Source organism: Bufo gargarizans, chromosome 2 (genome assembly GCF_014858855.1).
Source record: "Bufo gargarizans isolate SCDJY-AF-19 chromosome 2, ASM1485885v1, whole genome shotgun sequence".
Classification (NCBI taxonomy): domain Eukaryota; kingdom Metazoa; phylum Chordata; class Amphibia; order Anura; family Bufonidae; genus Bufo; species Bufo gargarizans.
The window spans coordinates 199,735,380-199,807,468 of record NC_058081.1 but is presented as its reverse complement, the minus strand read 5'-3'; the positions used below and the strand labels follow the sequence as shown (position 1 = coordinate 199,807,468).

At 41.6% G+C, this 72,089-nt stretch overlaps 3 protein-coding genes across 4 annotated transcripts; all 3 read right to left on the bottom strand.

Moving 5' to 3' along the window:
• Window positions 1–13,977: 13,977 nt before the first annotated feature.
• On the bottom strand, window positions 13,978–14,994 carry LOC122929725 (cholesterol 25-hydroxylase-like protein 1, member 2). Its single transcript, XM_044283393.1, has one exon. It carries the CDS (start codon window positions 14,911–14,913, stop codon window positions 13,978–13,980), a length of 936 nt encoding a protein of 311 aa, XP_044139328.1. The 5' UTR covers window positions 14,914–14,994.
• A 783-nt stretch (window positions 14,995–15,777) lies between these two features.
• LOC122925766 (cholesterol 25-hydroxylase-like protein 1, member 1) lies at window positions 15,778–16,575 on the bottom strand. The gene has a single exon (XM_044277115.1). It carries the CDS (start codon window positions 16,573–16,575, stop codon window positions 15,778–15,780), a length of 798 nt encoding a protein of 265 aa, XP_044133050.1.
• A 16,197-nt stretch (window positions 16,576–32,772) lies between these two features.
• On the bottom strand, window positions 32,773–70,039 carry LOC122927744. Of its 2 annotated transcripts, none has more exons than XM_044279881.1 (13): window positions 69,912–70,039; window positions 66,684–67,372; window positions 57,348–57,407; window positions 53,418–53,470; window positions 53,004–53,148; window positions 52,545–52,909; window positions 52,022–52,250; window positions 51,815–51,932; window positions 51,561–51,678; window positions 45,847–45,958; window positions 42,084–42,196; window positions 39,871–39,963; window positions 32,773–35,638 (listed from the first exon to the last, which is right to left on the bottom strand). In XM_044279881.1, exons 2-12 carry the CDS (start codon window positions 67,338–67,340, stop codon window positions 39,897–39,899), a joined length of 2,037 nt encoding a protein of 678 aa, XP_044135816.1. In that variant the 5' UTR covers window positions 67,341–67,372; window positions 69,912–70,039; the 3' UTR covers window positions 32,773–35,638; window positions 39,871–39,896. The 2 variants fall into 2 exon arrangements, with proteins under 2 accessions (XP_044135816.1, XP_044135817.1); XM_044279882.1 differs by having other exon boundaries at window positions 32,773–35,633.
• Window positions 70,040–72,089: the final 2,050 nt, after the last annotated feature.

Sequence of the window (72,089 nt, the reverse complement as noted above, 5' to 3'; positions counted from 1 at the left end):
ATTTGCATTCTTTAGGAATATATCAAGAACAGAACGTCCTAGAGAGCTTTGACCTTTTCAAAAACCTTCCCAGACACCCAATGTACCTATGTGCCAAATTTGGTTCAGATTGGTCCAGTCATTTGGCCGTGCATAAAGAACAGACAGACAACAGACAGACAGAAGTTTATTTTTTTATATATAAGGGACTAGCAGGATGACACGGCTTCGCATGGGTATATTTTCGCTATTTCATTTAATGTTTTTGTGTGATGTTAAAATATATCCATGGTGTTCCCCATAACAGTGACTTCTACAGTACCCCTCCCCCTTAACTTTCATCTTAACAGAAGCCCACCCCGTTAACAGTGACATTTGCAGTGCCCACCCTGTTAAATTTGATCTTCACAGCCCCCGGCCCCATAACATTGTTCTCCACAGCTGCCTGTCCCCTTAACACAGACCCTCCACAGCCCCCTGCCCCATAACATTGTTCTACACAGCTGCCTGTCCCTTAAGACTGAACCTCCACAGCACCCTGCCCCTTAACATTGACCTCTACAGCAGCCCATCCCCTTAAAAGTGACCACCACAGAGGCCTGACCTTTAACAATAACATCCACAGCACCTCGCCCTCTTAACAGTGACCTCAAAGTGCACCGCCTCCTTAAGTGACCTCCTCCATGGCCCGTCCCTGTAACAGTGACCCCACAGAACCCTGCCCCCTTAGCTGTGACCTCCACAGGGCCTAGATCCCTTAACATTGACCTCCACAGGAGCACATTACCTTAACAGAGACCGCTACAGCATCTTGCCCCCATAACATTGACCTTTACAATACGCTGTCCCCTTAACACTGACCTCCACAGTGGCCCGTAACCTTTACAGTGACCCTCCACAGTGATCTACCCCTTAACAGTGACCTCCACAGGGCCCCTCTCCTTTAACATTGACCTCCACAGAAGCCCATCCCCTTAACAGTGACCAAACCCCACAGCAGTATACCCCCTTAACAGTGAACTTAACAGCACCCCGTCTCCTTAATATAAAACCTCCAGAGCACCCTGTCCCCTTAATATAAGACTTCTACAGCAGCCTGCCACCTTAAAATGTGACATCCATAGCACCTTGCCCCTTAACAGTGACCTCCACAACACAACGCCCCCTTAACAGTGACCTCTAACAGTGAAAAAAATGGCTGAGTTGTTATGGAAACCTGGTGTAACTGTGTATGTCGAGACTGAAGGAGCTGCTAGATTCTATTGGATAATAAGGGTCCTATTACCTACTAACGTTTTTGAGAATATCTCAGGAACGGTATGTCCTAGAGAGCTGAGACCCGGTCTAAAAACTTCCTGGACACCTGATGTACCTGATGTAGTTGTTTGGCCGAGCATAAAGAACAGACAGACAACAGACAAACATTTGTTTTTATAAAGATAAGAGATTCATTACCTGTCCTGAGACACCTCTTCCACATTTACATGCTTCGCCGCATAGGCCTCAAAGCTACTGACATGCCCAAAATAGTCGTAGACTATGGCCACCCTCTTAGGTTTCTGATGCAGTTTTGGGAGCAATAAGCAGGAGTGAATACAAAAACAAGCAGATATCGTATCTGTCCTTTATACTTTTTTTTCTTCCCTTTTTTTTTTTTGTAGCCAATCCTGATTTTGGTGTCCAAAACTGCATCAAAAAATTTAACATGTGGCTATATACCCTTATACATCATATACACTGTTATATACTGCTGTTTACTACAATATACGGTTATATACTTCCGTATGCTACTATACACTGTCATATAATGCAGTATACTGCTATACACTGTTGTATACTGCCATTTACTCCTATACACAGTCATATAATGCCATATACTACTATACACTGTTTTATACTGCTACTGTATATACTGCTATACACTGTCATATACTGCTGTATACTACTATATACTGTATTATTGCGCTGTATACTGCCATAAATGCGAGTGTGTCAGCGTTCTTCTGTTTGTTAGCAAGTGTGTGATTTATGCCTGCTTTACAATTGCATTTTAAGGTCCGGCAGGCTGTTTTGGAATTCCGGAATTGCCATATGCTACTACATCATCATCCGGCCACGTTTACTATAATGGGGACCAGCGGAGATCCAGCCGCAACCCAGCAAATATGTAGAGAATTGGCAGGATAAATAGTGCTGTGTGCTATTTGCCGTATTGTGGCCGGATATCAGCGATGCGGAATTCAGAGAAATCAGCCTGCTGGATCTCAAAGCACAAATGTGAAATAGGCCTAAAAAGGTTGTCCACTTTTTTAATATTGATGACCTATCTTCAGGATATTGCTCATTCACACATAGCAAGGGTTTTCCAGAAATGTCTTGGCTAGATTGCACCACTTCCTTGACCTGCCTGGTCGTCAGATTTATTGGCAATTAAACATTTATGGAACCAACTGATACTTCAGCTTCGGCAACCTACAAGTGTGCAGGACCTACAGGCCTAGTTGCAAAATCGAACAGGATACCGTACAGAACCAGTATTCCTCCATGCCAAATCATGTATTATCCAGGCGAGAGGTGGCACAACAGGGTACTAGAGACTCCTTTTAAGGCTACTTTCACACTTGCGTTCGGGGTTCCGCTTGTGAGTTCCGTTTGAAGGCTCTCACAAGCGGCCCGAACGGATCCGTCCAGCCCTAATGCATTCTGAGTGGATGCGGATCCACTCAAAATGCATCAGTCTGGCGGCGTTCAGCCTCCGCTCCGCTCAGCAGGCGGACACCTGAACGCTGCTTGCTGTGTTCGGGTGTCCACCTGGCCGTGCGGAGGCAAACGGATCTGTCCAGACTTACAATGTAAGTCATGGGGAACGGATTTGTTTGAATTTGACACTATATGGCTCAATTTTCAAACGGATCCGTCCCCCATTGAATTTCAATGTAAAGTCTGGACGGATCCATCTGAGCAACTTTCACACTTAGAATTTTTTCTACAATATAATGCAGACGGATCCGTTCTGAACGGATCCCATCGTCTGCATTATATGAGCGGATCCGTCTGGGCTCTTTACATGCTGTCTGCAGATTGCACTTCATTTTGTGTTATTTTGAGGCATGCAGTTGTTAACCCTTTCTACCCCGGAGGTTTTTTTTACTTTGCATTTTTGTTTTTCACTCTCCGCCTTCCCAGAGCCATAACTTTTTTATTTTTCCATTCCCATAGTGGTATGAAGGCTTGCAGGATAAGCTGTACTTTCCAACGCCAAAATGTAATATTGCATAGAATGTAGTGGGAAATGGGAAATACATTTCAAAGTTGTCATTAAGAGAGGATAGAGCTTCATGACATAGGTAAGAATGCAAGCGCGAAGGAAGTTCTTGAATAGCGCATCTTGTGCAGTGGGATTAGCAGGGAGGGAGTATAATTTAGAGAAGTAGTCATGAAAGAAGGATGAGATGGAGTTTGGGTCATTAACTAGAGTGCTGTCTCAATTTCTAAGGGCATGAAGTGGGGACTGTTCTAGTAGGTCCCTGAGCTGTTTGGCCAGGAGGGAAGGAGCTTTATTGCCTAGTTCATAGTACCTCTAGTGTGTGTATATCTCAAGAGTGTACCTTTAAATTATTATGAAGGACTGTACTGGGAGGGTTGTCGAGGGTCCTCAGGCAGACCAGACAAGCCGAGGCTGTTGGACCTGTCAGTATGATTGGAAACCGTGTCAATCAGGATTATGTCTCTCTGTATCCAATCCTAGAGCCGAGGGGGGGGGGGGGGTGATTTCAGATGTTTCCTATCATCATTGTCTGGTATTGCATTTGTCCTCCCTCTGTAGTGTGCAGCTTACTTCAGACTTCTATGGTTTTTTAGTTCTCGCTTGTTTTTTTGGATTATCCTTTTGGCTGCTGATTTTGCTTACATCTACTGTCCTGGTATTGACTGCTTGTCAATTTTTACAGGTGCACCATAGAATCTGTTATCACATACTGCATTACAGTGTGGTACTCCGGCTGCTCTTCTGAGGACAAGAAGACCCTCAAGCGCATCATCAGAATGGCTGGCAGAATTACTGGTACTCAGTTACCATCACTGGATGACATCTTCACTGCTCGCTGCAGCAACAGGGCAAAGATTATCTGCTGGGATCCAACTCACCCCGGCCACAGCCTTGTCACTCCCCTACCCTCTGGTAGGCGTCTTAGAGCCCTACATGCCCGCACCACTAGGCTGAAGAACAGCTTTTACTCCAAAGCAATCAGTCTCCTAAATGCTCGGAGATTATTGCCCCTTCCTAGGAAAGAAACTACCACAGACTGAAAGTGACTGCTGCATTTATGACCCCCTGATGACCTCTTGTCTGCAGTGGTGTCTGAATCAGTGTGTATATACTCACAAGCACTTACTATATATATGCTGTGAACTGTGAATAGTAATGCCTTCTAGTGCAATGTTTTGTTTTTTTCTAGTGTAATGCTTTAGTTTAAATGTCAGTTCTTGTTCCTCTGTCCATGGCATCTAGGATTGCTCCAAACAACATTTCATTGTATTGTACATTGTATTACATTGTATTGTACAGTGACAATAAAGGCATCTTATCTTAGCTTAACTAATGTTTGCTTCTCCTGGTTTTTTGACCCTGCTTGCTGACTCCACTTTACCGCCTACTAGTGTACCCACATCAGTATTCTATTATCAAGCTCTGCAGACTTATCCTGGGTCTCTAGCAGCCAAGCCCATCCTGTCTCGCAGCGGGATCTGGTGAATACCTAGGAGTAGCCTTAGTTTCGTACTTTGTTCTCCTCCCACCAGAACCACTGCAGGAGATCTGCCTTTTTTTTGTTGTTTTTTTTTTACAAGACGGTTAAGGAAACCCACCTGGCCTATGTTTAGATGTATAAACATTGCAGAAAATCAAGGGAGAGCCCTGCAGAGTGCAGGACAATATGACATATCTTCCACTGGGGTCAGAGATGGAGGAAATGACCTGAATGGGGCATTTGTTGCAAAAAGATCGGCACTTGCTTTATGCAATTCAATGCTTTATTGTCACATCAATGTGAATTGATGCAACAATAAAGCGTTTAATTGCATGAAGCAAGTGCTGGTCTTATTGCAATAGATGTATCTTGGATGCCATCCCTAGATGGAAGCACAGTGAGGAATTGCCGACTGCATTATAAACAGCTCTGAATGGTCAACTCCTTTTGAGCCAAAACGCACAAGCTCTCTCCAAATGAGTTTCCTGGAGGAAGGTGATATCTGCTCATGAGGACCACATCTCATTAAGTGCCATGCACCTCTTAGCATTCAAATTGAGGCCCTTGACATTTAAAGTGACATGCTTAATCATGTTATAGTGTTTAAAGGTGGAGCTAATGAAACAAATATATGGTATCTGGGTCCCTCATTAATTCTCAGTACAAGAGTTCCATGGCCCCTGTTTGCAGAGAACAGATGGCAGAAAATGTGCTATCAACTTCTATTAAAGTGAATAGATAGAAAAATAGCTGGATACTCAATATTGCCTAATTCCTGACTTCTTTGCTAGACCCATATCACACAAAAGGCCTCAAAACATAATCATTTATGTGGCATTAATGGGGATAATGACAAGGGATTTTAGGCTAAAAACAGCTGAGCATATACATTAGCCTGGGCTACCATTAGGCCACGTTCACACTTCAGTTATTTGGTCAGTTATTTCCACCAGTCATTGTGAGCCAAAACCAGATGCGGGTCAAAAACACAGAACAGGAGCAGATCTTTCCATTATACCTTATCTCTGAGTAGGTTTCACTACTGGTTTTGGCTCACAATAACTGATGGAAATAACTGACCAAATAACTGAAGTATGACCTCAGCCATACATTTATAAAATCTTTAGAAACAAAAAAAAAAAACAACTAAAATGTCAGTTTAATTGAGACCAGCAGTCTCAAACTGGATTCCTAAGTTGAGTGTGAAATCAGGAATCTTAGATTCACAAGGGTACATTTAATAAGACCGGCATTTTAGACACCAGTCTTAATAAACCCCTGAGCTGGCGGTGGATTCGGCAAAGTTATGACAAGGCGCCGGCCTCTTCATAACTTTTGCAGATCCTACACCAGTTCTAAATGTAAGCCAGCTTCTGAGATATCTTTCATTTAGACCATTTTTCGACACCTAAAACAGGTGTAGAAAATGGTAAATATGATGGACCTGCTGGCCTGTCCCCTTCCCCACCCACACAACGCCCATTTTTTTATAGACCTGGCGTAGGCGGGGGGAAGTCACAGATTGAGGCGTAACTAGCCATTGCACTGCAATCTGCACATGAAATACGCCCAATATAGGCCTATATCAGCTTAATAAATGACCCCCATAGTTATTTACCAAATTCTCTAGCCTTGAGATATATTTATTAGTACCTATTACCTAAATAAAATATTGATGCATTATCACGGACACACAAATTGAGCACAGTTGGTCACTGATCAGCACTTAGCAGCCAAAGGACACACACAGGGTGGTGTACTGGAAGATGGACAGGGAAATAGAGAGATGAGGGAAAGATCAGGGATCCTGCAGGTAGTAATCAGACACCAGATCATGATGACTAAACACTACAACAGTACAATCATCTGTCCTTAGACGTGCTTTGCATGCTGTGCCTAACTGGAATGAGGTGTGCAGAGAGGGATTGTTAGGTTAAAATTCTATACAGAACACCCAAATACGGAGATTGCTGTGGTTGGGCAACTGTTATTTCCCCCTCGATGTTTGTCATTCATAGGTTATTGCACATTTATGCAAATGGCCAATCACATTGATCACTGACGATGGAGGGAATGGGGTGGTACCTGTGATTCAGTGTTGGACATGGGGTTCCTGGGGCCCACCAGAGGAAATTATTCCTGAGGCCCAACTTGAATGATATCATCAATAATGTTCAACAGAAGAAATAGAACCTAGAGACAAGTGATTGTCTCCAAAGGCAGTTTAATGTTTTTTTTTTCCATGAGAAATGAGTAAACATGGTTTGATGTTATGGATAGCAGCTATCTTTTCTCACTGTATTAGACCCGTGCTCCTCCCCTGGGTCATACTTGTACCTCATACTTCTCTGACAATTTTTGGGTAGTCCTTCCAGACTCATATGTATGTCATGTGTGTTAAGGGGTTAATATTAGGGTTAAAATTAGTGCTTTCCTCTGTATTATAAGCACACAAGCTAAAGTAAAAATAGAGCATGATTGTGTTTTCGAGCATACAAACTCTCATTCACAAGTCTTTTTCCATGTGAGGTACACTTTAATTTGTGTGGGTTACTGTTCCGTACAAAACCAATATAGATCTGTTGATGATTATTTCCTCCATTTGTTCTTGCAGATGCAAGTAAAGCGGTCACAGTGTGTTACAGAAGCTTATTCATCGGGATTTTCTTGGCAAGTGCACCCTCCTCATTTCTTTCTTTCAGTTCAGTATTGCGTGGGATTCTATCTTACACTCAAAATTTGGACCTTACAGGTTGTAGTTTTGTTTAATTTCCTCACTCATATATGAGTCATTAATATTATCTGAATGGTATATATTTTATGAATGCTTGCATTAAATGAGAGAATATGTATTAGTGATTCCGATTTAGATAACAGTATGTTCTTGGTTGAGTGGCTGAGGTTTATATTGCAGTTACAAAAATATTAGTATAACACGTTGCACAATTTTCTGCCTATTGTAATCTTGTATCTCAAATTTGTAGACAACAGTTATATACTTAAAATAATAATATCATAGCTAAAAACTGAATTATATATTTGGTAAGTATAACATTCACGCATGTAATTAACTGAATTAACCATCACAAGTGGAAAGGTTGTACATCTTACAGTGGCAAAATCTGCTATTGTGATGACGTCTTCAATACAGCATTACGTTCTACTGGCCCATCAACAATGTAAATGATGCATAGAATTCAAACAATCGCCTAGTTTCACTCTGTTTCCGGCATTTACCTAACGAGTCGAAACTCAGGTTGGGCATTTGTATGGACTCCATGTGGCTTTTATACTGGGAAATTTTAATACATATGTGGGTATAATAAAAGGCTAGTTGTACACTCAACATTTAAGATTTTACTGCACCATATTATACCTTCTTTTTAAACCAGTGAGGTCAATTAAGCAGTACTGGACTGGGACTGACTAAGACTAGTTTCACACTTGTAGCCTACTCTCCAGTACGATGTGTTGGTAGAAAACAGATTGCTGGAGCTCTGTGGATATTAATGCAATGGCCACAGGCCAAATATGCAATGATTTGGCCGGAGAAAAACCATTGCGTCAATATTGTTGTCCTATGATGGCACAGACACGTTTTGTTGCTCCTTTTTAATCTAGCCTTTCTCATTTGCAGTTGCTGTAGAGATTAATAATTATTAAGCTAATGGTAATTAATGTGCTTCAAGCTTTAAATAAACATTGGATGCATGACCAACACCCAAGTACAGTATACCAGTATATACCAGTCAAATTTAGTTAAAGGGGTATTCCCTTAGGTACATGTTATCCCCTATCAGATTGGTGGGAGACCTACGGTTAGGAATGCGCGGTAAAAACACTAGCTTTAGATGTTAGCTGAGAGTCTACTGGAAATATAAAACACAAGACACAAATGTTTTTTGCTACTAACATTTTTGTTTATTAGATGCATTTTTTGTCAGTTCTCTGGTGCTTTTTTTGTCAAAGAGCATGCAGAAGCATTTGGTGTTTTCTGGCATCTTTTCTAAAGAGGAAAAACAGAAGATATATTGGCGACAACAGCAATATATTATGCAATACAGTATAGGCCAGTCTTTCCCTAAAGAGCATCATGTAATAGAAAGTACATGAAAGGCATTTTAACATTCAGAAAAACTTTGCTCAAAATGTGTTTTGTGTCATAACAGAAATCACCTGTTGTTTCATTTAAAGAGTCACTGTACTTTCACACAATTTAATAGAGAATGGTGTATCTGCATCCACTTGAAAAAAAAACTGCAAAGTCCGCTGCCTGTTGTCAGACTACATCCATCTCTAGTAACAGGGACACAGAAAGAGGTTCACAGGAAATAGGGACTTGTCAGTGCTAGCTGAGCTTCTGAGCCTGATAGAAATGTTTCTACGCTGCTTCTGATAAGCAGAGATCTCCCCTTCTTGAGTTCCCTAAAGGAAAACAAACACAGTGCATAGTAAGGGAAGTGAGGTCACTGCAGTACAGTGCTGGCAGATTCCATAGTAGGGGGATACCCACTGCTTATGAGAGAAATGCATCTACAGTAGCTGTGGAAGGGAAATGGAATAATATGTTTAAAGGGGTTATCCAAGATTATAAAACTGTCCCCCATATGCCAGGCCCCTCACATTGAATATACTTACAGTGACTGGGCAAAAAAGTTTTTAGTCAGCCACCAATTGTGCTCCCACTTAAAAAGAAGCCTGTAATTTTCATCATAGGTATACCTCAACTATCAGAGATATCATGAGAAAACAAAATCCAGAGAATCATATCATCTGATGTTTAAAGAATTTATTTGCAAATTATGGTGGAAAATAATTATTTGGTCAATAACAAAAGTTCATCTCAATACTTTGTTATGTACCCTTTGTTGGCAATGACAGAGGTCAAACGTTTTCTGTAAGTCTTCACAAGGTTTTCACACACTGTTGCTGGTATTTTGGCCCATTCCTCCATGCAGATCTCCTCTAGAGCAGTGATGTTTTGGGGCTGTCGCTGGGCAACACAGACTTTCAACTCCCTTCAAAGGTTTTCTATGGGGTTGAGATCTGGAAACTGGCTAGGCCACTCCAGGACCTTAAAATGCTTCTTACGAAGCCACTCCTTCGTTGCCCGGGCAGTGTGTTTGGGATCATTGTCATGCTGAAAGACCCAGCCACGTTTCATCTTCAATGCCCTTGCTGATGGAAGGAGGTTTTTACTCCAAATCTCACAATACATGGCACCATTCATTCTTTCCTTTACACAGATCAATCGTCCTGGTCCCTTTGCAGAAAAACAGCCCCAAAGCATGATGTCTCCACCCCACAGTAGGTATAGTGTTCTTTGGATGCAACTCAGCATTCTTTCTCCTCCAAACACGAGTTGAGTTTTTACTAAAAAGTTCTACTTTGGATTCATCTGACCATATGACATTCTCCCAATCCTCTTCTGGATCATCCAAATGCTCTCTAGCAAACTTCAGATGGGCCTGGACATGTACTGGTTTAAACAGAGGGACACGTCTGGCATTGCAGGATTTGAGTCACTGGCGGCGTAGTGTGTTACTGATAGTAGCCTTTGTTACTTTGGTCCCAGCTCTCTGCAGGTCATTCACTAGGTCCCCCCATGTAGTTCTGGGATTTTTGTTCACTGTTCTTGTGATCATTTTGACCCCATGGGGTAAGATCTTGTGTGAAGCCCCAGATCGAGGGAGATTATCAGTGGTCTTGTATGTCTTCCATTTTCTAATAATTGCTCCCCCAGTTGATTTATTCACACCAAGCTGCTTGCCTATTGCAGATTCAGTCTTCCCAGCCTGGTGCAGGTCTACAAATTTTTTTCTGGTGTCCTTTGACAGCTCTTTGGTCTTGGCCATAGTGGAGTTTGGAGTGTGACTGAGGTTGTGGACAGGTGTCTTTTATACTGATAACAAGTTCAAACAGATGCCATTAATACAGGTAATGAGTGGAGGACAAAGGAGCCTCTTAAGGAAAAAGTTACAGGTCTGTGAGAGCCAGAAATCTTGCTTGTTTGTAGGTGACCAAATACTTATTTTACCGAGGAATCTACCAATTAATTCATTAGAAATCCTACAATGTGATTTCCTGTATTCTTTCTCCCCATTCTGTCTCTCATAGTTGAAGTGTACCTATGATGAAAATTACAGATCTTTTTAATCGGAGAACCTGCACAATTGGTGGCTGACTAAATACTTTTTTGCCCCTCTGTACCTGGCTCCCCACTCCTTGCGCCACTCCTGGTCCCCGCACCGCCACTGCTACATCCAGTGTCAGAGGGAGCAGCCAATGGCAGGTGGGAATGGGGACGAGCCTCCCTAGCGTCACCCGCGATGCCAGGAGGCTCCCCCCGCACCCACACCAGATGTTTCACACATGGGGAGAAGCTGTAGCCGAGAGGTGCCCGGGCATATGGGGGACATTTTTATAATCTTGGATAACCCGTTTAGGGAAGACATGAGAAGACATTAGGGAAGCCCCAAAAAGACCTGCTCCTTCACAGTTATGATTCTAGAGTGAAGCACAACCATTACGCAAACTTTTTTTTGAAAACTTAGGTATGCGTTAAACATACTTTTGGGGCATTTTTGGTTTAATTTTCTATGTCACTAACTATATTAAAAAATCATGCAGTTCTCATACTCACCATTAAGCCTAATAATATATAGAGACTTCCTGTTCTGTACAGATCACTTTTCAGTAGACATCACATTATCATGACAGGCAGAGTTACACTGACAAATATCACCTCTGTATAGATAACACAGGATCACAATAGGTGACATCATAGCTTATTTAATCCCTCCTGACTACAGAACTGGGTTACAGAACATGCCTGATAAACTCTCTTGGCTTAGAAGCCAATGAGGCCAGCTCCTGTCCATTGGGCCTATAGCCCATGTGGCTGCTGTTAAAGTGGTTGTCTCACTTCAGCAAATTACATGTATCATGTACACAAGGTTAATACAAGGCGCTTACTAATGTATTGTTATTGACCATATTGTCTCCTTTGCTGGCTTAATTCATTTTTCCATCACGTTATACACTGCTCGTTTCCATGCTTATGACCACCCTGGAATCCAGCAGCCGTAGCTGTGCTTACAGAGTATAGGAAAAAAAGATGGCCTCTCTTGTGGCTGGAATTGGAAAAGTGTGCATAGTCCAGTGCTTTTTCCGACAGTGTGCAAGCATGGCCACTGCTGCTGGATTGCTGGGTGGTTATAAGTTAACCATGGAACTAAGCAGCACATAATGCAATGAAAAATGAATAAAGCTGGCAAAGGAGGCAATATGGACAATCACAATACATAAGTAAGTGCCTTGTATTTTTGGAGGAGCACACTTCTTGGTCTGTATACTATTATGTATTATTTGCAGTGCCATATCTTGGTTTATACTTATATTCACTGCTGTTACATGCTTACATTACTGTCTATGTGACCTATGTTGTGGTTCCTCCATGTGGCTGATCTGTCGATAGTTGTGTAGTTAGACTGTGCACATAAAATAATATCTGAACATCTAGTTACATCAACCTGCAGCTGTTAGGGTCAGTACATAGTGCAGTGAAATGACATGGTGTCATGTTCACTGTGTAATGTGACCTGCAGTGTCTATGAATAAGATCCACAGCACATAAAGTAATTGTTTATTGCACAACTTGTAATAAATAAACGGCTCTGATTAATATGAGTTAGGGCTCGTTTACAAGAACGTGTGCTGCCCATTGCTGTATTGCCTACAGCATTTGCGGATCCGCAATACACGGGCACCGTTCCATGTGCATTCCGCTTCACGGATGCGGACCCATTCACTTCAATGGGTCCGCAAATCCAGAGATGCAGAACGGAAGCACGGAATGGAACACTACGGAAGCACTACGGAGTGCTTCCTGGGGTTCCGTGCCTCCGCACCGCAAAAAGATAGAACATGCTCTATGTTTTTGGGGAACGGAGGGATCGCGAACCCATTCAAGTGAATGGGTCCGCAATTTCCATGCGGCTGGGCCACAGTCGTTCGTGTGAACGAGCCCTTACTATGTTATTTTGTAGCAAAATGCATCTGTAAGCTTAGCCAGTAAATACCAATACCACTTACCTGCACACTCATATACATACAACCTTTGCCCAACATATATGCAATATGATACACGCAGCATCATTGGGCTGTACAGGGAGGGAGAACATTACATGTGTTCCCAATATTCAGTTTACTCCTTGATTTACACTTTGAGGAACCTTTGGCAATGTCCTTTTCTTTGGCTGTAAATACTCTTGTTGACCTGATATACTATTATGGCATTACCATACGGTCAAGTTTCTGCATGCAGCTTTGGAAACTAAAATCAGGAGTGGGGCATAAAGGGAGACAAAGTATACAGCACAAATACAGTTTCTCTCTCTTATTAATACACTCCTGGTTTTGGGTTCCAAAACTGAATGAAGAAACCTGACTGTGTGGCTACAGACTTATATGGATGTCAGGCTGTTGCCAGTCACAGTATTTTACTAGATAACAGATATTATATTTTAGCTAGTCATAGACGTCTCCTGATCCGGTGAGTGTTATGATGATTTCTGTAATCACGACTTTTCTTGGGAAAGATGCATAGATATTATGAACAACTTTCCAAAAATTAAGAGTTGGCCATACCATCGAAACAATCATACCTTAGACTATAGTGAAGTAGATAATGTGATTTGTAGCATCCAAAAGAACAATTTTAATTACACATGTGTTCTGGCTGATAGAGAATATTTCCATTGATCAGAACTGGCTGATTTAGTATCACAGTTTTAAATATTTGCCTTAACAATCAAATTTCTGAGATCTTAACCTTTGTGGTCACCATGATGTTTGGAAACAACACATTTGTGATATTATCCACACTATACTGATATTCTACATTAAATATGAATTAGATGATTATATTAGATATATGCATGCCTGCAAACATAAACCAACATTCGGTTTTTACAAAGTGCAAGCAGTTTTCTTATACCTATCTTCTAAAAAATAGGGGCACTGACCAGACAAAAGAAGTGTAGTACTGCAACAGACAAAAGCCTCAGATGCACTGTAAGTCATAGACTGATGACATATTCTAAACCTTATGTACCATAAATAATCACCCTGGAATTACAATACAGACATTTTCTTATTTACAACCTGAAAAATACTCACTGAAAAAAATAACAATACACACATTCGTATTAAAATATAGAAATGTATAGCTCTTTATATATCATATAATTTAATTGCTCCTTTCTTCAGCAAGCCTATCTGTTGGTGAGACACTTTCATCATAAAGGTTATCTTCCTGTGTACTGGCGCAGCAAGTTTTATTCGCGGTATCAACCTCTAGTATGCCCTTGACGGAAGTGAAGTCTGCATGTGTGCCAAATATTTTGTCCCAATGTGTAAAGTGGGGAGCATAATTGCTCATGGGTTTCTGGTGATGTAAGTCATGTTTTATTGGTCCCCCGTAGATCCCAAATGGTATCAGACGTGATGTGGACCAGGGAAAATCGTAACCACAGTGGTCTTCCACAGACACATATACATGAAATACCATAAATAACCATGTTGTGAGAATATGGCACCTGAAGATTATAGGGTTTATTGTGGTCCACAATCCAACAGTTACAAGTTCCCAGCCTCCAAGACACTGTGTGGCTAAGGAAAAAGGAGCCATGTACTCATGATGAATGGCATGGAATGTTTTGTATAGCCACCTGTTCTTGTGATGGATCATGTGCCAAATAAAATATTGAAAATCAAATAGCAGAAGGCTCGCCGTCACGCCAAACATTACATCCAAAACGCTTGGAGCCTCTTCTGGCAATGGACAAGGAGGCCTCCAGTACCACTGGGCAACTGCAGCTGGTAGGATAAAGAACAGGTGGTTGTATAAAGTCACTCCGAGGCAATGGACAATCATTGGTCCAGTTGGATTCCTGTCCTGTTGGATTTTATATTTGTGAATAAAAGGCCACCTTCTGCCCATGATGTTGAAAACAAGGTAAGGCATGCAGAAGATAAGGTAGCATAACACGGTAAGGACTACAGGAAAGAGTGGAGACCTAAGAGTATCAGAATAATGAAGCCTCAGGTAGTCCCACAATGGCTGCAGAAGTGGTCTGCTGTGGAGGTATGTGTCCAGAGCATGGGATAGACAGAAGTCTTCCATCGTCGGCACCTGGTTAGTTATAATCTTCAAGAGAACTGCTGCATATGATCTTCCTTTTTATTATTCATTTGGATAGCGCTGAGCTGCCTACTCCTCCCATTCAGCAGCTTTCACAAACCCAACAATTCAGACCCTTTCCAGCTCTCTGACAACACAGCCTGGCTCCAGGAAGATAATGTGACTGCTTTAAAGGGGCCACAAACAACAGCTTGTAGTTACAGCAGCGAAACACATAAGTAGTATTACATGTGCGATTTAACACACAAACATTTCTACATTTCAATGAGTTGTCACTCAAGAAAAAATATCAACCTTTTTCAGTTTAACCCTATTGCTTTGGAAGCTAGTGTTATGTTACTGTTGAATTATTTACTTCCTGAGACTGACACCATGAGTGACATATTATATTGACTTGTGTTACTGTCTACCATTACAATTTGCAAGTAAAGAAAAACTGTATTGTGACTATTAGAAATGTGGTCATGCTGTCATGGTCCAGGGTTTTAGCAACATTGTTTACTATATGGTACGAACAATAACAAGTAAAACAACTACTTACCAGCCATTGATTTTACCAAAGCTTCTGTGAACTGTTTATGTAATGTACTACAGTATATAATGATGGATTAATACAAAATCTATATTTGTGTACTACAGTGTGGGTGGATCTGAAGGAAATGCACAGAATAATCCATTTAAATGTAATAACACATTCTTAAAAATGTTTCAATTACTTGCATTAAACATCAGAGGTTCTCAGGGGTAACTGCAAAGGTTTCCTGATGGTCTTCTGAAGTTAAAAATTTGAATTAGTTTCTCTTCACCAAAGTAAAGCAGCATTGTATTACAATGGATACATGGATATTAGGCATTTTCATTAATAGAGCAAGCCGTTCCACAAATTAAGTCCCAATGTCGAAAAAAAGGAGCAAAGTTTGTTCTTGGTTTCTGATGATGCAAGTCATGAGCTAGAGCACCTCCATATAAACCAAGGGGGAATATATGGTGAAGGGACCAGGGAAAATGATACCCTATATGATCATCTACAGACATCCAGATGCTAAGTAGATTGCAAGTCCATGATGTCAATGGATGACATCCTAATAGAATGGGATTCATGGTACTCCACAAACCAACAGTCATCAACTCAGAGCCACTGAGGTTCTGACTAGACCATGAGAATGGTGCAGTATATTCATGGTGAACAGCATGGATCTTCTTGTATAACCACTGGTTTTTATGGTGGAGTACATGCCATATAAAATATTGTAAGTCAAATAAAATTAGACATCCCAAGATCTCTCCAAGAAGAGTACAAACCGAAGGAGCACTCATGGGTAAGGATACTGGTGGCATCCACAGCCAATTCAAAAATACAGTTGGAAAGATATACATCACATGGTTAAACACAGCCTTCCAGAGACAGAGAAACATCATCCTTATTGTTGGTTGATTGTTCTTCTGAATTTTGTATTGATAGAAAAATTGGCATCGCTCTCCCAGGATGTCTATAACAGCAAATGGGAAACTGAAGCATAGATAGCCAGAGAATGCAAGCAAGACGGGGAAAATGGGGCTCTTCACCTGGTCACCAAATTCTGTAAGCATGTAATCCCAGAATGGCTGGAGAACCAAATGTTGGCTGGAAGTAGATGAGTCCATTCTGATATGTGTTTTCAGAGATACTCACTACACGATTTATCTGACCACTAATCCATAGACTGAGTATGTGTTAAAGCCATTTTTTGTACAAGAATCTTCAGGATCCGGAGAAATAATCTCATTATGTCATGACAAAATAAGCAATTGTTTAGTTTGCAGATTAGATTCCAAGTAAAAGCGGATAAAATGTGTTTGAAAGCTGGCAGCAAAGAAAAAAAATACACCAGTCTTGATAGCAAATGCAGAAACCTTAGAATGGAAATATTAAAGTTACATTCATTATATTTAAAAATGTATTGGGAAAAAAATTGTCAAATACACAAAACATTATGTTTTTTATTAAATTCATGCTGGCAATCGGAATACGATCAAAATAATGTCAGAATTGTATTCTGGCTCTTACGGGAAAGCAGCCCATGTTTTATTGTTCTGCTATCTGAATCACATACTGGCGCTATACAAAGATACATCTACTCAAAAGCTGTTTGTATCTGCATAACTCATGATTTTTTAAATCTCTTAGGCCTCATGCACACGACCGTAGTTTTGGCTGCATCTGATCCGCATTTTTTGCAGATTGGATGCGGACTCATTCACTTCAATGGGGCTGCAAAACATGCGTGCAGAACACCATGTGCTGTCCGCATTCATATTTCTGTCCCACGGCCCCACAAAAAAACATAGAACATGCCCTATTCTTGTCTGTTTTGCGGACAAGAATAGAACAGCGGAAGGGAAAATGTGGGATGCACACGGCTAGTATCCGTGTTGTGCAGCACAATCTGCACGAAATCGTGGGCATTTTGCTATGGATTTTGATGGAACTTGCTGCAGATTTCATCTTTTGCATTGCAAAGGGTGAGATCTGTGATCCGCAGAATAAATTGACTAGCTGAGAATTTCCATGATCTTTAAATGGCAAGGGCTCATGTTCCAGGTGAGTCTGTTTTAGGTCCATGTTTCTGATGACAGAAGCCCTTCAAAGCATACAAAAATTTGCAGCCTAAACCTCATTCACACATCAGTGTTTGGTCAGTGATTTCCATCCATGATTGTGGGCCAAAACCAGGATTGGAGCCTCCACAGACATGTTTAGAGCCACACCTTGTTGTGGCTCACAATCACTGATGGAAATCACTGACCAAAACACTGACGTGTGAATGAGGCATAAAAGCTCTTAAAATCTGTGATATTGCAATTTTTTTAAATACATCTTTTTTTATTAGATAGTGACAGATTCGATAATCATAATTGCCTAGAAAAGAAATCAAGAATCATATCTTAATATGTTTTTTATGATTCCAAATGATTATTAAACATGGTTATTGCTGTATTCTCACACAATTGCATATAATAGAGCAATTTATTCATGTTTCAGAATAATCTTTTGGCCATGCAACAATAACTTCTTAGAACACAGATGGTTCTAATTAATTTTGGCTAAATACAATTAGTTCTCTGTCAGTTATCTTTAATCAGCGTTCTTAGATCAAAAGGGAAAACAAGGTTACGCAGAATGGGCTACCTTGTGTACAGATCATTAAAGCTATAATAAGGTTGTAAATCTGAAGAGAGCTATGTGCAATCCATAACACCAGGATTACCATAGAAATACAAAAAAAAAAGCCCCTCAGTGAACCCTAGAAGAAGACAAAAGCCAAAATGGTTTACTGGGAATGATTTGTTTCAGGGATTAATTACTCAATGAATTAAGGAACAGCTCTTGGGAATCAGAGTAAAAGACAGCAACAGAGGCTCAGTGGTTAGTTCTGGTGCTTTGCCGTATTGGCGTCCTAGGTTTGAATCTGACCAAGGATATCATCTGTAAGGAGTTTGTGTGTTTCATCCCAAACTCCCACATCCCACTAAAATCTCATTTACCAACTGATTTTGCACCTGTTGTGGAGAGACTTGCGCCTATTTTGAGTTTTATAAAAGAAAAGGTCTGATTGAGGGAACTTTCACACTTGTGGCAGAGGATCTGGCAGGCAGTTCCGTCGCCTGTCAGATCTGTCAAAACGCATGCAAACTGATGGCATTTGTCATACGGATCAGGATCCCGATACGTATGACAAATGCATTGAAATGCCGGATATGTCTCTCAGGTGTCATCCGGAAAAAAGGATCCGGCATTTTTTTTCCAAATTTTTTGCAGTCTGAGCATGCGCAGACCGCAATGCCGGATCCGTTTTGCCGTAAAACTCGGAGCCTGATCCAGCATTAATGCATGTCAATGGGAAAAAAAGCCGGCATTCCGGCAAGTGTTCCGGAATTTTGGATGGAGATAAAACTACAGCATGCTGCGGTATTATCTCCGTCCTGAAAAGTCTAAAAGACTGAACTGAAGACATCCTGATACATCCTGAACGGAATGCTCTCCAGTTTCTCAAGTTTAGAAATAGGAATGCTCTCCCATTCTTGTCTAATACAGGCCTCTAACTGTTCAATCGTCTTGGGCCTTCTTTGTTGCACCTTCCTCTTTATGATGCGCCAAATGTTCTCTATAGGTGAAAGATCTGGACTGCAGACTGGCCATTTCAGTACCCGGATCCTTCTCCTACGCAGCCATGATGTTGTGATTGATGCAGAATGTGGTCTGGCATTATCTTGTTGAAAAATGCAGGGTCTTCCCTGAAAGAGATGACATCTGGATGGGAGCATATGTTGTTCTAGAACCTGAATATATTTTTCTGCATTGATGGTGCCTTTCCAGACATGCAAGCTGCCCATGCCACACGCACTCATGCAACCCCATACCATCAGAGATGCAGGCTTCTGAACTGAGCGTTGATAACAACTTGGGTTGTCCTTGTCCTCTTTGGTCCGGATGACATGGCGTCCCATATTTCCAAAAAGAACTTTGAATCGTGACTCGTCTGACCACAGAACAGTCTTCCATTTTGCAACACTCCATTTCAGCTGGCAACGGCGGATGGCACGGTGGATTGTGTTCACTGACAATGGTTTCTGGAAGTATTCCTGAGCCCATTCTGTGATTTCCTTTACAGTAGCATTCCTGTTTGTGGTGCAGTGTCGTTTAAGGGCCCGGAGATCAGGGCATCCAGTATGGTTTTACGGCCTTGACCCTTACGCACAGAGATTGTTCCAGATTCTCTGAATCTTCGGATGATGTTATTGCACAGTTGATGATGATAGATGCAAAGTCTTTGCAATTTTTTGCTGGGTAACACCTTTCTGATATTGCTCCACTACCTTTCTGCGCAACATTGTGGGAATTGGTGATCCTCTACCCATCTTGGCTTCTGAGAGACACTGCCACTCTGAGAAGCTCCTTTTTATACCCAATCATGTTGCCAATTGACCTAATTAGTGTTAATTGGTCTTCCAGCTCTTCGTTATGCTCAAATTTACTTTTTCCAGCCTTTTATTGCTACTTGTCCCAACTTTTTTGGGATTTGTTGACACCGTGAAAATTTGAATCAACGTATTTTTCCTTTAAAATTATACATTTACTCGGATTAAACGTTTGATCTGTCATCTACGTTCTATTACAAATAAAATATTGACATTTGCCATCTCCACATCATTGCATTCAGTTTTTATTCACAATTTGTTTAGTGTCCCAACTTTTTGGGAATCCGGTTTGTATATATATATATATATATATATATATAAAAGCTTTTATAGTTATATGTATAACTTAATAAAGAATCAGAGTTTTCCTAAAATAGGTGAACTTGTAATCCCTGTTCAAGTTTTCTGCTGACAGGTCAGTGGGAAGGCTGAAATGAAGTGCATTCACATGAATGTACGTAATTTGTGGTCCGCAAAATACAGATGACATCCTTTGACTTCAGGTCAACATTTGCAGCCAAGAATAGGACATATTTTATCTTTTGTGGAAAGTGCATATTAAAAGTTAAATACTTTATCAAGTCACAACACTGAGATCTAATACTAAATAAAAAAAACTGACCACCACTGTATCTACCACTTTGTAAAGCTATTGTCTTCTTAGGATTATAAATGTGGTGTCGTGCGCACCCGCCTGTGATCACTGCTATCTCGTTCCTATCCCACTTTCAATAATGTAAATCAACTGTCTCAGCAAATGACAGCCATTAAAAATTGTTACTCATTGTCCCACACATGTTTTGCCAGCTCCCTGGTGTTATCAGGGGTTTAGGGCAATGGTAAACATGATCGAGGACATCACTCTCCAAAACATCATTGTCCCTCCCTCTAGTGTAATACGTCAGGTAGTAATACCCTCCCTAACTAGTCTCCATTGGTTAGACATAGTCCGCTTTCTTCCAAGTGTGTCTGCGCATGTGTTTGGACTTAGTCTTAAAAATGCTTCTCTCCTGATATCAGTGGGTACAACTGCGCATGCATTTAGACTTCGCTTCTGGACGCTCTTCAGGCACATTTGCGCATGTCTGTATACTTGAATACTGTCTCTGAGCGATTAGGTATTTTGGATACTTAACTATTCTCAGTTTCAACATTGTAGCTGTAGACTCATATTAACAAAGCTATTTCCGGCTGGGTGTTCCAATAAAATGCACTTTTGCTGCAATGTTGCAATGATGATAGATGTAAATAATATGAAATATTTGCCCTACTATTGTTACTATTGCAATGTAGAATAAAAATAGAAGAAAGGCAGCATTCTGGTCGTGGATCTTTAATACACCCAATGCAACGTTTCAGCTCATCTCAATGGAGACTTTGTCACATTGGCCATTGTTTGTTGATAATTTCTTATTATATAATTTTATTCCCATATAAATTGTTAGGAGCTCTGATTAGGATGATAGGGCACTTGATAGGGTACTTGCAATTGAGTTGTTGATAGCTGATAGCTTTTTTATGTTATTTATTTGTATATATTTATATTACTTTCTTGTATTTATAGGAGACATTCGTCTTTCTAATCATCAAAACAAGTGTTCAGCCATCGAACACACAGCACTCCAATAGGGCCCAACCATCGGGCCAACTCACTGGAATCGCCATCAGGTGCTCGACCAAAAGCGAAGCCCATTCCATTTCCATTTTTTAGGAGGTGTGCAGCTACATAGTGACACGGTAAGTATTTTATTTTACAATATCATTTCTTATGGTTTTTGACTGCAGCTATTATAGGCTACCTATTAATTTATTATGATTTGACAAGAACCAGGCTCCAGTTCCATTAGTCAAAAGATCTCCTCTATGAATTGGAATTTATCATTATTACTTACATTGTGGAGAGACTACCAAATGTGATTATTAGAATGGAATATATGAGAAACCCTCATTGAGTCATTTAGGACTCAAACTATCTAATCTGAATATCCATTTAGCTTTCTTATGTAAAATAATTTTTTCAATATTGCCTCTTCTTGGAACCAATTGCTTATAGGTCACTTCCCAGAATTTGGGGATGCTTTTATGACACTGTCTGACATCTATTGATAGACTTATGTCAGCTTTAGTATTGATGGTGCGTAAGTTAATATTCACTAGTAACTTATAAACGTGACACAAACCCTTAGCATTGCGGGTACCATTAACCCTGTTGCAGTGGTCACTCCACTTAGTTGGACTATTACATGACTGTTACTATATCCTTTAAAGGAGTATTCCCATCTGGGATATTTGGTGCCAATCTCCAGAAGCCCCTAAAGTGAAGGGGAGTACACCACTTATGAATAGATGAGCAAGCAAGATTGGCTATTTTTGAAAGTCCCATAGTGGTGAATAGGGAAATAGCCATGCAATCATAGCCACCTCTCCTTTCACCACTATGGGACTGCCAGGAATAGCCATTATAGCTACCTGAACTTATGTTTGCCATATAAATTGTATTAACGTATGATTCACAGTGTTATTTATGTAATATGATATGTGCTGACATGTGCTGTGTGGGTATTGTAGAAGAGTATAAAGCACTGTGTACAAAGGCCCTGACATATCTAAAAATGGGTGGGAAATGCGACAGTTGGTTTGTAACCACATGTTGCCATTCTGAGGAAGTCATGTGCTTTAGGCAGAAAGCATTGGACACTGTAGATGAGCCACCCTGGTATAATGCACTGTATATGTGAAGATACTGCTATGCAAATAGTGAGAAACACCCTGTGGATATACTTTGATTCATAAGCATTGCACTAAAATGATGCGTGTTGTAACCAACACTAACATTATGCTGACATCTGCCCACCAATTGTATTATTACCATTGGATAACATGTGGATTTCTGGAAGATCAGAAATAGACAGACAAGTCACATGCTCAGAAGCAGGAGTGACTGAAACAGAGCTGGTAAACTGCCGGAAACAAAGCCAGTGTTAATTGTGCATGTAGCTAGCTAGCTGTAGAGGTGATTAGTACTAGTCATAAGGGTACAACACCTCAGAGCCCAGATAGGGCTACACATCTGCTCAGCATCACAGAGGAAGCAGCTAGGGCATGTATAAGAGACATGCCTGTAACCAAAACCAGGCAGCCTGCAGTCTAAAGTCCTGCTTTAATCCTGCATGTAGCTAGCGTTTTTTTCTGCGTGTAGCTAGCTAGCTGTGGAGGTGATTAGTACTAGTCATAAGGGTACTGTCACTTACTTAACTGAGCAAGTGAGGGCACATTTCTACATTCAGAGCCACTAGCGCCTGGTTGGGCTTCTTTGTACAGAAGCACCAGCCAATGAGGGAAAACACTGGCACGTCCATCGTGGTGACATCATTGTCATGTGACGTGAGCTGAGTCACATGATCGGGAGTGCAGCCTATTTAAACAGGCAACAGCTGGCCACAAGTGCCTGCGATTGGCTTTTTGTACACCATACTAGCCTAATTTTCTCAACTTGGACTTCTGGATTATTGGACCTCGGCTCAGTACTGTCTTTATCCCTTCTGCCTGATGATTTGGACTTGATGCCACTTCCTGGTATTAAACTTCAGGCTTGGTACGGTTTCTGATCTCCGGTTCTCGATCTGGTGCTGTTGAATTCTCCTGATATTGACTTCGGCTCAGAAACATTTCTGATTTCGTCTGTCATTTCTTTGTTCCTTCCACTCACTAATTATTTATTATTTTTGTTCACTGTGTTCCTTCCCTGATTGGCCCCAGCATGTATCTAGGAAGAGATTGTCGTCCAGTTTTGAGCCACTTCTAGAGTTGATTGTGCAAATAGGTAGGGACAGAGTTTCAGACAGGAGTTGAGGGCTCACTGCTCCATATCATGACAGCTACCCTCCTACTCCACCACGATTATCCCACATGGTTACAGATTCTACATTTTGATGTTGAGTGTTCACTGAGATATTAATGTTTTATGATTAACATTTCCTTGAATCCCATATTGCATATTGTTATTTCATCACAGTATAGTGTTCTTATATGGACTGGTCATTTTTTTTTGGGTGGGTCCTGATAATTTTGATAGGATCAGCCAATAATAATGTCTATGGAAACTCCCTCATTGTGTAGCAGTGATCACACAGGTTGAAATCAGCACATCTGATCACAGTTACTGTCATCAATAGTTCTCCAGTAACTCCAGGTGGTTAATAGAAAAAAAATTCTTCATATGTAAGGGAGGATTTGAATACTCTAATTGTCTCATTTATTTTCTACTATGGGAGTGAGAATATGAGCATTTGCAATCTGAACCTAATCAGGAAAACTGTCAACTTCACTATGTTAATTTAAACAGTTTTGATTTTGATCTGTTCAGGTTTTGGTTTCAGGTAGATTTTGTAAAGCTGTAGACATATCGGCATGGGAATACCTGGCATGTATGAGCACTGTACATCTTTCTTAGGCTCTGCTCTGGCAAAATGTTTAGTCCAACTGTGATTATGTATAATGATTTGTTTGGATGAATAATTACTCCATGGATTAAGGAACAACTCTTGGGAACCAAGGTAAAGTACAGCAACAGTGGCTCACCAGCTAGTACTAGTAACTTGCAGTGCTGAAGTCCTAGTTTTAAATATGACTAAGAACAACTGCATGAAGTTTACACGTTCCCCCTCTGTTTGCATGGATTTCCTTCCACACTCCAAATACATAATAAAAGGAAATTTAGATTGTGAGCTCCACTGGGAACAGTCAGTGAAGATAATAGAGGTAAGGCTACCGCAGGGTCCGGCAGGCTGGTCCGACGGGGGGAACAGCCTGCCAGATCCATGCAAACGCCAGTCCACCGTGCCACCGGAAGTCGGCTCAGGCCCCATTCACTATAATTGGAGGGGGGGGGGGGGGGGGGGCGGACAAAAACTACAGCATGCTGCGTTTTTTGTCCGGCCGCCTCTTGGCTTGTTTGCATGCTGCGGATGGACCTCTAGCCCGCTCCCATTATAATGAATAGGGCTGAGCCGGACTTCTGGCGGCACGGTTGGCTAGCGTTAGCACGGATCCGGCAGGCTGTTCCCCCGCCAGAACAGCCTGCCTGACCCTGCTACCGCAAGTGTGAAAGTAGCTTTATTTTTTTAAATGACATAAACTACCACTGCCCAATCTGGAAACAACACATGCTCATTGCTGAGGCGATCTGGTGCATGACAAAATCATTAACGGCTTTCTGCTGCTCATACAGACGCTAAAGCATGTGCAATCTTGAATTCCAGCAAAAAATGCACTGGAACATCGCGGATTAAGTGGTGAAGCTGCTAACCATTCTGACGTTGCAAGTCCAGGAGAGCATTCCTCACCAAGTGAGAATGGTTAAAAAAAAAAGTGGGACAGTCTCCTGGACATTGCCAGGACCTTGTGCAAGCCAGTGCATTTTTTAAAAGCGCATGTAGGGAGAATGTGTTATTTCCCTTCGGTTGTATGTCATATGTTGCTCCCATTGACCTTACCCAGTTGGAGTCGGCCAGGTGATAGCCAGCAGAATGTATGCTGCCTTATGTACCCAGGCTGATCAGCTCCAACACGGCGTGGCAGCGCTGGACTTGACACATGTGATAGGAAGGAGAGGTAGTGCCAGTGATGCTGTTCCCTGCTGCTGTTGAAGATTGGACCATGTCTGTGGAGGAGGAGGTGCAGGAGGCAGATAAGTGTCTGCTGAGGGAGCCAGCCCCGTGATATTGTGGGGAGGGGATCAAAAAGACCTGGCCATGATGTAGCTGGGGCGCTTCCTCTCCACTGCCGCAAAAAGCATTGACCCAGTGGGCCGTGAAAGATATGTATTGTCCCTGCCTGTAACAGCTGCTCCGGGTGTCCACCGTGAAATACAGCTGGCTGAGCAGCGTGAATCACAAGGAGTGGCCCACGTTCTCCGATATGTGGGAGTACAAGGCACTAATACAATGGCAGCATAATCAGTTGAAGAAGAAGGTGATGATAAAGATACCATATTGTATGGGGATGCAGGTTGGCTGCCACAAATTGATCCAAGAGAAGGAGGGCAGACTAGTTCTGATTGGGAATGCTGGCCATTTGTATTTTCCCAAAGGATCCGGTGATGCCATCTCATGTCCTGCAATAGAGCTCTAGTACCTATGATTGTGTTTGAACAGCTACACCTTTTTTCAATCCTGCAGACAGCTGTGGTTTTGTGTGCCTGCCTTGTGAAGAAAAACACCATATAGGAGTTGCTGGCACAGAGCTGCAGGCAGCTAAGCTTGGCTTAGCTCTGGCACGTTTTGGGCCTAACCCACCTATAGTGTCATCTGCATCACCAGATCCTGAAGCACACGTGGCCCTGGCTGTTTCTTGAGAGGTACGTGGCCTCTGCTCTTTATTGCCACCGCCACCACAATTCTCCACTGATGTTGCTTCCACCTCAGCACCCTGATCCAGCACACAATTATCCTCACTCTCCCTGCCGCTTTTATCAGACTGTGACATATCATGGTGGGCTCCTGGGTCCCCTTCCCCTGCTCTGTATTTTACCCGACTGCCACAGTTGCTGCCCCACCAAGGCTAAAGATGCCACTATTACTACCACGAGCAACACAGCTATGCCTGGAGGCTGTAGCCTCCATTTCCAAACGGTGACTGCTCTTGCACAAGTCATCAACAGGGTAACTCACTTGACTATCTGGGGGTGAGGTTTTCCTGCCACTTAGAAAAAAGAAAGGCCCGCCCACTAGTAAGGGGCAGGGAGGACTGCAAGGAAGAGGAGCAGGAGGAACGCTGTGACCCTTGGCTCCATGGCATAGTATCAGAACCCGAAGTCACCTCCACATCATCCTGCTGAGACTGATACGAGGACTGAGTGTCACGTGCCAGATGTCCCAAAGGACCCAAGACACGTGACAATGACTATAACAGAAGACCTCAATGTACTGAAATGGATCAGTGGGTGTGAATCCACTGTGCCACTGACTAGCAATACTCTGGAAGGGCGTAACTAAGCAGCTACCTGGTCTTCACTAGAGCCTCAGATGGTGAGTATAGGCTTGGGCCGTTAGGGTAGTTGTCAGGGGCTACTCCAGAGCGTAAAACGAGTCAGTGGCAGCAGGTTCAGGTGGCAAAGAGATACCAGACAAGGTACCGACAGTACATTGAGACCACAGACAGGCAGGAAGAACGGAACAGAGGCAGAAGCAGGTACCTGTGCCCCAAGCAATAGAAGAAGCAAGGCTGCCCCAGGAAGAGCAGCACAGAGACAGATGATTGGCATTCCTCCTCCAGGGAATACAGGCACCCTCTTCCGAAGGTGGACATGGACATACAAGAACAGAACACCAGGAGCAGTAAGGACTGCCAAACAGACAATAGCAGGAACATAGATCAGATACAGATAAGCTTTGCTAGGCTATACAGATACAGGAAATAGATCAGACGCAGATAAGCTCTGCTAGACTATACAGATACAGGACAGATACAAGGCAAGGTACAGGGTAGAAGACAACAATACAGAATCAGGGGGAACACAGCGAGGTGTAAATGGTAGGACCCCTTGGGTCAGCAGCAAAGGGCAAAACCTGGCAAGACAAACATAGGCAGACTACACAAAGCAAAAGGGTGAAACACCCACAAGACAAGACAAAACAGACTAACCTCAACACTCCACGCTCAAAGGCAGAAATAGCAGCCTAACGAGCGCACCTGAAAGAACACACCCAGGAACCAACTAGGGGAGGTTAACCCCATCAGAACCAAACAGGGAGGTACCAAATCAGGTCAGGGGTAACCAGTAACCACAGCAAACCAAGACATTGCCCCTAGCAAACAGCATGCACAGAACACTGCAGCCAGTACGCAATAATGCAACCAACCTGACATAGCCACAGGGAGACGATACAGCCAAAGGGAGTTCACACACACGGGCAGGTTCACACCAGATACTTCAGCCAGCACGCAGCCAAAAGGAACCAGCCTACACAGACTCACCCGCAGCCAGTACGCAAAAGGCAGCCAGCCAGCCTGCTGTGACACTGAGCCACCGAATCCACATCCTCTTTCTGCTCAATGATAAAGTTGCACCTTTCTGAAGCCAGGGACTACTAATACTACTACTGGCCGGATATCTGGTCCTGCTACTACCCACATTCTGGGTCATTCGTTGGGAACCCTTCCGTAGCCCTGACATTTTTGGGCCTCACACATAATTTTGCGTGCTACCCTGTGTATTGGTGTACTGATCACGTGTATGCTGGTTTTTATTAAATTGAAAAACCTCAAACAAAAATCTGGATAGCAAAATTTGAAAACGTGTGGAGATAGAGATAAATGGAAAAGGCTTTAGTCCTAAATTCTTTATCAATCACATATAATTTTGCTCACTAAACTATTTATTGGTATAGTGATCACATATATGCTAGTTTCATTAAATTAAAAATAAATTAATGCTTGAGGACTGACGCATAATATCATGTTATCACTCACATATCATGGGGTGCACTACCCTGTGTATTGGTGTACTAATCATCTATATCAGGCATCCTCAAACTGCGGCTCTCCAGCTGTTGTAAAACTACAACACCCACAATGCCCTGCTGTATGCTGATACCTGTAGGCTGTTCGGGCATGCTGGCAGTTGTAGTTTTGCAAAAGCTGGAGGATGCCTGATCTATATGCTGGTTTCATGAAATTGAACAACCCCACAAAAAATGAAATTACAACAGTGTGGAGAGTCATGAGTAAGGGTCCGTGCGAGACCTGAAAAGCGTAGACTTGGTGACTGCATGGGTTTTATACTGATGAAATAATAAAGATTATTTTATTTTTATTATGGGAGCAGATAAAAAAAAAAAATTCTCTTTTCCAGTGGACTTCTGCTTGTTCCTGGCAGTATCCATGCTTCCATAAATGGTGCAGGTGAGCTTGGCTATTTTTTTTTATCTTCTACTTATAACAGTGTGGAGATAGAATAAACAGAAATGGATGATTAAGGGACAGGACACGTTATCACTCACAGCTCATCACCCAGTGTATTGGTGTAGTGATCACATATATGCTGGTTTAATTAAATTATCCCACCCCCAAAAAATAAAACATCCAATCATGTGGATATACAATAAATGGAAACTGATAATTAAGGGGCCAGGCCCGCTTAATATCACATTATCAATCACAGATCATGTGGTGCACTACACTGTGTATTGGTGTACTGATCACCTATATGCTGGTTTAATAAAATAAAAAAATAGATTTCTGAGTAAAAAAAAATTAAAAAATTACCTGGACAACCTCTTTAGGTGCCTATTCTTTCTCTATCATCAAAAAGCTTTCACATGCAGGGCACCACTCCCACATTTTACTATTTTGGGAACCTACAATCCCCAGCTCAACTAGGGAATCTGCCATCTTTTGGCTTACCACCTGCGTTTCCAGGTTTCTTGTGCGCCCCTGTTCAGAGCTTAAAAAAAAAAAAAGTAGGCCACCAAACATAAGGGAATATTTCTTGGGGCACAGTAGGAGCAATATAAAAAAAAAAAAGGGTTGGCAGCATCAGCCACAAGTAGAGGTATTTATCTTGAATAAAATAAAATAAAAAATAAAAAAAAATATACATGAAAAGGTCCTCTAAGTTTCCACATACCATAAGAAAAAGAAAACACGTGCAAGGAGACTAAAAAATTCTGCCCCGGGCAGCCACATAATGCATTAGATAAAGATCAACAGTCATGAGAGTTACGGCTGATGGACACGAACGTATATTCTTTCTGTGTCCGTTCAATTTTTTTGCGGACTGTATAGCGAACCATTCATTTCAATGGGTCCAAAAAAAAACAAAAAAAACTGTTACTCAGTGTGCATTCTGTTTTTGTATGTCCGTATTTCCTTTCCACAAAAAATAAAACATGTCCTGTTATTGTCCGCATTAAGGACATGGATAGTACTGTTATATTAGGGGCCAGCTGCTCTGTTCTGCAAAATACAGAATGCACGTGGACATCATCCGTATTTTTTGCGGATCTGTTTTTTGCAGACCGCAAAATACATACGGTCGAGTGCATGAGGCCTTAGAAACATGGCGAAAGAGTCAAAGCAAAACCATTTCCCGGGCCTGTCCTCATTCTCCCTGGTAAGGGCAGGACAAAGTACCGTATATATTCTGGTGCCCTAGACAGATTTGGTAAATTCGAACCTCCCTCACTTCGTGGAATCAATTAGAAACATGTGAAAGTGGGAGCGTAACTACAAAATGCTGGGCCCAAATGCAAACTTAACAGAATGGTGGAGATTAACGATTATCCCCCTGACCAGACCCCAAAATTAAAAGTCAGACCCAAGATGAGATCCCAGACCAGACCTCATAATTAAGAGATCAGACACCAAAATGAATAAAGACCCAAAATTAATTCAGACCAAACTCTAAAATCAAATCAGCTGTTAAATTAAACCAGACTCTAAAATTTATTCAGACCCCTGATCAGAACATAAAATGAATAGACTCTAGAGCCCAAAAGAATATACTTTTAAATCCCTGAATTTATATGGACCCCCAATTTGTACAAGCCCTCAGACAAAGGCTACTTTCCGTCATGGATCTGCAAAAACGCTTCCGTTACAATACAACAACCGCATGCATCCGCCATTTACAGATCCGGCTGTATTATCTCTTCTATAGCCATGACAGATCTGTCTTGGACACCATTGAAAGTAATGGGGGACGGATCAGTTTTCTATTGTGCCAGAGAAAACAGATCCGTCTCCATTGACTTACATTGTGTGTCAGGACGGATCCATTTGGCTCCACTTCGTCAGGCGGACAGCGTTTTGCCTCCAGAGCGGAATGGTGACTGAACCGAGGCAAACTGATGCATTCTGAGCGGATCCTTTTACATTCATAATGCATTCAAAACTGATCCGTTTTGGACCGCTTGTGGGAGCCCTGAACGGCTCTCACAAACGGAAAGCAAAAATGCTAGTGTGAAAGTAGCCAAACTTGTAACAACCAGAATACCGCTTTAAGGACAGATACACAAATTTTTATTTTTCCTAGCTGACAGCTAACCCTTCATGTGCCACCTTCGGACTCATGAAAATTTCAGTAAGTAAATTCGAACCCTATTGTGTTTTCTGAGACCACATGGAAAGGTGAGCTTCTGTGGTCTGTTTGCATGGTGCAGTACTACATGGCAGCTGTTGTTGCTGTGTCTGTGGCATAGGCCAAAAACAAGATAGCTTAGCCTGGCAGCAGGGGTGGTGTTGGCCTGTCATGCCCCCCTCCCCTGGTGCTTTGTTGCAGCAGTACCCAATAGCATGAACTTGGCAAGTAGGCAGTTCAAAAGAACCTTATGCTTGTGTCTAAATTTTGCTTAGCATGGATAAATATGTACATTGATGGCATAACTGATATTATTCGGTCTACGTAACTGCCTGATGTCAGTTAAAAATTTACATCACGTTGTAAAATGTGTGTTAATTATAATTATCTTGACATCTCATTTCTCTTCACTTCAAAGTAAACAAAGACAGTTACAAACTGACAAAAAAACTAAAGTAAACTCATTTTATTGGATTTAAGCAGCATTTAACAATTCTTAATTGATTGACAAGTTCATAGGCAAAGTAAATACAGAAATACATTGATATCTTTCAATCTTGTCGTCTTCTTGTATGACAGATACACAGAGCAATTCCGTCCACTTGCTATATCAGAGATTGTTCCCAGAAAACAACATGTATTATGATGTGATGTAAATTGATCGCTACTTAGGACGGTAGATGGTACGAAGGTATACACCAGTGCATATTGTTTTCTATACAAGTACAATGCTTAAGAAAAAACCTTGACAGTATTGTCTGTGAAGGTGCTCAGGTCCAGGTATATCAGTATTATAGTGTGGGGGTGTGTATATGTAAATTGACAATATTGGTTAGGGAGGACGCATTTTATGACGTGCAGTCTGGTATCATTCACAATTCTGACTAAGGCCTCTTTCACACTTGCGTTGTCCGGATCCGGCGTGTACTCCACTTGCCGGAATTACACGCCGGATCCGGAAAAACGCAAGTGTACTGAAAGCATTTGAAGACTGATCCATCTTCAAAATGCTTTCAGTGTTACTATGTTACGCTATTAAAGTCCTGGTTGCCATAGTAGGAGCGGGGAGCGGTATACTTACAGTCCGCACGGCTCCCGGGGCGCTCCAGAGTGACGTCAGAGCGCCCCATGCGCATGGATGACGTGCCATGCGATCACGTCACCCATGCGCATGGGGCGCCCTGACGTCACTCTGGAGCGCCCCGGGAGCCGCACGGACGGTAAGTATGCTGCTCCCCGCTACACTTTACCATAGCTGCCAGGACTTTAGCGTCCCGGCAGCCATGGTAACCACTCTAAAAAAGCTAAACGTCGGATCCGGCAATGCGCCGAAACGACGTTTAGCTTAAGGCCGGATCTAGAACAATGCCTTTCAATGGGCATTAATTCGGGATCCGGCCTTGCGGCAAGTGTTCAGGATTTTTGGCCTGAGCAAAAAGCGCAGCATGCTGCGGTATTTTCTCCGGCCAAAAAACGTTCCGTTCCGGAACTGAAGACATCCTGATGCATCCTGAACGGATTTCACTCCATTCAGAATGCATTAGGATAATCCTGATCAGGATTCTTCCGGCATAGAGCCCCGACAACGGAACTCTATGCCGGAAGACAAGAACGCAGGTGTGAAAGAGCCCTTATATGTCCACAAATCATAATATATTCATTCTCTGGAATGATTCATTGTTTTTGATTGATCATTCATTGTTGTGCTTGATTCTTTTCAGTTTTCTTCTTATTTTTATTAATGTTAACACTTTGTTTTACTGCTAGGAACACCCTAAAAATGTGTTTATAAAAGAGATGAGATCTAAAAAAAAAAAAAAAAAAAAAAAAAAACACAAGTACAATTGATGCAATAGATCTGTAACCAAAGAATATAATGGTAAGATATCTGCTGTACTATTGCCAAAGGGGAGCACTTTCTGTGCATCTCCCTGCCTCCCTCATACAACTAGCCCAACAATATATTGGCACATGATACCCAGATATCAGAGGATAAAAAGGAACAGGAGAGAGTGTGGATTTATGTTGCACTGAATCTAAGCATTGCAAGGATCTAGATATATTTTGTGTTCACTTACCCTATGTAGCTAAATATTTACAAAAAGACAATTTTACAAATTTAGCAAAAATAACATTTCATCTCTTGCCTTATTATTATTACACAAAGGCTGTATCATTTTCGCCACTTTCCTCGGATTTACTTGCATTGGACAGAGGAGTTCAATACAGATAGTGTCCATGCACACAGCAGTTTGTGCGTGCTCTCTAGGAACATTGTGGCAAACCCACACTTGGTTTTTACAGTAAACTGATTTGGTTTTGCAAAGTGTTTTTCAGATGTGTATAGTTGAAGCAAATAGTTTCCAATGTGCTTCACCTGTATCAGCCAAGAGGCCAAAATATGGAAAAAATAAAAATCACAAAACCATAATCATTTTTAGTAAAACTGTGTACACATGTGGCACAAACCACTAGTGTAATGACACCAAAAATATGCATTCAAATTAGCTTATAAATGCATTTGATTAGAAATGCTATAATGCAGGCATGCTCAACCTGCGGCCCTCCAGCTGTTGCAAAACTACAACTCCCAGCATGCCTGAACAGCCTACAGCAGGGCATGGTGGGAGTTGTAGTTTTACAACAGCTGGAGGGACACAGGGTGAGCGTCCCTGTTATAATGTAAAGGCTGCAGTGCCATCTTGTGGAAAGAGCATGTACTCCACTGTGTAAACTGCAGTTTAATAGTAAGCCTAAGGGTCAGTTTACATGGCTGATTTCTAGAATACACGAGTGTGTAAAAAAAAAAATAAATAAAAAAAAAAAAAATATAAAAAAAAAAAAGTCTCTGAACCCAGCTGATTTTTCTGCATCAAAATTAGTTGCATTTTAATATGTACCGGTATTTTTCGGTTTCGATTAATTACAATGAGAAAATCAGCGCTGATTCTGCTCCAAGACAGGCATGCTGCTTCTTTTCACATGTAAAAAAGAAGCCACTGCTGAAATAAATGAGGCAGTTTACAGGTGCATTACTCGTCAAAATCCGAGTGTAAACTGAGCCTATGGGTATGGCCACATGTAGCGGACAATAGCCCTGGGATCAGATAGAGACTGACAGTATCATAAATTAGTAGAATACAGTCGGTTAGGGGAGATGCGGCCTCCACTGTGTTTGCTGGGCTAATCACGGTCATGTGCATGTACCCTTACTGTAAGTAAAAAAGAAAAGCTAATTATTTTTGATGTATGGAAGTTAGTTCTACTGGTTGGGAGATATAATAGATCAGCTACAGTGCACAAAAAGCATCTCTGATATTGCTATCCGTCAGTAGAGGGGGAATAAAAAGATCAGAATGATTTTTATAACATTTTATTTGAAATCGATGGTTCTGATCTCTGAATCACAGAAAACAAAATTTTAAATTGGGGTCTTAACTGCATCAGAACATGACTGCTAATATATACATACAAAGAGTTCTGAACTTGTTTTCTACCCTAGGTTTTCAAGTTGTGAACCTATAAAGCCTTTGGCTCTGTTCACATCTGCAGTGTAATTTCCACTACAAATGTAAACCACAATGCATAACAGGCACTGATCACACAAGAAAGACCTCGCTGACTTAGAATGATGTCCGTCGAGTTCCCTTGAGAGGTCTGTCAATTTGACCGACGTGCAAAGCCATTTTACCCATCAAAACAATGGAAGACTTTGATGCAGATGTGAACAGAGCCTTATTTCTCAAAGGATATACAAAAATGGAAGGCTCAACACCTGGATGGGTAGATAGCGGTGGGTGCACTCCTCACTGGGTCACCTACCCAGTATAAATAAGTGAATGAATAAAAGGAAAAAAAAAAGAGCAGGCACAACCTTATTTCTGTTTTGCACCATTTACAATGCTGGCTACATTGCTTTCTTTCCATGCTTGGCTATTTTTGGAGTACCACAGCACTGAAAGGAGAACTAGCCGTGCAAACGCGGACAACGCTCCATCACCACTATAGGAACTCCAAAAATAGATGAGACAGCACTGGCGTATTTTGGAAGTCCCAAAGCCATGAGTGGAGGGTGGACGTGCATGTACAGCTTGCCCTCTGTTCACTTCAGGGCTCCATTTTGGAGATAGGAGTGGGTCCCAGAGGTGGGGCCCTCACCTATCAAACATTTGACATATCCTATCGTTATGCCATAAATGTCCCAGATGGGAAGACCCCATTAATTTTGCATTTAGGAAGAAAATGAACACAATAAAATCAATACAAATGTTTTCACTGGCATGCTGTCTGCATATATCCCTATACCAAGTATAGACAACAGAAGAAAGCAAATTAACATGTACTGTGTGTAAAATAGATTGATAGATTTGATACATTAGATAGATAGACTAACAGAAAGATTACGCACCCTGGGTCTAGTAATGCAACCTGAATAAATCTGTGCATCATTTACAATGCTGATGGAATGCATGGATAATAGCACACAATAAAATAAAAGATATTTATTACACTCCGAATGTTATGACCAGGCAGTTTTATTTGTCTTAAAGATGTTTAGCAACCCTGTAAATGAAGCAACTGCACAGAAGCAATGTGTGGAATAACGATCATACTGATGAAAAAGAGTCCTATGTTCTTTGGTACATATTGTGCCATCCAGACTCTGTTCTGAGAAAACAACAAGATATAATTAAGAAACTAGATAAAATGTGTGATAAGTATTATTTAAGGCTACTTTCACTTGCGTTCGGGGTTCCGCTTGTGAGTTCCGTTTGAAGGCTCTCACAAGCGGCCTCGAGCGGATCCGTCCAGCCCTAATGCATTCTGAGTGGACGCGGATCCGCTCAGAATGCATCAGTCTGGCAGCGTTTGACCTCCGTTCCACTCAGCAGGCGGACACTTGAACGCTGCTTGCAGCGTTCGGGTGTCCGCCTGGCCGCGCGGAGCCAAACTGATCCGTCCAAACTTACAATGCAAGTCAATGGGGACGGATCCGTTTGAAGTTAACACAATATGGTGCAATTTCAAACGGATCCGTCCCCTATTGACTTTCAATGCAAAGTCTGGACGGATCCGTCTGACTAACTTTCAGACTTAGAATTTTTTTTCTGAAAGATAATGCAGACAGATCCGTTCTGAACGGATCCTATCATTTGCATTATAGGAGCGGATCCGTCTGTGCAGACACCAGACGGATCCGCTCCGAACGCAAGTGTGAAAGTAGCCTTACTCAGACACATGCTGGAACATTAGGAACTGGTCACAATGGGAATATAGAACATGTGGGTAACCTGGAAATCTTAGCAATATATTGCTGTATTTTGCTAATAAACCGTGTAAGAATGGGGATTCCTGGGCTCACTAGAAGAACCCATTCATTCTACAGACCCTCCATCTATACAGAACATATACATCTCCAGTTTTAACTGCATGGTAAACTTTGTATTCACTGCACACAGAGGACATTTAATCAACAAGGTCAGATAGGTTATTTGTGAATGACCCCATTAGAAACAGACTTTAGTGATCTTTATTTTAGGGTAAGGTTAGGAGTGTATTCCCTGGGACTGATAAAAATTATATTATATATATATATATATATATATATATATATATATATATATATATATATATATATATATATATATATATATATATATAGTTACATCTGGTATGTTCCACCAATAAGTTACTGCACTGATTATACCGATACTGATATAATTATTTTGCAAAACTTAGCTCATCTCTTATGTGAAAATGTGTGTTCTTAGCAATACTTACTGCTAGGGTTCACATTAACCCCTTAAAGATAAAGCCCATTTTCCTTTTTTTCCTCCCCACATTCTAAGAGCATTAACGTTTTGTAATTTTCCAGGGCTTATTTTTTGTCGTACACACAATTTCCTTTACCATGTCTACTATTTACTATGTCTGGGAAACAGGAAATTGAAAAAACCCACTATTCCAAGGTTTTTTGGGTTTCGATATTACAGCATTCATTGTGCGCTAAACTATTTTGTAGGTCAATACAATTACAACTATACCAAACTTGTAGTTTTTATTCTTTTTTTTACTACTCACGTGTTTTTACTTATTTTTCTGTTTCCAGTCAGGCATGTGCATGGCATCTCTATTCATTTCTATGAGAAATGAGATAGCAGAGTACTATACTGGGCTATCTATGGAACTCCCACAGAAAAGAATGGAACGGCCACGCAAATGCGTGACTGGCTCCGTTCATTTCAAGGGGCTGCAGAGGGTATGCGGCCCCGTTCTTGTGATCATTGGGGGTCCCAGCAGTATGACCCCCACCGATCTAATAGTTATGCCCTCTCCTCAGAAGAAACCAGAATTTTAATTTTACAAACTAATAAAATCTCTAGGTGCGTGCACCTCCAAGAGAACTATTACAAGTTGATTACTAGATGGTATTATACCCCGGTGAGGCTGCATAGGATGTTCCCCTCAACCTCAGCACTGTGCTGGAGATGTACGAGTACAGAAGGTTCCTTTTTACACATATGGTGGTCGTGCCCTTTAGTGAAACCCTTTTGGGTAGGTGTTTGTAAAACCTTGACCAAATTGCAGGGTAGTGAGTTTTCACTTTTACCACAAACTTGCCTACTGGGACTACATTCCCCGCAGTGTCGTCCCCATCAGGCTTACCGCCTTCAACAACAACTATTGGCAGAAGCCAGAGTTCTTATTGCCTCTAATTGGAAATCAACTGTAGTACCAGATATCCCACAATGGCTCTCTAGGTGCGATCAGGTATATCGCTTAGAGCAGATTGCATACTGGGAGATTAATAACTCCCCCTTATTTGAAAAGGTTTGGGGGTCTGGAAAAAATATCGTAACTTTCTTTGATTGCTGTGCTACCGGATCTCAATGATTCTTCCATTACTCAGGGTCCAGTGCAGTCTAAACAAGCACTTAACAGTCTTAAATGTACTGCTGTCTTTTATTGATTACATTTGCGATCCTATGTCATCTCTCTTGTATTTTCCTGTTAACTTAAAAAAAAAAATGATATATTGTTAAATCTCTATGTATATGTCAGTTTACTATGTACCTTAGTGCACGAGCACTTCTTTGTATTTTGATTTTCTTGGATACTGACATTTTGTACGACCTCATAATAAAATATTTTTAAAACTAATAGTTATGCCCTATACTGTGGACAGGGGATAACAATGTAACCGAAATACCCCTTTATGTAAAATTGGGAAGTAGGGGGTATTAGAATTTAATATTTTAAAGTGTTTTTTTTTACTTTTTATACAAAAACTTTTAGCCCTATTACTTTTTTCACATAATATTTTTAGCCCTCTTAAGGGGCTAGAACCTGAAATCTCCTGATCACTTGTCCCATAGACCAGAATAGTACTATTATGGTCTATGAGATTCTGACACTCCTGTCTGCTGAGCTGTGACTCCTGCATAGTTTTACAGGCAGTTAACCATGTTAGCCATAAGAACCTTCAGAAGGGCCAAGGCTGCCAAGGTAAAGGATCGATTTCACAGCAGAGGCTCAAATCGGAAGGCCGAGAGATTTATTACACAGTCAGCTTCTGCCGTATATGGAGGGGGCCCAGCGCAACAGTCCTCTTCATACAGACTCTCATGCATAATGACGTACATGTACGTGATTATGCGTGAAGGAGTTAATAAAGGGTGCATATTAAAGGGGTTTTCCTCAGGATAGGTCATAAATATCAGATCAGTGGAGTCTGACTCCTGGCACCCCCGCCGATCAGCTAACTGAAGAGGGTGCAATATTCCACTGAGCACTGTGGCTTTTTCCTAGGCCAGTGATGTCACGTTCATTGGTCACATGGCCTAGGCGCAGCTCTGTCCTAGTCAAGTAAGTTGGCCTGGGCTACAATACCGGAGAACAGCTGCTATACAATGTATGGCACTGTGCTTGGTATGTTGTAAGGAGGCTGCTTGTCCAAGCACTGCAGCCATTTCAAACAGCTGATCGGCGGAGGTGCCAGAAGGTTATCAATACTGTACTCCCAGAAAACCTTTTTAATATAGCATCCATAAGCCGACAGACACTTTATAATCTCTCCAATAAGTGTTGCTAAGAACACACATTTTAATATAGAAAACAAGACAGTTTTAGAAAATATATCACTTTTCCCATCTTTCCCAATCACTACTAATTTTACAGTAAGACAATGTGAGTGAAAGAACAAAATCAACACAAAATCACAATCAATTTTACACTGTGATTACACACAATATGCACAGGGAAAAACAACCGCACACATTTCATTGCCATGGAGCCTGTGCCTAGTAGTATCTCTTTCTTTAAAAAAAAAAAATTGGTACAGAGCCTGAGAGTGTACAATTCCTTATTACTAGATAAAAACAATTTTCAGATTTGGTTCACTTTGCTTTTTTTATTTTATTTTTTTACAGTCTGGCAGGTATATGTAAAAAAGATGGAATAGAATATAGGACTATGCTATTCCAACCAGTGGGCTCTAATATAAAACACATATGTTAAACATATACTTTTTTCAGAATATGGCAGCCTATGGGTGAAGGATTCCACTTTAAGGCATCCATCATAGACATCCAATAAACAAACACATAGCTTTTCATGATGTATCCATTAAACGGGTGCCATTATAGCTTATGGGTGATGAATGTGTTAAACAGATGACCAACAGTGGCATCCATAACCGATAGGCTATAACGGTATCCAATTAACATATGTCATTTAAAGCTAATAACTTACACATTAAACAGAGGCCAAAAACATAATTTAAACACAGCCCAAAGTAGATAATATTGTGTTAATGTACCATCTCTCTCAACATGTGGCAAGTAAGTGAGGAATTAAATTCATGACTAACCAAATAAAATCATCATCTTGGAAGTACTTACCATTATTAAACTATGATGGTTGAAAACTACTTCTTGCTTACACTCTTCCGTGACACAGTCTTCGAGGAGCTGTTATATTTTTGCTTATCTTTTCTGCAAGTAAGTAAGTATTTAATAGAAAGTTTGGAAAAGTTAGAAAAAAATGGTCAGAAAACTGACCATTAAATGGGTTCTCAGTGAATTAATAAAATTACTGAAAATGGCTCACTTTCCCTAGAGGGCAATAATCAAATAATAATAATAATAATAATAATAAAATGGCCACCATCATAGTAGCGCACACAAAATCCACGGAAATTCTTATCTGCTGTATGTAGGATCGGAATTCAAGAAAGGCAGAGCAGTGAGGAGAGCCGAGACAGCCCTTTAGCTCACTGATCTTAAGTAACCCATCCTACTGTGTGATTAGGATGGGTTTTGTGTGTGCTAATTGGGCAGTGGCCATTTTATTTCTCCTGATGATTAACCCCTAGAGAATACAAGCCACTGTAAATGATAAAAGTTTTTTGGGGAATGTGTTTATAATAAACAAATATTTAAGTATTTTCAAGCATTTTATTAGTTACGGAGTACCCCTTTAAGGATGACAAAGCAGATTCTAAAAGGGGTGGTCTAGTCTTAAAAACCTATTTTGAGATATCCTAGGGCAGGGATACCCAACCTGCGGTCCTTCAGCTGTTGCAAAACTACAACCTACAGCATGCCCGGACAGCCTACAGCTAACATCCTACAGCAGGGCATAGTGGGAGTTGTAGTTTTACAACAGCTGGAGGGCCACAGGTTGAGCATCCATGTCCATTCTGAGCTCTAAGAGGGAAGTCCCTCAAGTGAAATCACATTTTGCTAGCACAACACACACAAGTAGGAGGCAATGCTTGCGAGACTGTCATACAGAGGCAGATCAACCAGTATATTAGTTACTAACCTTTCTAGATGTAAAACCACATTCATTAGCCAAAGCAAAGAGTTGTTAAAAACAGCATCTTTTTTGGACCCTGTACATTACACATGTAGTCTATTTATTTTAATGGTGGTGCTGTAGGGGAAATAAACTCTTGCTGCATCGCTTCTTCTGCAGATTGCTTTCGAGGCCCTCAGATATCAGCTGTACACAATGAGACATTTTCTAATACTGTCTAATACTTAGAGACAATTTTAAAACTGTGCTAGAATTATAGTGGCTAATTGCTGGATGATAAATCTGGTGAACCTACACTGTCTAGTCTAACTTTAGCCACTTATTAGCTTACTTTACACCAGGAATCACATGTTTTGGCGCATCTTTAGGCATGCCCCTTTCCCACAAAGACATTTTTCCCTCGTCATACCAGTTTATAGAATGCTCGTAAAAGTGTCTAAAACCCTTAATAAACATGGTGTAAAGCGTGTAGACCAGTTTTTTGGATACAAACTGCACCAGAATTTTGGTTATTTTGATTATTAAATATCCCCAACATGATTAGCTTATTTTCAGGTAACCCTTCTTACAAAAAGTTATGAAAAGGAGCAAACCCCTTTTAAAAAGGGGTTATCTGGTTCCCGATAGTTCATCAATATCAGGTTAGCAGGGGTGCTGGGAGTCTTCACTGTTTACCTGATCGCCGTCGACATTGCAGCTCCTTCATCCCATTCACTTGGATTGGACAGAGTAACTACAACTGCTCCTTCCCACAGAAGGGAGTGGGACAGAGGAGCTGTAATCACACTTTGCCGCCGCTGCAATGTAACGCTGCGCAGATAAAGAGTGAAGAGGACACTGCGCTCATACAAGCACTGCAGTCTCTTCAAACAAGTGATCGGCAGGAGCATCTGGAGTCAGACCTCACCGACCCGATATTGATTGACAGGTCATTAATATAAGAAACCAGACAGACAACCCCTTTACCTGCTAATAACAGACGATGTGCATGATCTTGGCAAACTTACTTGCTACTCACTGCTTTACTAGGCATTGACAAAAATGTATCTGGAAGGTGTTATAACTTGACATACCTTCTGAGAAATAAGGAAAAGCAGCACCTTCACTTATGTCAGACTACATGACTGAAAGATCTGTGTCACTATTAATACCGCTATATGCAAACAATATCTGTTCCTAAATTTTACTTGGTCAGAGATGAATACTAAAAAATACACGGGTTACCAGTGTACAGCTTGATGCACAGCATATACTTTGGCGTTTACATGCATGGATTCTTTGCCACGAACCATACCTTGACATCTTTATTTTATTTCTGCAGCCCTTCCCTCCTTCCCAGTGTATTGCGTGAATGTTCCTATTCATCATGCTCCCACATGAAATGCAGGGCTTCCCAGTACTGTATGGCTGCATGAGACAGACACAAGTTAAACACTTTATAAAGGCATGGAGGAGTGAGAAAGTATGAAAGAACTGCACACAAAATGGAATGGAAAGAAGATGGGAGGAAGAAGGAACAATCATGTTCCAGCTAAACTTGCTGCATCCTTTGTTTCCCAGACAGAACAGCTTCTCCCTATTGAAATAAACCTGCAGGCGCCAACAGTCCAAGTGTATGGTGGAGTCTGGGCAAAATGTACGTCACGTGCATAGCCAGTATAATGCTGTCAAAAGCACGTCTTTCCTTTGTCTATGTGGACTAGCACTCCATTTAACCATTTTGCACAGCATTTTATTATTGTATAACCTTATACTTCTAAAATAAATCAATATTCAACCCTTCAGCAGCCAAAGGATTTTTTTTCCCCTCATTTAAAGCCTTTTTTTAAAGGGGTTGTCCAGGTTCAGAGCTGAACCTGGACATCCCTCCATTTTCACCCCGGCAGCCCCCCTGACATGAGCATCGGAGCAGTTCATGCTCCGATGCTCTCCTTTGCCCTGCGCTAAATCGCGCAGGGCAAAGGCATTTTTCTGAGTTCCGGTGACATACCGGGCTCTCTATGGGGCTGACAGGCAGCCCGGTGACGTCACCGGCACTGATGGGCGGGATTTGGCTCTGCCCTAGCCAGTAAAACGGCTAGGGCAGAGCTAAAGCCCGCCCCTCAGAGCCGGTGACGTCACCGAACACACTGCTGGGCGGAAGTTACCGCCCGGCAGTGTGTTATTGAAAACACAAGAGCCTGTGCCCTGCGCGATCTAGCGCAGGGCACGGGAGCGCATCGGAGCATGAGATGCTCCGATGCCAGGCTCAGGAGGGCTGCCGGGGTGAAAATAAGGGTATGTCCGGGTTCAGCTCTGAACCCGGACAACCCCTTTAAGGGAGAGATGTACACTTTTAAACAGGACCTTCCAGGTCTCCTGACATGTCTGTCCTAGTAAATACTTGTAGTCCCCATAATATAACAAATCTGGAACATCTTTTACGGGAAACTTTTTTGTGCCATTCCCGTTATTCCTCCTCACAGTCTAACATTGTCTAACCAATGCTGACTGTAGCAAATTGTGTTCGGAACACATCCCTTTAACAATACCATCCAGTTGTTAATGAATTCATTAATTTCTTCCATTCACATTGCCGTATAAGGGCTTGTTTTCTAATGGAACTATTTACATTCCAAATGGGGTGAAATTATAAAAAAAAATAAAAATAAAAAAATTCCACCACAGTTATGCTGTTCTGTTTTTACAGTGTTTCCTATGCGGTAAAACTGACCTGTTAGTTTCATTTTGTGGGTCAGTACGATTACAACAATTCCACATATATATCGTTTTATTGCCTTTTAATACCCAAAAAAAACAACAACAACAAAAAACACAGGAAAACATTAATTTATTTGCATCGCCATAATATGACCCTCATAACGTTTTTACTTGTACATGTATTTGTGTCTGCGAGAGATCGTTTTTTGCGGGGCGATCTATACTTTTTAGCGAAACCATTTTGGGGTATTATGACTTTTTATTCCATTTTTTGGGGAAAGCGAAGCAACCATTTAGACTTTTTTTCCATTTCAAGTATGGGATAAATATTTATTTTTTACTTTCTTTTTCTTTATTTTTTTTTTTTTTTACGTAAAAGCAATGATTAGATTGGAGTCTATGAGAGAAGCAATGAATAAGAATTACACCAAGTTCCTATGGAGCCCCACAGAAGCTAATCGGTGGCAGCCTGGTGTCACTCAGGAGGACCGAGGCTGATGCACACTACAAATCACCCCCCGCCCCCAATGCTAGCTAGGGGAGCCGGTGCAAGGCAGGGACAGTGCGCTCCCAGTTTTCATTCTCACAGATGCCACGGTCACATTTGAAGGGATTCTGTCATCAAGATTTTCGATATGGAGCTGTTCATATCATCCTCTCAGTCTCCATTATCTAAATAAAAATATACTAGTTTTACCCCCACCTGTCCTTTCATCCGGTTTTATTAATATGCTAATTACCTTACTAGGTCCCTCCGGCCGTTTGTGCCCAGCCGCGCCCCTCACCTCATAGCCCAGCGCAGCCCCACTGCTAATTATGCACTCTTCTCGTCGCCGATGGTGCGCCGTAATCTCCTGCATGCGCCCTAAATCCACTGGTCAGCGCCCGCGCGGCGTCCTGGCAGCAGCCTCAGCGAACGAAGCATGCATGCACCAGCTGTCTGCGCACTTCGCCTGCGGGCGCTGACCAGTGGATTTAGGGCGCATGCGCGAGATTACGGCACACCATCGGCGATGAGGAGTGCATAATTAGCAGTGGGGCGGCGCTGGGCTACAAGATAAGGGGCGTAGCTGGGCACAAACGGCCAGAGGGACAGCCCCTTGGGCATGTTAGTAAGGTATTTAGCATATGTTTTATCCAATATGAAAGGACAGGTGGGGGTGAAACTAGTATATTTTTTATTAGATAATGGAGACCGAGAGGATGATATGAACAGCTCCATATCGAAAATCTTGATGACAGAATCCCTTTAACCATAGCATCTAGGGAGGATAAATGTATGCAATCAACCTTATCTAAATTGCATACATTAGACATTAGTCCTGGGTGGCTGCTTTTTTTAAAACTGCAGGTACCTGGTGGCTATGGCGCCAGCTGCACTACGAGCAGGCGCCATATTTAAAGTCCCTGACCTCCGTATATATAGTTATAAGGTGGTCGGGAACATGTTAAAACAGACATGTCAAGAGAGGTGACAGGACCCCTTTCAAAATAAGTTCTGCATAAACCAAAAGTTAATAGACCTTTTACACCATTTTAATAGCATTTTTAAAGTTGTTCCCTTTAACAGATGGCATATCTTTATTGTTCGGGTAAAAATATGAAGATACCACAAATTGTGTTCATTGTATTTTCCTTATAAGTAATAAAAAATAAATGTAATAAATTATATTTTTGTTCTAGTTTTCTTTTGACCCATTAGACTTTACATTTAAACATTGCATATTAAAATTACATTACTGCCTGCACATAAAAAATAAAAATAAACTATTTGTTAAAGGAATACCCAAGTTAAAGGGGTATTCCCTTCGGAGACATTTATGGTGTATTGATAGAATATGTTGTAAATGTTCAATAGTTATGGGCTTCACCTTTGGGACCTGCTCTTATCACAAGAAAAGGGGTCCTAAGTGAATGGAAAGCAAGTTGTGCATGCACAGACTGCTTTGTATTCACTACTATAGGACTTCTGCAAATAGTGGAGCATGCTCGCATGGCAATTTTCAGAAGTCCCACAGTGGTGAATGGAGAGAATGGCAAGCATAGGTGGGTGCCCTTCATTCACAGCAGGGCCGGGTTCTTGAGATAGCAACAGGTCCCAGAGATGTGATTGACACCTATCAGACATTTACGGCATTATCTATCCATATGCCATAAATTTCCCAGATGCAAATACTTCTTTAAGGCCCCTGAATGTAAGTTATCATTGGCTATTGTAAATATGCCCAGTAATTAGCTAATGTCTGTTTTTCACTGACTGCATCTTTGATTTTGGCATAAAAAATTATTATTTGTGGCAACAAATTCCATGGTGCAAATAGGAAGCCGCAAGCCGCTTGGATTAAGCAAAGCCTCACCTGTTCCTTAGCACAATAACCACATAACATGCGCGAAGCCAGCTCCATTTCATGGGTTTCAGCTTCATCATGACAACTATCACACGGGTAAGCTTTCCCACAGCATGGGAATCTTCCATTTATATGAGAGAAAAGTAGTGAGAATGTAATCATTTCTAATATGTGCCAAAAATGAATACATGACAACTTCATATACACATAACAGACATAAATGGCAACAGCAGAGAAAAAACACACGTGATGGTAAGTTATGTAAAGGATGAACAAGAATGTAAGTGAAAATGTTCTCTCTTTACAAAGACACAGTGTAGAAGATGTAACATAATAGTAGAAGGATTAGTAAGAGACTGAAGGCATAGTCTATTTACAGTGAACAACTTTGGTCACAATTCACTTGTTTCTGAAATATAATAGGCTAGTTTAACCCTACTTCAGGCCAGTTTTCACCTTCCTACCCAGGCCATTTTTGGGAAATCTGACATGTGTCACTTTATGTGGTAATAACTTTGGAACACTTTTACTTATCCAAGTCATTCTGAGATTGTACTTCATGACAGTCCCAAATTTGAGTCAATATATTTCATCTTTATTCATAAAAAAAATCCCAAGTTTACCAAAAATTTGGAAAAATTCACAATTTTCAAAAATCTATTTATTTGCTTTTAAAACAAAGTGATACCTCAAAATATTTATACCCAACATTCCCCATATGTCTACTTTATGTTGGCATCATTTTGAAAATATTTTATTTAGGACGTTAGAAGGCTTTAGAATTTTAGAAGCAATTCTTATAAAATTAAGAAAAAATTCCAAAACCTACTTTTTAAGGACCACTTCAGTTATGAAGTCACTTTGTAGGGCTTATATAGTAGAAAACACCCATAAATGACCCAATTTTAAGGGGTGTGCCGCAGAAGAAAAGGAGCGCCATATGGTTTTTGGAAGGCAGATTTTGCTGGACTGTTTTTTAAAGACTAGGTCACATTTGAAGCCCCCCTGATGCACCCCTACAGTAGAAACTCCCCAAAAGTGACCCCATTTTGGAAACTCTGGGATAAGGTGACAGTTTTATTGGTATCATTTTATAATATCAAATATGTCTACTTTCTTTGTTTGTTTCAGTTTTACACAATAAAGCATTTCTGAAAAAGAATTACGGTATGTTTTTATGGCTCCATTTTCTGAACGCCATTTATTTTATTTTCTTCTGCCAAAAGTCTTGTGCAGGGGCTCGTTTTTTGCAGAAAGAGTTGACTTTTATTGGTACCGGTACATATGATTTTTTTGATCATTCAATATTACATTTTATAAGGCAAGGTGACCAAAAAAACGGGTTGTTTTGGCACAGTTTTTATTTAGTTATTTTACAGCGTTCACCTGTGGGGGTAGGTCATTTGATATTTTTATAGAGCAGATCATTACAGACGTAGCAATGCCTAATATGTATACTTATTTAAGTTTTACACAAAAGCATTTTTGAAACAAAATGATGTTTTAGGGTCGCCAAAATCAGAGCCATATATTTTTTTTATATTTTTTCTATTATTTGGCCGATTGTCTAATGTAGCATCTCTTTTTTTGCAGGATGAGGTGACTGTTTGATTTGTACTATTTTGGGGTGCATATGACAATTTGATCGCTTGGTGTTGAACTTTTTGTGATGTAAGGTGCCCTCCCCCCAAAAAAATTTTTTGCCACAGTTTCTATTTTGTTTGTTTTACGATGTTCACCTTAGGGGTTAGGTCATATGATATTTTTTTATATAGAGCTGGTTGTTACGGATGCGACAATACCCAACATGTATACTTTTTTTTAATGTAAGTTTTACACGATAAAAGCTTTTTTGAAACCCCCAAAAAATTATGTTTTAGTGTCTCCATATTCTGAGAGCCAAAGCTTTTTTTTAATTTTTGGCCAATTGTCTTATGTAGGGGCTAATTTTTAGCAGGATGAAGTGATGGCTTGATTGGTACCGTTTTGGGTCGCATACGGCTTTTTGATTGCTTGGTGTTACAGTTTTTGTGATGTACGATACCAAAAGGTGGCTTTTTTTTTGGCACAGTGCTTTTTTTTATGGCGTTTATCTCACGGGGTAGATTATGTGATAGATTTATAGAGTTGTTACGCACGTGGCGATACCTAATGTGTGTGTTTTTCAGTTTTTTCCATTTTTATTATAAAATCAGGGGAAAGGGGCGCTTTTTTTTTTTTTTTTTTTTTTTACTTACTTTATTTCTGTCCCACTCTGGGACTTTTGGGGGTCTGATCCCCTCTGCAATGCATTACAATACATCTGTATTGTAATGCATTGCCCGTTAGTGTATTGCACTGAGCCTGGGGCTGGATCTCCTCAGCTTTTGTAGAAGGCAGGTCCGATGCCTCATCAAGGCATTAGGCTCCCTTCTCACCCATGAAGTCCCGGTCACCGCAGCGCCGCAAACACCATCTATGCCGCGGTCAGCATTGACTGCGGTATAGAAGGGGTTTAATCCGCCGGCATCGGCTTTTACAGGGATGCTGGCAGATACAGCAGGGCCAAGCCATCAGTGACCATTACATTATATGCCATGAAGGGGTTAAAGAGGACCTGTCAGCACAAAATGTAGTGCAATCTGCAGGCTGCATATTATAATATGGCAGAAGCTGAGCAGAGTGATATATTTTGTGGAATAAGATGAAACACTTGAAACTTATACATTTATATCTCTGCCATTTCTGATTTCATTGTACACGGTGGAGGTGTTATTGGTGACTAACAGCTATCTCTGTATATACAGTTGTACGGAGAATGCTATCAATCGCTGATAACACCTCCCATGTGTACAGCTATCTGTGACTAACAGCTATTTCTGTATATACACTTACACATAGAATGCCATCACTGATAGCTGTACACAGGGGAGGTGTTATCAGTGAATGTATACACCTGTGTACAGATATCAGTAACTGACATCTATTTCGCCGATCAAAGACTTTACCACTTTTGGGTGTGTGCTGTATAAATAGTAGGCACCCTTGGTCTACGGCACCCACTCAGCTAATACATCTTGTTATGGCATGCTATCGAAGGGGCGTGTCCATTGGCAAACACACGTGGACGCCACAAGCGGCTCCTGTATGGTGTGATCTTTTATGCCCCATTTGAGGTTGACATTTATCTTAAAACAATATCTTCATCCTTTTATCTATGGCAAATGGCCTCTTTTTGGGTAGCACACATTTGGTTGCCTGGCTAATTTGGTTGTGAATTTGAGGAACACAGCCGGTTAATTGGATTCTATCAGATTGCGGATCTATCCGGCTGCTATTGTATAGACGTACTCTAGTTCCCTTCAGTCACTCAGTGAGAACATAGTGATAGATGTTATGGTAGTGTGGTCCTTATAGAATAAAAATTGGATATCTAACTCACGATGAAGCTTGTTGATCTTGCCCATAAGAAATAATCTTGACACATACAGTACCACCATAATTATCAATAATCTGGTGAAAGTAGCAGCTTTGGAATATTTGTATGGGGCATAACTTTCTTTTGGAGACTACAAAATTGATGACACCTGCAGCAAATTACCTTCTTCATTCTATGCGGCCTAATACTCTATGTGCCTCCGTATTTGTGAAAAATAAACTTTTATTTTATGCAAGTGAGCCTCTAATTCTCCCTCCTCTGGCTGCGCCCTCATCATGTTGATTGACAGGGCCAGGCAGTGTTCATGTCATCCTGCCTGGCCCTGTCAATTAACATGATGGGCGAATGGCCAGAAGAGGAAGAACGGAGCCTCTAGGAGTAGTGGCCACGCCTCCTTTGCCCCTAGAGGCTCATTTGCAGGATATAAAAGTTAATTTTTCACAAAAACAGAGGCACATAGGAGGAAGGGACAAAGACTGTTAGCTTCAGCTAACATTAGCATGTCTAAAGTCAGACAGGGAAGGGATGCAAATGAGCTATGAACAAGCTCTGCCTCTAATGCCACCAGATGTAAGGCAGCTATACTATAAGTCAATGTTCAGCTCTTAAGACATGACTTTGATATTAAATAAGCCAGCACCTCAGCTGCAGACAGCTGTTTCGGGGTGATTGCCCCTCATCAGTGCAGAGCAGAGAGTACTGGCTTAAAGAGAGTTAGTTCCCCCCTTACCTGGACACAGGCCTCTCACCCAGTTAAGCCAGTACTCTCTGCTCTGCACTGATGAGGGGCAATCACCCTGAAACAGCTGTCTGCAGATGAGGTGCTGGCTTATTTAATATCCAAGTTATGTCTGAAGGCTTGAGCTTGTTAAGAGCTCATTTGCATCCCTTCCCTCCCAGAATTCCAGAGGAGCATGTATGGCCTATAGGTCTCCTCACACTGATTAATGTGCTCTCTTCCTAAGGAGAGTTAGTCCCCCCACACCCTTTATAAAGCCAGACAGTTTACTAACAATGTTCCTTATCACAGAAGCCCTTTGATGTGCAAAGAATATCCTCTAAATGAAGACATTCTATTGGATGGCCCATATTTTGCCCAATAGAGCTACTTTAAGAAGAGTCGTATGTATAACAAAAAGAGGGGGAGATCTATTTTTTATTTGATTGACTATTCTGTTTGTCAGTTTGGTATAATTATTTATGGTGAGCTGTATATATATTTTTTTAAACGTCTTTTTATTGGATTTTTTTGAAATATGTGATACAAGTTTAACATTTGACAGTCAGGCAGATATCACAGTGCACGAGACATGTGGAAATATAATCTCCATAAAAAGTAAATACAAACGTATTGAAAAAATGAAAACATTGAACATAATAAAATAAAAGAACAATATAAGTACAATCAGTATGTGTTTCATTCCAACGCTCTTATCCCCACCTCGCCCCTACAAAAGAACCTGATTTAGTCCCCCAGGGTCTCCTTTACCCCTCCAAGAAATAACACTGATCCAAAGATGACCGTGTCTGTATACCAGGGGTGCACAACCTGCGGCCCGGGGGCCACATGCGGCTCTCGATATCATTCTGTGCGGCCCTCAGCCATCTAGTGACAGACATGTATGTCTATGTCTTGTGGCTGCTCACATGCATTTTTCATGTATTCTCCCATTTAGATGGGAGTCCTGGATGTGTAAGCAGACATTTATGGTGTATACTGTATGTACAATATGCAATAAATACGGTATATCAGTTGGTAATACCCCTTTAACTTTTATTTTCGGCCCATGGGATTCCTTCAGTCTGACAATGTGGCCCCCAACCAAAAAAGGTTGTGCGCCCCTGCTGTATACCCTAGTTCCCTGCCTAACCCGCTAGAGTCAGTCCTCCACCTTCCACTGACCTAAGGTATTCCTCAGGGTCTTGGATATAAGCCTGGCAGTACCATTCCGTATATCTAAAAGCAGTCCTCAGATCCTGTATTTCCGCCTCTGTGTAGTGTGATTCAATAAAGGTTTTCCACTTATGTGATCTACATATTTTTTATGATCCTCTGATGAACCAATAGTATTGGGGAAACGCGTTGGGATTTGGTGGTCTTTGTATATATGTTGTTATCATGGAACACATTTGCACTTATATATGTACTTGAGTAACAAGAGGTTTGAACCTTTTGGCTACTTTATATAGAACATATGTCATGGTCCTGTTTATTTTTTATATCAATAAAAATATTTTTTCTATACTTCAGCGATTTAGGACTATGCTATGTGCGTGCAATATGAGTACGGATATCAAAGCTCACCTTAGCCAGCGGTGGCTCTTCCTGTAATGTCTACAGGTGCCTCGATCTGGAAGAGGTTTCCCAGGTTGTATAGAAGGATCTCTCAATGTCTTCTTTCGGATAAAACCATCTTTGCTACCTGTAACAGACGTACTTGGGAACTTACTGTACACTTACATGCCTACATCTAGCCCATTCACTTCTCTTAGGCCATTACTAAAGTATGTAAATCTATTAAAAATACCCCAAATCTTATACAACAGTTTGTATCATACCAGAATCTTTGCCAGGGTAACGCTGAATCTTTTGGAATCTGGTGGCTTCACTGAAAATGCTGAGTTTGCTGTGGCATTGGACACAATTCAGCTCTTTAGTGATGCCATAAGAGAGACTCTGCATAAAAGAAATGACAGACACAAGCATGAGCCATCTGGTATTGTTACTATAAATGCATCTAATCTCCTAGTCGATGCTACTCTTACCTTTACTGGTTCTTCATGAGAACAATTTAAGCAGTTGATCATGAATGTACACTCCAGCAATACCAGATCTCTGGCTGTGGCGCCTTGTATATCCACATAACCCAGCACAGTTGAGTACTGGTGCAAGATACTAGGGATGAAGGTGCCAGAAATACGACTGTTGCATTTTTCACACTGTGCTGAACATGGCTGCTTTCCTGTCATTGACAAGTCTGCTGTAATATTACACCTGAAGGAACAAAAGTTAAAATCAACATATAGAAACTTTGTCAGTTATTTAAGATATTCAATGACATAACCTCCAATAAGCGTCTTAAATAAAAGTACAAGTTTACTTTCAGTGGCAATTATGGTCATCATATCAAATGCCCACTAGACATCTTTGTGATCTGTCTGCAGAGACTGCACTATGCCGTTGTATCAGCATGGTACATTATCTCAGCTGGACGTTTAAGACATCTTTGAATGCAAGCTAAACTGTATAACATCTGCTTAAATTATACTCTGGAACTCCCTTTCTCACCTGCCACACTGCAAGGACACTACAATGTGAAGTGGAGTCAAAGTGCCCACTCCAGCTCCCAATTGTAATCCTAAAAAACGTATTTCTGTTCCTTTTCTCGGGCCTACTGACGTTCCTCCTTCCACATTTCTCATCCCGTCAATGGTGTCACCACCAGTGCCAGGCTCTAGGTCGTCATCATCTTCATCACAGCTTATCCAGCTATCAGAGTCATCATCTTCCAGATCTTCTTGGAGATTAGTTTCGTGTGGTCCCGTATCTTCAACATTTTCATTCTTGCTTGATTTAACTGCAACTGCTGCTTGCAACTGTTGGTATGGCACAAACTCTAAGCCAGCATTCTCTGCATCAATGTCTCTTTTTAACTAGAGCATAGACAAAATACAGAATTACTTCTAACATAAAACATTATAAATTCACATTTTATTTTACAATTCTAGGAAATGAAAGTGCTCTTACCAGGCGAGCTCCTTCTGTATATAAGCGCTCCAAGTTGCGATCTAACCAAAGTAGAAAAGGCCTAAACAAAAGCTCCACTTTTCCAACCAACTGATTGGTTGCATGCTTTGCGTCCAGCCATGCTTTTGAGGCGTCACACACGTGCCTGTAAAAGAGTAATACACTATAAGTTCACATCTGCAATGTTTGGAGGTTACAGTTCGGTAAATAAAATTTACAGGCATCGATTGTCATTTTTTATTTCCTTGGTTGCAACTACTGCATGCAGAACTCTACGTGTTTGCTTCTTCCCTTTTACACTGTGACCTGCTTATATATGTCTTGAGTACCAATGTGTCATCTATTTTCATTCAAGTACATTCCTATTAAATACACTTAAAGTTATGTCCCGTTATTGAATAAGTGTAGCTTTACCTGCCCATAACAGAGGGTAAATCTTGATCTTCGGGAATCTGAATTGTGAAAACCTGAATAAACAAATAAAAAAAAAAATAGTACCTTTTACTGGAGGAGTAAAAAGCTTGAAATATTTTCAGTATTAAAGCTTTCCCATAAAAAGATTAAAGCTGAATTCAAGTTCTTTTTTTTTCTTCCAGTTTTGTATTATAACATATTTACAAGAGTTCTGTAGCCCCTAACTGCACAGAATGGTAGAACCCATGGATCGGTCCTGCGTAATGCTCTAAGGGCACTTTCACACTTGCATTAAACTTTTCCGGTATTGAGTTCTGTCCTAGGGGCTCAATACCGGCATTATTTTACATTGAAATAGTTTTGTGGTCTGCGCATGTGCAGACCTTTAGAAATGTGAAAAAGATAAATACCGGATCCGTTTTTTCCGGATAACAACCGGAGAGACGGATCAGGTATTGCAATGCATTTGTGAGACGGATCCACATCCGGATCAGTCTACAAATGCTGTCCGTTTGCATACAGATTGCCGGCGACGGAACTGCCAGCCGGAATCCAACAACGCAAGTGTGAAAGTACCCTAACTGCACAGAATGGTAGAACCCATGGATCAGTCCTGTGTAATGCTCTAACTGAATGGGACACATCCATGGGATAACCTATAGGAGCAATGTTGTAATAACCACAATGATAATCATTTTTCCAACATAGCTGTCTGTCTTTAGGTGTATAAAAATACCCCTTCAAAAAGTTTTTTTCTGGGACCAATATATTGATCATCTATCCATAGGATAGGTCATCAACATGAGATCCTGAGTGTATAAAACCCGGCACCCCCACCAATCAGCAGTTAGTAGCAGCTGCTGGTTCCAGAAGTAAAGAGTGCACAGAACACCATGGCTCCATACAGAGTGCAGTGCAGCGCAGCCTTGGGTACAGCAGCTTAAGCTCCTATTCAAGTGAATGGAAGCTGTGCTGCAGTACCCTAGAACAGCCACTATACTGCGGTGTTCTGCCTCCATATACTGTCTACTTCCTGAAGCCAACAGCTGATTGGTGGGGGTGACAGGTGTCAGACCCCCACCAATCTCCTATTGATAACCTATCCTATGAATAGCTCATCAATATGTTAGTCTCGGAAAACCTCCTTTAAGATATTAGATATACCAAATGAAACCTTTCAAGGCTATGGACACCTTTGGGGGAATTTTTTTTTTATTATTGCATTGTATTTATTTTGAGCTAAAAAAAAACAAACATTTTTAATTGGTCTTCATTAACAGTTTTGAACCCCTTTCTTTTTACAGAATGGAGATTTTCTAGTAGCATACTCTGTGTTTTAACTGTGTTCCATCAGGCAGCTCAGCTGATGGCTCTTTATCTTCGACCTTATAAACATTCATAGCTAAATTCTTAACTTACTGATAAGAATGTGGCTTAAAGAGATTCTGCACTTTCATTTAACTGATTATCTATCCTCTGGATATCCGCTGCTGGAGTGCCACTGCCTTCTCAAACAGCTGATCGGCAGGGGTCCCGGGTGTCGGACCCCCGCCGATAAGAAGCTGATGATCTATCCAGAGGATAGATTATCAGTTAAATGAAAGTGCAGAGCCCCTTTAAATACGTGTTTTTGAGTTACCTGCAAGAAGAAAGGAGGAAGAACCTCATTCCTAGGTTTAAAAAATATAAATCAAATACTCTAATAACAAAGGCCTAAAAATAAAGCTTCATGCATCTACAAAAAGGCACAAAAATTATTTAATTAACAGGATGAAAAAAATTGCATGTACTAAAATAGAGCACAAAAAGGGTGTCTGATCATGAAGGTGGGCAAATGGTCCACTAATGAACTGGCTGAAGGAACAATAAACCTAATAAAAAACAATAAATATAATTGCCTACATTGCTTGTCAGTTCACAACATTCTCTGATACAAAATGTCTTGCAGAAATCATGCTGAGAACACAGGGGTTAATTTCATGCCGATCTATCTTCAGCTTGCGCTTAAAGGGGTTGTCCAGGTTCAGAGCTGAACCCGGACATACCCTTATTTTCACCCCGGCAGCATCCCTGAGCCTAGCATCGGAGCATCTCATGCTCCGATGCGCTCCCGTGCCCTGCGCTAAATCGCGCAGGGCACAGGCTCTTTTGTTTTCAATAACACACTGCCGGGCAGTAACTTCCGCCCGGCAGTGTGTTCGGTGACGTCACCGGCTCTGAGGGGCGGGCTTTAGCTCTGCCCTAGCCATTTTACTGGCTAGGGCAGAGCTAAATCCCGCCCTTCAGTGCCGGTGACGTCACCGGGGTTCCTGTCAGACCCATGGAGAGCCCGGTACGTCACCAGATCTCCAAAAAATGCCTTTGCCCTGTGCATTTTAGCGCAGGGCAAAGGAGAGCATCGGAGCATGAACTGCTCCGATGCTCCTGTCAGGGGGGCTGCTGGGGTGAAAATGGAGGGATGTCCGGGTTCAGCTCTGAACCCGGATAACCCCTTTAAAGGCTACTTTCACATTCGCTTTTTTTGCTTTCCGTTTGGGAGATCCGTTCAGGGCTCTCACAAGCGGTCCAAAATGGATCCGTTTTGCCCTAATGCAATCTGAATGGAAAAGGATCCGCTCAGAATGCATCAGTTTGCCTCCAATCAGTCACCATTCTGCTCTGGAGGCGGACACCAAAACCCTGCCTGCAGCGTTTTGCTGTTCGCCTGACAAAGCGGAGACAAACGGATCCATCCTGACACACAATGTAAGTCAATGGGCACAGATCAGTTTTCTCTGACAATAGAAAACGGATCCGTCCCCCATTGACTTTCAATGGTGTTCAAGACGGATCCGTCATGGCTACGCAAGACATAATACAACCGGATCCGTTCATGACAGAGGCAGGCGGTTGTTTTAGTGTAACGGAAGCTGTTTTGCAGATCCATGACGGATCCGCAAAAAACACTAAATGTAAAGTAGCCAAACAAAGGGGCAGGGACCAGCTATCTTGTTGTCCTACTGCAGACAGGGCAGAGATGGTAAAGCTCCTCCTCCAGTCAGCTATCTTACAGCCAGACACAGGACAGTGAGGAGGAGGATGGGAACATGGCTGACTTCCTGGAACACAGAAGATTAGTTTATAAATTTCTGTTTTAGGTGTAAAATGGGCTAATAGGATCAAAGGAACGTAACTGGAGAGATAAAGGGAGGGAGACCTTGGACTTGTTAATTTTCTGTGATTGGTGTTCCTTTACCAGCAATCCTATACAAAACCTCTGCTTGCATGTGCCCTTTAAATGTAGTTGGGTGCTATGGGCAACTAAGCCCGTTCTACTTTACACCAGTTTGATACCTCTCCCCATAAGTGCATAAAGGACTATAACTAACTATGACAAATCGTGAACATTTCCGATTGCTTACCAATATTGAGTGGGACAGAACAGAGAGTGTAGGTTTTAGAAGACAGGGGGAAATGAGAATGGGATATCAAATACAGCCATTTGGTGTCAATCAATGTGTTTTTATAATTCAACAAAGAGGGCTGCAGAGATGACGAAAATGCATCAAACGCCATCTGAAAGCTAACAGAGATCTTACTAAATCCTCTCTGGGAGACATGTTGGGGAAGCTTTAATCTCCTGGACGTACTCTTGTAAGAACGCACGGAGGGGAGGGAAGTGGAATTAATCGCACTGAACAAAGTTGTTAATATGATCCCAGTTCTCTGCTTGACGAAGATGAAAGAGCAACACGGACAATCATGATGCCTTCCCAAGATAGGAGAATTCATGGTTCCCCCTTCCCCAAAAAATAAAATGTACAGAGCTTAACCCCTTACAAAACAAAATACATCTCCCACCCACAGCGGTAAAGCTTAAGGTCTGTAACAAGGAAAGGGTCACAGGTTCAGCATTAAAGCTCAATCTGCAGAAAGTCCTCTGTTCAATACCTGCAAGGGGTAGTCTTCTGGGAACTCCAGCAAAATCTCAATTTCCTTTAGGTCAAATGGCTGCGGAAGAAATAAATAAATGCATTAGTTTATGATCCCAGTGATTAGTGAGGGGATGAAGGATCCAGGTGACAGAAGTAGCCATGATGTTTGGGTGAGGACTGGGTTTTCAACAGAGAAGAAAAACTCCAACCAGACAAACTCAAGGATACAGATGAGGGAAGCTAGTACATTAAAGGGGTATGCCATGATTGATTAAAAAAAAAAAATAAAATAAAAAAAAAAAAAAATATACATATAGTACATGACAATATAACAAAGCTAGAACCAGCCCTGTATACCACATGGGTCCAAAGATCTCCCCATTCATTGCTCCTATTGTTCTGCTAGATTTATTTTAGGCTGGCAGCTCAGGGGTGTGTCCACTTTCCTAGGGGGGTGTCCTTTCTGCTGCAGCTCTGTCTACCCATCACAGCCCAAGCGGTGTGTCCTTTCTGCTGCAGCTCTGTCTACCCATCACAGCCCAAGCGGTGTGTCCTTTCTGCTGCAGCTCTGTCTACCCATCACAGCCCAAGCGGTGTGTCCTTTCTGCTGCAGCTCTGTCTACCCATCACAGCCCAAGCGGTGTGTCCTTTCTGCTGCAGCTCTGTCTACCCATCACAGCCCAAGCGGTGTGTCCTTTCTGCTGCAGCTCTGTCTACCCATCACAGCCCAAGCGGTGTGCCCTTTCTGCTGCAGCTCTGTCTACCCATCACAGCCCAAGCGGTGTGCCCTTTCTGCTGCAGCCATTTCCCTGTAACTGGCACAGCTTTTAAACAGAGGATAGGGCTGGTGGCCATTGAAGATCTAAACGGAGGGCATGTGACCATCTCAGTAAGGCCCCTTTCACACAAGCGAGTATTCCGCGCGGGTGTAATGCGTGATGCTAACGCATTACACCCACACTGAATACGGACCCATTAATTTCAATGAACATGAGCGTTGGTTTACACGCATCACTTGTGCGTTGCGTGAAAAAAAATAAAAATAAAAAATAAAAAAATTGCAGCATGTTCTGTATTCTGCCTTTTTCATGCAACGCTGTCCCCATAGAAGTGAATGGGGCTGCGTGAAAATCTGGCTGAACGCTGCCAGACTGATGCATTCTGAGCGGATCTGCATCCACTCAGAATGCATTAGGGCAGTACGGATGCGTTTGGGTCCGCTTGTGAGAGCCTTCAAACGGAGCTCACAAGCGGACACCCGAACGCTAGTGTGAAAGTAGCCTAAGCTGGCTGTTTTGTTGGTACTATTTTAGGGTACAGATGATTTTTGGTTGCTCTATATTACACTTTTTGTGAGGCAAGGTAAGTTGAAAAAAATAAATAAAAAAGTTTTACATAAAGCATTTTTTTTAAAAATAGATTTTTTTTGTGTCTCCCTATTCTGAAAGCTATATTTTTTTTGGGGGGGGGGGGGGTGACTGTCTTATGTAGGGGCTAAATTTTTTTTTTGTATGAGATGACTGTTTGATTGGTACAATTTTGGGGTGCACATGACTTGCTATTACACTTGTGATGTAAGGTGACAAAATGGCCTTTATTTTTTTTTACGGTGTTCACCTGAGGGGTTAAATCATGTGATATTTTTATTTGGATGCGGCGATACCTAATATGTATACTTTTATTTTTAAAGTAATATTTTTGAAACAAAAAAAAAAATTTAGTTTTAGTGTCACCATAGTCTGAGCGCCATAGTTTTTTTTATTTTGTGGGCGATTCTCTTAGATAGGGTATCATTTTTGCGGGATGAAATGACGGTTTGATTGGTACAATTTTGGGGTGCACATGATTTTTTGATCGTTTGCTATTACACTTTTTGTGATGTAAGGCGACCAAAAAAAAAAAAAAAAAAAAAAAAAAAAAAAAAAAAAAAAAAAAGGGTTTTTGGACACCGTTTGTTTTTGTTCACCTGAGGGGTTAGGTCATGTGGTATTTTTATAGAGCAGGTTGTTACGGACGCGGCGATACCTAATATGTATATTTTATTTATTTTATTACATTTAAACACAGTAAAAGCATAAAAAAATGAAATAAAAAATGTTTTAGTGTCTCCATAGTTAAGAGCCATAGTCTTTATTTTTTGGGCGATTGTCCTATGTAGGGGCTCATTTTTGTGGGATGAGGTGATGGTTAGATTGGTACTATTTTGGGGGGCATACACCTTTTTGATCGCTTGGTGTTGCACTTTTTATGATGTAAGGTGACAAAAATTGCTTTTTTTGACACAGTTTTAATTTTTTATGGTGTCTATCGGACAGGGTAGATCATGCAATATATTTACAGAGCCGGTCGTTACGGACGCTGCGATACCTAATGTGTGTTTTTTATATTATAAAATCAGGGGAAAGGGGTTATTATTTGTGAGATAAGTTGCACTTTCTAAAAGGCACCAGTTAATATTGAATATGATGTAGTGGGAAGCTGGGTTAAAAAAAAAAAAAAAACGCAATTCCATCACATGCCTAGTTTTTATGGAGTTCCCTATCCGAAAAAACTGACCTTTTACCTTCATTTTCTGAGTTACTACGATTAGAGCAATACCACATTTATAGCTTTTCTTATGTTTTAATGCTTAATATTTTTTCAATTTCTAAATTTTTATTTTTTTATTTGCATCCCCATATTCTGACCCTGATAACCTTTTAATAGTTATTTCTACAGAGTTTTATAAATGCTCATTTTTTGCAGAGCGATATGAGATTTTATTCATACCATATTGGAATGGGGGGGGGGGGGTGAAGTGACAAAAATAAAATAAAATGCTGAATCGATTATTTCGATTTTTTTCCGTTCACTGTATGGGATAAATATGTTAACATTTTAATAGTACAGGCGTTTTGAACGGTGGTGCAAAGGATATAGTTTTCTTTATTATTGATTATAATATTTTATTTTTCCATATTTTTAAAAACCTTATTTTTTTTACATGTCCCGTTGGGACTTGAATATGCAATCTTCAGATGGCTTCTCCTATACACTGAAATAAATTACCGTAATTTTCAATCCAAAAAAGAGGGGGAAACAGGGCAGTGCATCTTATGAAGCGAATACTAATGAGCGCTTCAATTATGCAAGCACTCATTAGTACACAGTAGGACTGGGGAGTAGTGAATATAGTGTTCCTGGTGTTGGCATTACCCACCACTCCCTGGTCTTCTGCCAGTGCTGCGCTGTGCCCTTACTGCATACAGCCTCCGTATGTAGGGTGCATGTGCGCAAACTATGACCTGATGTGTGCAGCACTGTAGGAACAGCTCACTAGATCTAAGTAGCAGCACCATCAGGAGCAGGAGAAGCAAGTTATTTTATTAAATCTTTTGACTGATCTGATGAGGATTGGGGGTTCGATCTGAGATCTGATGAAAATGCTCTCGTCTTGTTTTCCTCTTCTAAAACATAGGTGCATCTTATAGTCATGTGTGTCTGATAGAGATCCGTCATAGGGTCTCAATACCGGGAAAAAAAACAAAAACGCATCCGTCTTGTCAATGGGGACAAAACGTAACTGAACAGAATGGAATGCTCCAGGCTGCGGTTTTCTTTCCATCATGGGATGCGGAGCAAAACGGATCTGACATGACCCACAATGCACGGACAATAGAAAACGCATCCGTTCCCCATTGACTTTCAATGAAGTTCATGGTGGATCCGTCTTTGCTATTTTAAAGATAATACAACCAGATCCGTTCAGAATGGATGCAGATGGTTGTATTATCAGTAAAGGAAGCGTTTTTGCTGAATCCTGCCAGATCCAGCAAAAACACTAGTGTAAAAGTAGCCTAAGGCAGCAAAAAGAAGTTGAAAAATACAGTAAATGTCTTTAACCCATCTAAATTTTTTGATGGAAGTCATTGATTTACATGTGATATGATGATGTGACATCAGGGAACCTGCCGTGCCTATTAGGTCACACCCCACTGCAAAATGTATATCAAATGTTAAAAAATACAATCGGATTACCAAGAAGCCTATATAAAGTACAGCAGCACATGAGCAGTTCTTAATATTAATATATTCCCCGAGCAGGCACCACAGTATTGTGTGGTTGTCTTGAGGATAAATAACTTCCCTATGAATCTCCTCATGATTTTCACTAAATTGATTTATTCTAATCGCCAGTCAAGTATATGAAACAGTGTAGGTTTTACATTGATGTAATGGGGGGATCCTTCACTATGTGCACTCTTGCACAGCAGATCTCAGAATGAAAATCTGCTTAATGGCGCATTGGAGACATTTATCAGTGCAAGGATGTCAGCCTTTTTGAGTAATTACATTAAAGTGTAAATGTCATATTTATTTTATTTGCTAGTTTATTAGTACTAGGCATGTATACCCAAGTTAGTCTGTCAATGATTGCCAAAAGATATGCAATTACCTTATAATACAGTCCTGATCAAAAGTTTAAGACCACTTGAAAAATGGCAAAAAAAATCATATTTAGCATGGCTGGATCTTAACAAGGTTCCAAGTAGAGCTTCAACATGCAACAGGAAGAAATGGGAGTGAGACAAAACATTTTTTGAGCATTCAATTTAATGAAAACAACGAATAAACTGAAACAGGCTGTTTTTCAGCTGATCAAAAGTTTAGGACCACACCTCCAAAGAAAAAACTAAACCCCCCCAAAACAGAAATCCAACTTCCAAACATGAACTCAGTAATAAGTAGCTCCGCCGTTATTGTTTATCACTTGAAATTTGTTTCGGCATGCTTGATGCAAGCGTTTCCATGAGGTGAGTGGGAACATTTCTCCAAGTGGTGAAGACGGCCGCATGAAGGCCATCTACTGTCTGGAACTGTTGTCCATTTTTGTTAACTTCCCTTGCCATCCATCCCCAAAGGTTCTCAATTGAATTTAGATCAGGGGAACACACAGGATGGGCCAAAAGAGTGATGTTATTCTCCTGGAAGAAGTCCCTTGTCCTGCGGGCATTGTGTACTGTAGCATTGTCCTGTTAAAAAACCCAGTCGTTACCACACAGACGAGGGCCCTCAGTCATGAGGAATGCTCTCTGCAACATCTGGACATAGCCAGCGGCCGTTTGACGCCCCTGCACTTCCTGAAGCTCCATTGTTCCACTGAAAGAAAAAGCACCCCAGACCATTATGGTGCCCCTTCCACTGTGGCGCGTAGAAAACATCTCAGGTGGGATCTGCTTGTCATGCCAGTAACGTTGGAAACCATCAGGACCATCAAGGTTAAATTTTTTCTCATCAGAGAATAAAACTTTCTTCCACCTTTGAATGTCCCATGTTTGGTGCTCTCTTGCAAAGTCCAAACAAGCAGTTCTGTGGCGTTCAAGGAGACGAGGTCTTTGAAGACGTTTTTTGTTTTTGAAGCCCTTCAGTCTCAGATACGGTCTGATGGTTATGGGGCTGCAGTCAGCACCAGTAAGGGCCTTAATTTGGGTCGAGGATAGTCCAGTGTCTTGACGGACAGCCAATTGGATTCTCCGGCTCAGTGCTGATGAAATTTTTTGGGGTCTTCCACTTTTTTGTTCCATAACCCTCAGGATCATTTAAGAAATTCCAAATGACTGTCTTACTGCGTCCCACCTCAGCAGTGATGGCGCGCTGTGAGAGACCCTGCTTACGCAGTTCAACAACCCGACCACGTTCAAAAAGGGAGAGTTTTTTGCCTTTGCCATCACAACGTGTGACTACCTGACAGAAAATGACAATGAATCCACATCTTTGCACAGATTTGGCCCTTTTAAAGGCATGTGGTCCTAAACTTTTGATCAGCTGAAAAACAGCCTGTTTCAGTTTATTCGTTGTTTTCATTAAATTGAATGCTCAAAAAATGTTTTGTCTCACTCCCATTTCTTCTTGTTGCATGTTGAAGCTCTACTTGGAACCTTGTTAAGATCCAGCAATGATTAATATGATTTTTTGCCATTTTTCAATCAGGACTGTAACAGCTTTCATTAATGTACCCTGTCCCTTTCCACTGGTCCCTTAAAAGACCGCTGCTATGGCTCATCTATCTCCAGCTAGGAAGACAGAGGGGCGGTCCTTCACACTGCATGCCTGCATTAGGCTTCAGAGTGAAGAGGCGTGTCTCTCAGTAATCTAATCTGATTGGCTGGCAGGGAGCTGCTGGCTACAGCAAGTTTGTATGTGACGTGAGGGAATGCAGTTTTGGCCTCAGAGAACTGGCAGAGGAGCCATCTTGAAGATCCTTATGATGAACGATTCAAAACAGTTGTAACTAAGGGGAAAACTCAGGTGTGTTAAGAAACTAAAGATTGCTTTATGCATAATGCTGCTGCAACAGTAACATATGCTCAAATTTTTTTTGGGGGGAAAATATGAAAGTTAGGGTCCATCATTTACACGTCCCGAATTTGGGTCCACATTCATTCCGCAATTTGCGGACCCATTCACTTTCAATGGGGCTGGAACGGATCCGCATCCGCATTTTCTGGATTTGATTTTTTGGGATCCGCAATTCCGTTCCTGAAAAAAATAGAAAATATGTCCTATTCTTATCGGCAATTGCGGACCAGAAAAGGCATTTTCTATTATAGTGTCTGATGTGCGGTCCGCAAATTGCGGATCACACATTGAAGGTGTCCGTGTTTTGCGGAATGGAATGGACCCTTTTTCTGGATGTGTGAATGGACACTTTCTTTAAAAGCAAAGGCGTTCATGCAGAACACTGAATTTATCAATACCTGTTACTAGTGTTGAGTGAACTTCTGTTTTGAAGTTCGGCGTACAAGGTTCGGGTTATCTAAGAATTCCGTTATGGATTCCGCTACCATGGACCATGAGTTATAACCCTACCTGTTACTGCATCTAATGAAGGGTGTATGGCTTCCCAGTTGAGGCTAGGGAAGAGCGAATCGACTTCGGATGGTACACTAGGTACCACTAGGAACCGAACCAGAGTTCATTAATTCCCAAAGTTATTACAAAAAGTTCCACGAGACTTCGAGTAATAACGCTAGCTCATCGGAGCCAATACATTCTAAGGGTCCATTCACACGTCTGTAAGTGTTTTGCGGATTCCACTATATTAGAAAATGCCTATTCTTGTCCGCTATTGCTGTCCACATCTTTCCGGCCCCATTAAAAATGAATGGGTCCCCACCTGTTCTGCAAAATTGCGGAACGGATGCGGATCCATTCATGCAGACGTGTGAATGGACCCCAATACTATACGGAGCGGGAACTCCATACAGTATTACAAAAAGGTTTTTAGAGAATCGACTTCGGATGTACGATCAGACGTTGATTTGCTCATCCCTAGTTGAGGCAGTTGCTATAAAACTGCCTTACACCTGAATTGGGGTCTGTTATCAACTTACTTCTTTTGGAGTTTGCTAAGAAGGACTTTGATTTTGTTTTGCCTTTAAAGGACATCTGTCAGCAGGTTTGTTCCTATGACACTGGCTGACCCGTTACATGTGCACTTGGCAGCTGAAGACATCTGTGTTTGTTGAATGTTCATATGTGCCCGCACTGCTAAGTCTACAACTGCCGCGCCCTCTGCACTTTGATGGTGCCAGGTGTAATCACTTTTTCGCTGCCTGGCTCTGTTAAAGTGCAGAGGGTGCAGCAGTTGCAAAGAGAGCAGAGCCTAGAGGCTTATTTGCATATATTAAAACATCACAGCAATGTGGGCACATATGACATGGGGCTACCACAGATGCCAAGTGCACAGGTAACAGGTCAGCCAGTTTCATAGGAATAAATCTGCTGACAGATGCCCTTTAAACATGTTTTTGTTCCTGTGCCTCTTACATTCATTTCAATGGGGCCACAAAAGATGCAGACAGCACACAGTGTGCTGTCCGCATCCCAACAAAAAATGAAAGATGTCCTATTCTTGTCCATTTTGTGGACAAAAACAGGCATTTGTAATATAGAGCGGACCGCAAAAATGGAGACGGTCATGTGCATGAGGCCTTATGCTGGGGATTTCCACTACGGATTTAAAGGGAACCTGTCATCAACTTTATGCTGCCCATACTAACGGCAGAATAAAGTAGAGACAGGTGAGTTGTCGTTTAAAAGTTAAAAGTAAGTGGTTGCCGAGAACCAACATCACAATCATTGCAGACTGGGCCTGGAAAAGAGTCCCGGCCACCTGAGAAGAGTCCTGGTTATCCATGAATTCCTCTCCTGCCCACCCGCTGATGACTGACAGGCTTCTACCTAGTTCTCTCCCTTTCTCTCTAGGATAGAACTGCCAATCATCAGCAGACGGGTGAGAGAGCAGGAGATTAGTAATAACCATGACTCTTCTCAGGTAGATCTGACTCTTCTCAAGGTCTGGGCTGCAATGATTATGATGCTGGTTCTCAGCAACCACTTACCATTAGCTCATGAGTGACACACCGCTGAAATCAGCATTTCTGTCACTATTTTATCCTGCCCTCAGTGAGATCAGCATACAGTTGATGACAGGTTCCCTTTAAACCTTTGCAATGCAGAAATCCACAGCTAAACTGAAGCCAAATCTGCATCAAAATTTGCATGTAGATTTTGCCACAGATCCATTACCAATTTTTTGCACCACAATATGTCCCATGGGAACACACCCTTTAGCGAACTAGCGATAATGCAAATGCTTGTATCCGTTCATAAAAATAAAAAAAGTCTAAGTCAAAACGGATCCGTCTTGACTTACATTGAAAGTCAATGGGGGACGGATCCGTTTTCAATTGCACCATATTGTGTCAGTGAAAAACGGATCCGTCCCCATTGACTTAAATTGTAAGTCAGGACAGATCTGTTTGGCTCCGCATAGTTAGGTGGGCACCAAAATGCTGCTAGCTGCGTTTTAGTGACCGCCTAAAAAACGCAATGGAGACCAAACGCAGCCAAACTGATGCATTCTGAACGGATCCTTATCCATTCAGAATGCATTGGGGCTGAACTGGTCCGTTTTGGGCCGCTTGCGAGAGCCCTGAACGGATCTCACAAGCGGAACCAGAAACGCCAGTGTGAAAGTAGCCTTATGCACACAAGGTCTGTAAAAAAACAAATCCGCAAAATAAGTGCCCTTTCAGCATTTTTCTCACTCCCACCATTAGAAGGGGCTATTCTTCAGCACAATATGGACAAGAATAGGATATTTTCTATAATTTGCAGAACAACAACCCAGGTCCACCAAAAATAGAGATGTGTGCATGGCCCATATAGAAATGATTGAGTGAGAGTACTATCCGAAAAAATATGGATAGCACACGTATGAAAAACACAGTTGTGTGCATGAAGCCTTAGAAATTAGGTATTTATTAATAAAAAACAAGACCATCATGGATCAGATGTAGTAGCTCACCCAGTCCGGATCCGTAGGCTCCACAGTTACCCTATAATATGTAACTTTTCCATCCTCTCTCTCTTGGACGATCAGTTTGTCCGTCGGAAATCGCTTCAAAAGTTGAGAAATTTCTGTCTCTCTAAGTTTAGCGGCCAACTCTACAGTTAGATCTGCAAACTTTATCTCTTTTGGAATAATCGATGGTCGCTCCACCTTCGTTCTACAAGGTGTTTTTTTATTTCCAGAGACATCATCATGTACAGCTGGAAGCTTCTGAGGATGCCTAAACCTGCAGTTCTGATCCATGGAGCAGTATCCTGAAGCAAAGTACCAGCAGAGCTTTCTGTTTCGGTGCTGCTTGTGGAGCGGTTCAGGGTGGGCCTTTGGTGGGACACGGTTCAGCTCATCTTTGCCATGTGGAGCCAGTTGTTCTGCAACTGGATTCTGCTCCACAGTATTATTTGGTACGAGCAGCTTATTCTTTTTCTCAGGGAGTTTGTGATCTACACGTTGATGCCGAAATCTGCATCTCTGTCCAAACTGGCAGTAACGTCCCTGGGAGTAGAACCTGCACAAGCGAGGCTGCGGAGCGTGCAGTGTCACCTTCTGACCCTGAGCAGTGTCCTCTTGTGGAAGAGAAGGGAGTTCTGGACTCTGTTCTTCACTTTCTGCCATCGTAATATAGAAGAACGCAGAAGAAACGCAACCTAAAGTGAATCATACAAGACTATGGTCAGCAGGGCTTTACATCTACAAACCATTATCACAGTCATCTATTATGCTGGCCACAAACCAACTATACAAGGAGACTTAAATGGGTTATCCAGGAAAAGATATTAATGGCTTATCCCCAGTATAGGTCATCAGTATCCAATCTGTAGAGGAGATTTCTGACAAATGACCACAACGGAAGCCGCCAATAAAGGATCAATTTTTTCTGCTCTTCTAAAAAGATCAGAAGAACGGAAAACTATTCAGTGATGTAAACCTCGCCTAAGCTTGGTAGGCTGCAGCGCTCACCGGAGAAAATCCCTTCAAATAAACCCTACAATTCTATTAAAGGGGTTGTCCCGTATCAAAGCATATGTGTGCTATTCAGGGAGGACCCCATTAGGGTGCTGGCACACAGTGCAGTTCTGACATGCATTCAGCAAGCAGTTTTCAATTTAACCAGTTTAGCAGCCTCGTTAACCCTGGTGTTCTGTGTAGTGGGAATGATTTAAAGGGAACCTGTCATCAACTTCATGCTGCCCATACTAACAGCAGCATAAAGTACAGACAGGCGAGTTGATTTCAGCGGTCTGTCATTTATAATTTATAAGCAAGTGGTTGCCGAGAACCAACATCACAATCATTGCGGCCTGGACCTGGAAAAGAGTCCTGGCCACCTGAGAAAAGTCCTGGTTATTCATGAAGTCCTGCTCTCCTGCCACCTGCTGATGGCTGACAGGCTTCTCCCTAGTTTTCTCTCTAGGAGAGACCTGCCAATCATCAGCAGACGGGTGAGAGAGCAGGAGATTAGTAATAACCATGACTCTTCTCAGGTAGATTTGACTCTTTTCCAGGCCTGGGCTGCAATGATTATGATGCTGGTTCTCGGCAACCACTTACTTTTAGCTCATGAGTTACCCCACTGAAATCAGCATTTCTGTCACTATTTTATGCTGCCCTCAGTGAGATCAGCATAAAGTTGATGACAGGTTTCCTTTAAGTAATTTCAGCTAGCTACAATAAAAAACGGCGCCCTGAATACATGTCAGAACAGCACTGTGTGCCAGCACCCTAAGGGAGGGTGGGGAGCAATGGCAGACAGTGGGCTTGGCCCAGGATGTCTCTGAAATGTAATGCTACCATTTAATATTACTGCTTTGCTATTCAGTCATTATTCTGAAAATGTTCCTTGTTGTCCCCGGAAGACGGGAAATCTGCGCCTATTTCTTCTGCTAGTCGCTTAAATAAATGTGTCCTAGTGTGCAGTGACCACTGAGGGATGCACAGAAGGACGTCACTATATATATAGATAGATATAGATATAGAGAGAGAAATCCATACCTCCCAACTTTTTGGACCATTAAAGAGGGATATGTATGGTTCATTAGGTGAAGGATCCATTTTCCTAAACATAGATCTATAAACTTTAATAGTTTTCTCTTATGAAATGGCACAAAAATAATCTAAATATATAAATTTCTAAAATCCAAACTGCTTCAAATAATGGAAAAATATACAAAATGGGCTCAAATTATACAGAGAGGAACCAGAAAAACACTTTATGGTGAATGTAATAATGCAAACCTATACCTCAGATCAAAAAGAGCGACATTTAAAAAGCCAAGAGGGACACACTTGGGAGGTCTGGATATGATAGAGATGGTATTAGCTAGCTAGCGGTGGACACGGTATTAGCTAGCTAGCGGTGGACACGGTATTAGCTAGCTAGCGGTGGACACGGTATTAGCTAGCTAGCGGTGGACACGGTATTCGCTAGCTAGCGGTGGACACGGTATTAGCTAGCTAGCGGTGGACACGGTATTAGCTAGCTAGCGGTGGACACGGTATTAGCTAGCTAGCGGTGGACACGGTATTAGCTAGCTAGCGGTGGACACGGTATTAGCTAGCTAGCGGTGGACACGGTATTAGCTAGCTAGCGGTGGACACGGTATTAGCTAGCTAGCGGTGGACACGGTATTAGCTAGCTAGCGGTGGACACGGTATTAGCTAGCTAGCGGTGGACACGGTATTAGCTAGCTAGCGGTGGACACGGTATTAGCTAGCTAGCGGTGGACACGGTATTAGCTAGCTAGCGGTGGACACGGTATTAGCTAGCTAGCGGTGGACACGGTATTAGCTAGCTAGCGGTGGACACGGTATTAGCTAGCTAGTGGTGGACACGGTATTAGCTAGCTAGCGGTGGACACGGTATTAGCTAGCTAGTAATAGACATAGTAAGTATTAGATAGATAGCTAGTGGTGGACACGGTATTAGATAGCGATAGATATATAGATAGATAGCAGGCAGCCTCAGTCCTGTCAATGTACTGCAGCGGAGACAATGTATGGACCGTATAGTTGTAACTTTCTCCCCGTATAGGGAGCGCGGCCTCCTGACCACACACGGGCCTCCATTACAAGCCCAGTCACTAAGCTCCGTCTAGACAGCTGCGCCTCTTACACCCACTGACTGCACTGCTGACAAACACTGGCTCTTCCAGTCCCCGGCTCTAAGCAGCAGCTGCTGTCACCCACCTGCACGCTGGTACAACAGGTAAACCAGTCCCCCTGAGCAACCTTGTCCTTCGCGATGAACTTCCGCTCTAGTGTGCGCAGACGCCGTTGGTTCCGTGTCTCTGCAGGGCTGTGCGGTTCTCTCCGTCCTATTATTACACAATACTCAGCACACAGCCATTTTATCAGTCCTATCATACCGGAGCGCCGTACACTTACCACACCTCATGCTATAAGCACACAGGGGCTCACATTCATCAGCCCTATGAGTCTCTTCTAGCTTTGTCTTTAATGATGATGATTATTATTATTATTAATCCGTTAACCCCTTCAAGACAAGCCAGTTTTCACCCTAAGGACCAAGCCAGATTTTGCGGACAAGAAAAGGCATTTTCTATATAGTTCTGGCAAAATGCGGAAAGCACATTGCCGGTGTCAGTGTTTTGCAGATCCGTGGATCCGCAAAACACATACGGACGTCTGAATGGAGCCTTACAGGGGGGTGATCAGGGAGTCTATATGGGGTTAATAAGTGACAGGGGGGTGTGGTGTTTGGTGCTACTTACAGAGCTACCTGTCTCCTCTGGTGGTCAATCCAAGCAAAAGGGACCACCAGAGGACCAGGTAGCAGGTATATTAGACGCTGTTATCAAAACAGCGTCTAATATACCTTTCAAGGGTTAAAAAAAAAAATTGCATCTACAGCCTGCCAGTGAATGATCGCCGCTGGCAGGCTGTAGATGCACTCGTTTACCTGCCGTTTCCTGTGAACGCGCGCTCCTGTGTGTGCGTGTTCACAGGAAATCACGCGGCTCGCGAGATGACGCGCTGGCGTGTCGAAGAGGAATAAACCATCCGCCTCCGGACCGCAATCCTGCGTAATATGTCAACTTTTTTTATTTATTTCAGTTTTACACTATAAAAGCATTTTTGAAGAAAGAAAATCATGTTTTAGTGTCTCCATTTTCTGAAAGCCATTTTTTTTTATTGTTTGGGCAATTGTCCTATGTAGGGGCTCATTTTCTGCGGGAAAAGATGACGGTTTGATTGGTACTATATTGGGGTACATATGTCTTTTTGATCGCTTGGAATTACACTTTTTGTGCTATATGGTGACAAATGGCATTTTTGGTAGTTTATATTTTATGGCGTTCACCTGAGGGATTAAGCCATGTGATATTTATAGAGCTGGTTGTTACAGACGTGGAAATACCTAATATGTCTACTTGTTAAAAATGTATTTCAGTTTTACACTATAAAAGCATTTTTGAAGGAAAAAAATCATGGTTTAGTGTCTCCATTTTCTGAAAGCCATATTTTTTTTTTTATTGTTTGGGCGATTGTCTTAGGTAGGGTCTCATTTTTTTGCGGGAAGAGATGACGGTTTGATTGGTACCATTTTCGGGTGTGTAAAACTTTTGATTGTGATTAAGGTGACAAAAATTGCATTTTTCTCCTCAGTTTTTATAAAAAAAATTATGGCGTTCACCTGAGGTGGTAGATTATGTGACATTTTAATAGAGCACTTCGTTACGGACTCAGCAATACCTAATATATCTTTAAAACTATTTAATGGTGATGGGGCTTTTTTTTTTTTTACTTAAACTTAAATTATTTAATTATAAAAAACACTTTTTTATATTTGTCCCACTGTGGGACTTAACCTTTTCAGGGTTTGATTCCTGTTTCAATTCAGTACAATACATAGGCCTCATGCACACGAACGTATTTTATTTCCGTGTCCGTACCGTTTTTTCTGCTAACCGTATACAGAACCATTCAATTCAATGGGTCTGCAAAAAAGACGGAAGTTACTCTGTGTACATTCTGTTTCTCTATGTCCGTATTTCCGTTCCACAAAAAAATAGAACATGTCCTATTATTGTCCACATTACGGACAATGAGAGTACTGTTCCATTAGGGGACAGCTGTTACGTTCAGCAAAATACGGAATGCACACGGACGTCATCCGTATTTTCTGCGGATCCGTTTTTTGCAGACCGCTAAATACATACGGTCGTGTGCATGAGACCTAGAACGCTGCCAGTTGCCTAGGAGACCCAGCCCCCAGGATGGATCTCCTGGGCTTCCGTAGAAGTGGCCTGTGTCAGGCCGGGGGGGGGATGGAGTCAGAGGGAGGCCCCTCCCACTGTAACCCCCACACGTGCCGCGGTCTGTGCGGACCGTGGCACGTGAAAG

What these genes read in the sequence shown, in the direction of transcription:
- LOC122929725 (XM_044283393.1), bottom strand. Translation starts at nt 14,913, where the DNA reads ATGGAAGACTTCTGTCTATCCCATGCTCTGGACACATACCTCCACAGC.
- LOC122925766 (XM_044277115.1), bottom strand. Translation starts at nt 16,575, where the DNA reads ATGGACTCATCTACTTCCAGCCAACATTTGGTTCTCCAGCCATTCTGG.
- LOC122927744 (XM_044279881.1), bottom strand. Translation starts at nt 67,340, where the DNA reads ATGGCAGAAAGTGAAGAACAGAGTCCAGAACTCCCTTCTCTTCCACAA. An exon ending in TTACCCTCTGTTATGGGCAG is followed by an intron (nt 53,149 to 53,417) that starts GTAAAGCTACAC and finishes ACTCTTTTACAG; the next exon opens with GCACGTGTGTGACGCCTCAA. An exon ending in GTTATTGTGCTAAGGAACAG is followed by an intron (nt 42,197 to 45,846) that starts GTGAGGCTTTGC and finishes TGTCTCATGCAG; the next exon opens with CCATACAGTACTGGGAAGCC.